The 72089-nt window shown below is 42.1% G+C and overlaps 1 protein-coding gene across 1 annotated transcript; it reads right to left on the bottom strand.

Moving 5' to 3' along the window:
* Positions 1-18958: 18958 nt before the first annotated feature.
* On the bottom strand, positions 18959-70508 carry FSHR (follicle stimulating hormone receptor). The gene is made up of 9 exons (XM_010290521.1): positions 70443-70508; positions 46764-46838; positions 46297-46371; positions 38542-38613; positions 36251-36328; positions 32758-32826; positions 32568-32642; positions 27409-27594; positions 18959-20668 (listed from the first exon to the last, which is right to left on the bottom strand). The coding sequence occupies exons 1-9, from the start codon at positions 70493-70495 to the stop codon at positions 19441-19443; spliced, it is 1911 nt and encodes a 636-aa protein (XP_010288823.1). The 5' UTR covers positions 70496-70508; the 3' UTR covers positions 18959-19440.
* Positions 70509-72089: the final 1581 nt, after the last annotated feature.

The following is a 72089-nucleotide window of genomic DNA, read 5'->3' as shown; positions in this document are numbered from 1 at the left end:
AGGATGTACTTTATTTGCAAGTCTTCATCAGTCTTACAAGATCAATGTCAGAGGAAGGAAATATTAAGGAGTAAAACCATATGAACAAAGCACACTTTATGTTGCAGAAATTCTTCTTCTCATTGAAATTCAGGCATTCCCATTGGAATGGGTCTCCAGTCTACTGTAGGAAAGGCAGCAAACTGCAGTAATTCAATTCTGCATCCAGGTTTTCCTATAACACAAAAAAATAAGTTCATTCCTCAACAAACATGTGTGCCCAATAACACTGCTTCTAAGAAGAAATACATATTTCCCAGGGCAGAGCCTCTTCCTATGGTCCCAGAGGCAGCAGCTACAGCTCTGATGGGAGAAACCAGCCCACGGAGAGCCCCTTCTTCCTCAGAGACTGACTTCTGCCTTCTGTGGTCATATTTCGTTGCTGCTGGCAACCTGGCTGCACGTTTTTCTTGGAGCCTCATGGTTCACTCTTGTGGATATGGTGTGTTTGGTGGAAAAAACCCCCATTCCCCGGCACCTTTCCCTTCTGGGTGTCAAAACGCACTGAAGGGTTGTGTAATTTGCTTTGCAGTGTATCTCTCTTTTAGAACATATTATTACATTTAATCTAGCAGTGTGGTGGGTGTTTGGGGTCCATGCTGAGCAGAATGCTTGCATACATTCCCTCCATGAGATTTCACACAGATATGACAACCTTTCCAAGAATAGCTCCGGGAACATGGTGGTGGTTAAAGCTTCATTTTGTGGGGGTTTTGCCGCTGCTGGTTTAATTTTCAGACTTTTCTCAAGTTTTTCAGAGAAAGCAACCCTTTATGTCATTATCATTCATAAATAAAGTGTGAACATGCTAGGCCAATATATGACACTTAAATTCCTGGTATTTTACTAGGTAACAGTGGTACAGCTAGCAATTCAGAAATGCTATTCCTTCAAATATTACTTTTTTGAAATATAAACTTGTTTTCTTATTAAAGAAGTTTTAATACCAATTTCTCAGTGTAATCACCAAATGGTATCTGAGATCATTAAATCAGTCAAGGGTAAATCTTCAGTGAGCACCACGATTGCAGCCCTTTTACATTGTCTGTATGCAGAACTTGTAACCTGGGCGTCAACTTTTGTTCAAGGACATATGGAAAATACTTATTTCCTTGGTCTTTCCAAGGCATCTCGGAGGATCTTCTTCCTCCTGAGGAGGAAGCTAAGCTGTGGAGCATTTTGTAGGAGACACTGAGAACCTCAGAGTGCCAGTCCCTATACAGGTGTTGTTGCCTCAGTATAGCAGACTTGACCACCCCAGAGGACATTGTCTTTTTACTGATATATTTAGTCTTTTGTCCCATGAATAAAAAAAAAAATGGAAATGCATAAAAAAAACCTTGAAAGCGTACTGTAAATCTTTAACAATCCATACAAAGAGAAGTGGATGTGCATCTATTATAGAGCTGGAAGTAAACTACTATTTTTCTGAATTTCCTTCTAGGTGAAATGCCTATTTGAGGGGGAGGAGGAAGAGCAACAAAATGACGTATGTGCAGCAGTAGGTGACAGAAGATATATCAAGACAAATATCTGCCTTTTTGCTGTGAGCGATTCTCTTCTGTCAGACTTCTATAAGGGTTCACTCATGTGTGCAGCACTGTCTCCAGTTTCTCACCTGGCATTAAATGCATCCTAGCTCCTGTCAGCTTCAACAGCAGAGAGAGTAGAAATGAAATCTGGGGATCTTTTACATAGCACGGGAGAAACTACAATCCCAGTCGTGGTCAGTGATCTGACTCAGCCTGGTTATAGCTTTTTTTTTTTTTTCCCATGTGCACGTTTTCAGATGCTGGTGACATGCAGAGAGCAGCAAATGCTGAGCACTGTTCTTGTGGATGGGATAAATTCAGTATCACCTGCCTGTGCAGAGGTGCCTCCGATGGGTTAGCAGGGCTGGCTGTGGGTCATGGCCAGCCACGCGAGCATTCCCTGCGGTCCCCTCTCAGCCTCCCATGTCAAAATCGATCGTGCACTGTGGGGAGCCTCATGGTCTTTTGCTCTCCTCAGACCACCAGGAGATGCTGGGCACCTCGGTGCTTTTATGCAGGTGGGGTCACAAAACTTCCCTCGCACGCCCCATCCTCTCTCTAACGAGTTATGTCCCATGGGAGAGGAGCAGAGGAACAACGTGGACAAGGTCACAAGCACCAGGGTGGAACGAGCCAGCCTCTTCCGTCCTTACCTGCCAGCACCCTTGCATTTTTATCATGCTTTCTGAGATAAGCTTTCTGCTGTTGTCCTTAAGGAAGGAGTATTTCTCAGTATAGGCATGAGGTAATGCTCCTTTTTTCACTTCGGAAAGAAAACAGGCATTACAGTCTGCACTTCAATAATATCTGTGCAGTTAAATAATTCACTCTGCAGCTGTGTGGGGGAGCATGCTGCAATGTCAGCCTCGGAGTAACTAATTTTTCAGGCCCAGCAGTGCTGAGGAGAAGACTCCCTGGCACAGGGCTGACCGTGGGTGGGGGAAGCAGCCAAGAAACAGCACCGTGCCGGAGGCTGCTTTGCCTGCTGTTTGCCATCTGGGAGCAATGGCCGATCCAGGCAAAACCTCGCACAAGACATACTGTGAACTGAGGCAGAGCTGAGCATCATCGCCCTGGCTCCCTGAGATGGCCCTGTCTCACGTGGCTCATTCCTCTTGCCTTTGGCTCCATGGCTCTCTCCTCAGCCAGAAGCTGCAGCAGGAGGGAGCTGCTGTCCCCTGCAGTTTGTGCCCTCTGCGGGGCATTTCGGACATTTCCTGAGGATGAAAGGGGTTGCATCATGGTGGAAGGTGCCCCTTTCCACCACCTTGCAAGCCTGAGGTGCACAAGACATGGGTTGGAAAGGTCAGCCTCTCTCTGGACAACAGGCATCACTGATAAGGCAAAGCTTCCCTTGATGCTCAGCAGCTTGAAACACTCTCATTGGCATCAGTGGCACATTTTCCATTGACCAGGGCATGGGTGAACTGCCCGTGCACCCTGGTGTTTCCAAGCATGTTGGACATACCCTTCAGGGGGCTGCTCACCCACATCTTTGGGACTGTGCACCTCTGCTCTTTATGCACAGATCGCCCGAAGATCCTGAGGTTGCCATGGGGCATGCCCGTCATTTGTATGCCAGCTTTCCTGGCTGCAAGCTCTGCTGTATTCCCATAGGCAAAATGTGTGATTTCATGACCGTTCGTAAGTTTTCAGCTGCTCAGAAACTTCTGTCAGCTTCCACTGCTCAGGCCTGGTTTTCATGTCCTTTTCTGAGCCCAAGCCTCCAGCATAAAAGCCTATTGTATTGCCACAAAACAAGACCAGAACTTATTAATATTTTTATTATTTCACTAGCATAAAGTGGCTCTTGTGAAAGCCCATCATGATAAATTCCTCTGGGATGTGACGGCCTGAACCTGATCAAAGATGATCAGAAGAGAAGAGGATCAGATAGAGAAGCAGAGAGGTGAGTGAGCGCTTCCAGCCGGCACATGTGTGCTGGGAGTGCTGGTGTCCCCGAGGACCGATGTGGAGCACAAGAGGCGACCAACAGTGTCCTGACAGCAGCCAGCACGTGGGCATTATTATGGAAAAGGGATTGTGTTTTGTTTTTTTTTTAAATGCCGTACTTAAAAGCTTTGCAAGGTCAGAAGTTCTCCAGCATAATGAGCACATTTTCCTCAATTGTGAAAGCATGGGATTTGCTAATCCATAGTATTTTTTCCAGTTGAAGTGGTTAGTAAACAAAAACCTCCCTGCATGTCCATGGTACCTTACTTTCCAAGAAGGAAAAGTAAATCAGAGGTCAAAGAGGATCTCTGGCCTGAGCAATTGCATAACCCACTAGGTTTTTCTTCACAACGATCTCTAATATGTCAGGATCTCAAGCCTCTGCAGAAAAAATTGTATCATTTGTCCAAAATGGCTGAGAGATCAAGGGAAGTTTGACCGAACTTGTAGAATGTATGCTGCAATGTGAAGATTATTTCTTTCTAAACCGAAAGCAACAAGTCAGTCCTGTTTTTTTTCAGTGCCATGTACACATTTTATTATGCTACACTAAAATCTCATGTTCTTCTACTAGATAAACAGGAAAAAGCTACAGATGGAATAATTTTGGTCTAATTCCCCTAAGGGAAGAAGTTTGGAGGAAGAGGATAACAGTTTCTTCACTCTCAGTCATGATAAGGGAAATGGTGAACCAAGCTGTCCGGAAAAACTTGGTGAGGTTGCAGGTGTGAGAAAGGAGAAAGCAATACTCACTGCTCCAAGAAGAAAACCTGAAGTCCATTCCTGGCAGATGCATGGGTTGAGTTTAGAAAGCAGACCAATGAGGTTATAAATAGTGCTGAAAGGTATGATGGAAACAGCTATTGAGCAGCACTGGTAGCTAATGCCATCCCATTCATATGCTGAGCACTGGATGCTGTAGAAAACCAGGACAGCTGCTTTCGACTTTAAGAGGAAAGCGAAGCTTCTGAATTATTAACACAGATGGGTTGAGACTGGGTGCATATTCTACGCAACTGTGAGTTAATCCCATTAAAGGGAATGGCCAGGAAACCGTGATGAAGCGTCACAAGTACAAAAACAGCGGGTGGTCACAAAACCCCGGTGCTGGAAAAGCGCGAGTTGCACGGCACAACTCGCCCTGTTGTCCGGCCCCACCAAGCCCCGCTGGCAAGACCCAGCGAGCAGCGGGGACAGCCCACCGCCAGGTCCCCATCTGCAGATGCTGTGCCCTTCCTCTCTGCCTGCAGGGTTTACCAGGCAGAGAGAAAATGTGCAAAGGGCTAGGGAACATGAAGAGGGGAAAAATGCACGTTCACAGCAATTGCCCAGCAATTGGCATTTCTGCTTTCTGGAGCGGCTGCTCAGTGCTAGGAGCTTGGCTGGGCTGCCTGAGGAGCACGGGGTGCACGCATCCAGCCAGCCTAATTTTGTGGCCGGAGGCTGCTTAGCAGTGCTTTTTTTTCCTGGCAAGGCTTTTAAAGCACAGCAGTTTTCTTTACTCTGCTATTGCTCTTACTAGCTGGTAAATGCCAGCCAGTGTCCTGTAAATAATGTGACAATCAGTTTTCATAATTGCTAGCATCTCTACCTCTCCATCTCAATCGATCTAAACCTAGCTCTTCTGAAGGGTTAAGTCTTTGCTTTCAAAAGTCCACCCCAAATCAGGACACAAATGCTTTCAGGGATCCTTTGGGCTCAGCCAAGACTTCTTCCATTTCTTCTTCTAAATCTCTCCCAAAAATTGCCCCACCTGTCAGCCTCTTGACCAAGCTCAGGCTTCCTGCCTTGAGCCCCTCATATCTCCTCTTAAGCTGTTTGTGTGCTCGAGGAGTGCAGGATATTGCCATCAGAAGCGAAACATCTAGGTTGGTTCAAAGAAACGTAACAGGGAGGGAAAGGACAGAAACAGAAAAGCACTCAAACAAAAAGAGAGGAAGGAACAGGTATGCCTTGAGAGGTGGTGGTGGAAAACACAGGACTGGATTACAGAAGAGAAATGTGGTGCAGCTTGGTGAGTAAGGAAAGGGGCACGACGAGAAGGAGCTGTACTGATGGCAGAGCTGTAGGCACTGCACGTGCCGCCTGATCCTTGTAACTGGCTGGACTGGGTGCTTTCTCCTGCTCTGAACAAGTGGATGCTTTAGCTTTTAAAATGCTGCACATAGAAAGGCTGTGGGGGAAAGCAGAGGGTCCAGCTCTCCCACCCCAAAAAACCAGGGCCAGCGCTTGATTATCTGTCAGACTGAACTTGCTCCCGCAGAGCCCGCAGATCACGCCGTCCGGTAGTTCAAGCACCATCTTATTTTTCTGTCCTGGCTCTTACCAAGTAGCAAGAACAACGCAGTAGAAAAGCACAACATGTTTATTTCCCCAGCTCCATTCTTGCTCCCTTGCTTATCATAAGCATTTGCATTAAAATTTTGCACTAGCACGAAGGACCTGTGTGAAACGGAGGGGAGGGCAGGGGATCCCCAGCCCGCCGTCTGCTCTCCTCCACGCAGCCCCCGCCAGCTTCTTTGCTTTAACGCCTGCACAGTGGCTAGGACAATATATGCTCAATTATTTCACGTGCTTTTCTCTGCAAGTTACACTTGTGCAGCGCGTGATTAAACGCAATTCTGCAAAAGCACTGAGGGCTTGCTCTTATTTTCCAGGGACTAGCACGCTGCCTGGGGAAAGCACGCCTTGCATATACATGTGTAAGTTTGTCAGGTGGGGCAGCTCCGGTGACCTCCGAGGAGTGAAGAAGAGGCTCGAGTCAGTCCACAGACACTGCCGTGGCTGTTGATGTTGATATTATAACCCAGGGAGCAGCGAGGGATGGGGCCCCGGCGTGCCTGTCGCTGCGCAGACACCGGGTGGGAAGAGAGTTTGCTCTGTTGCTAGTGGAGACATTAGTACCCCGTGCAGGCATGGGAAGACCATGAGAGCGGCAAATGGGATGCTCATTTCGCAGATGGGCTTTCTGGCAGTAGGAAGGACTTGCTTAGAAATGGATCAATTTCATGAAAGCTGAAGGAAAAGATAGAGGTAAAGCCTGGGGGTGATGAGGCAGTGAGAGACTCGCATTCAGCTGTGGTAAAAATGGTGCTTGGCGATGAAACAAGTGTTTTTGTACATGTGTGTAAACTCGGCCGTAATTCAGCAGAGGAGCTCATTTGGTTTGTTTCTAGGTAAGAATGCATATAAATTCCTGCCAGAAGCAATGGCCAGCCCAGCTGGCTGGCTGTTGAGAGGACAGAAGATTTTCTGGGCTCTCTCCTGCCCTCTTGCCTCCTTCAAGCCCTTCATCGACCCTCTGCAGAGGGGAGGGTGCTTGCTTGGAGAGGCTGGGAGCTGGGACACCCAGCTCCTACCCACCTTCCCTTTGCCCAGGCTTTCTTCCCTCTGTTTTCTTCCACGCAGCTAGTGTAGACAGGGGCTTAGATGCTCCTGTAGCCTCTTTGTCTCCTTTCTGGGACTTTCAATTTGAAAATACTGTCCCAATCCCAGGACACAGGAGTTGCGTATGGAGAGGTGGTAGATGACCCACCCCTGGAAACATTCAAGGTCAAGTTGGACGGGGCTCTGAGCAGCCTGATCTAGTTGGAGGTGTCCCTGCTCATTGCAGGGGGGTTGGGCTAGATGACCTTGAAAGGTCCCTTCCAACCCAAACTGTTCTATGATTCTATCATTTACCACACTTTTTTTTTTTTTTTAAATAATATGTCGCGCTGGTGCTATTTCATGATGCAGAACCTCGAAGCCAAAATGGCACATAAATAAATGTATGTTAGGAGTGGCTGGTGGTGATGGGGCAGGTGTGGGCAATTTTTCATAGGCGAAAGGCAAGCACTCCTCAACATGCAATTCACTGCAGTGCAGAGGGCCAGCACAAAACTTACACATCATGTCAGGTCCACTTTAAAAGTCATTTATTGTGGAAATAGTCCTTGTGTTGGTTCTCTGAACAGGGATGGATATTAGTCTCGGTGCAGAGTATTGCTTGCAGGAGGCCCAGCTTAGAAAAATTAAACGTTGCTTTTTTATGAGCCGCCTCAGTGCTATTTTTTTCGATCCTCTCGTAAGAATTATTTGTGTCATCTTATTTTAAAATAAGTTTCATTCTCTGTGTCTTCTTCCTCCCTCCTTCCTCAACACTGTTTCTTCAGAGTTTGCCAACATTAAAAAAGGGATAAAGCCTTTGAAAGCCTCACTAGGACTCTCTCCTCAGGCACCCATCTTCTGTTTGCTGGTTAAAGAGCACGTGACATGGGAGATTTTGCCCCTATACCATCTGATTTCTGGGTGCAGCCTTAAGATTCTACTTCTGACACATGGCAAAAGCTCCTGTTAAGTTCTTCATCACATCTTGTTTTCCTGGACACTATCCCTCCCTCCCTCCTTCCCTCCCTCTCTCTCTCATTTGTGATTCTCCTTACTCCGCTAGCAGCAAGTGCTTCTCCAGGCATACCCCTCAAAAACCTTTTTATTCTTGGGGTCTTTTGAGAGGGGGAGGAAACCATGAGAATAAGAAGGGTACCATTGGGGACTAGTCTTTGTGTAAGTAAGTATTAATTAAAATAGCACAGGTGATCATCTTGTCTCATGCAAAATCATAAACTCTTCCACCTAGACATTTTCCAAGACTAAAGGGATTCTAAAAACTCAAATCTTCATAGGAAGACACTCCTCATGAGTGTCCTTGAATACTGCTTACCCAATTCCTTAGGTCCCTCTGAAGGTCTCTGCCTACATTCTTCACTATTGTCTGCATGCAACTGTTAATCAGAGCGTTGCAAGAGTGAGGAAAGTGTGGGGATTGCAATAACTCGATGAGCAAAGGAAGAGTGCATTATGCAAAGAGCTTCAGCTAGCTCACAGCCTTAGGCACAGCCATCTGTGTCTGCCAGGCAAGAGGATGCCAGACAGAGCACTGATGGTGTCTCTCACCTATTGAAAAAGTGACACAGGATCTTTAATTATGAAAGAAGTAAAGCAGAAGCCACTTGGACTCCAACTCACATGGGACTCTTTGCAGAAAGAAAATAAATGTATTTGTTAATGAATTATTCCTAAAGAGAAAACAAACTAAAGGATTCCTGGATGGTTCTTTTCCAGAAATTAGGTCAGACCTAATTAGTTGTGTAATTAGTTGCCTAATTACCTAACTAGTTAACTGTTAGTGGCCTTTTTTAACTCGTGGTGACAAATGCATGCTAGTGTGTTGCATTTCCCACAAGAGGTCCCACAGTGCCTTACAGACTGCAGCTCTGACATGGCGAGTTCTGGGACACAGCTCAGCAATGGTGATGCTGTCCTGCGATGCTACGTGGTATGTGAAGGTTTACCATTTTGATAAACCTGCAACACATAGTCCAAGGGTGATCAAAAGAGACTTCAGGGCCTTGGGACAGCTGGTTAGGGAATCTGGTGCACAGGTTATTTTTTCCTCTCTCCTTCCAGTTGCAGGCAACAACATAGGAAGAAACAGATGGGCCCCGTCTATTAATCATGGCTCCATGACTGGTATCACCACCACAATTTTGGGTTTTTTGATAATGGGATGGCCTACACAGCACCTGGCTTGCTGGCATCAGATAAGATTAACCTTTCTCAAAGGGGGAAGAGGGTCTTTGCTCTCAAGATAGTGGGACTTATTGACAGGGCTTTAGATTAGACTTGAAGGGAGAGGGGTTTAATAACAGGCTTACCCATTACACTCTGCGGGATGACACATCAAAGTTAGAGGAACAGGGTGCTAGCAATGCCCCTCAGCCTGTTGCACCAGCAAAAGACCTCAAAGGAATTAAGGGATGTTCCTCTAAGAGGGTGACATGGCCAACAGCCCAGATGAAGTGCCTCTACACCAATGCACGCAGTCATGGGCAAAAAATAGGAGGAGTTGGAAGCCACCATGCTGTTAGAAAGCTGTTGCCATTACTGAAACTTGGTGGGACAAATCCCACAATTGGAGTGTGGCTATTGGTGGCTACAGGCTGTTCAGAAGGGACAGGTGAGGAAGGAAGGGTGGAGGCATTGCCCTCTACATCCAGTAATGGATAGAGTGTGAAGAGCTGTCTTGGAAGAGCAGGCACGATCAGATTGAAAGCTTATTGGTAAGAATCAGAGACTGAGGCAACAAAGCAAACCTTGTGGCTGGGGTCTACTACAGTCCACCTGACCAAGGGGAGTCTGTTGACAAAACCTTCTTCTCCAAGAGGCATTGCACTCACAGGCTCTCATCCTGCTGGGGGACTTCAACGACCCCAACATCTGCTGGAAAAGTAGCATGGTGAGCTGTAGGCAATGCAGGAGACTCCTGGAATGCCTGGAGGATAACTTCTTAAGCCAGGTAATAGCCCTACCAGAGGGGGTCACCAACGCAAGTGAGCTAATTGGTGATACCAAGATTGGAGGCAGCCCGGGCTGCAGAGATCATGCACTGGTGCAGTTCACGCTCCTGAATGATATGGGGCAGACGAAGAATAAAGTCACAGGACCCTGAATTTTAGGAAAGGAAACTTCCATCTCTTTAAGGAGTTAGTCAATAAGATCCCTTGGGAAACTGCCCTCAGGGACAACAAGGGAGCAGAACAGAGCTGGCAGATCTTTAAGGACATTTTCCATAGAACACAAAAGCTCTCAATCCCCAGGTGTAAGAAATTGGGAAAGGAAGGCAAGAGACCAGCATGGCTCAGTTGAGACCTGCTGGACAAACTAAAGGGCCAGAAGGAAATGCCCTTTAGTGTAAGCAGGATGGGTACCCTGGGATGAGTACAGGGACGCTGCCTGGTTGTGTAGGGATGGGGTCAGGAAGGCCAAGGTATGGCTGGGCCTGAATGTGGGTAAGGATGCAAAGAATAATAAGAAGGTATTCTATAGTTATGGTACCCAGAAAAGGAAGGTCAAAGAAAGTGTACCCCCCTAGGTGAGCAAGACTGGCAAATTGGCAACAACGGACAAGAAGGCGGCTGAGGTACCCATGACTTCTTTGCCTCAGTCTTCATTGCAGTCTCTCTTCCCACACCTCTCAAGGGGATGGACTGCAAGACAGGTACCAGAGAAGTAAAGTCCCTCCCACTGTAAGAGAATCACAGAATCACAGAGAAGATCAGGTTCGAGACCTCCTGAGGAACCTGAACATACACAAGTTATGGGACCTGATGAGATGCATCGCAGAGTCCTGAACCGGGGGGCAGCAGCTGCAGTAATGATAGCAATGCTCCACATGTCTGGAGGTGTATAAAGTCCAGCCAGCCCAGGACTCAGGAAGAAAGTTTTCTGTGTGACCCCTGACGTCACTTCTCCCAGATTCAGTTATGGTTATCCACTAAGACCTTTAGGCTTCAAATACTTTAAAAAGTGTCATTTAGCCCAACTGAATTCAGTGGGATTACTGGTTTAACCAAAGTTAAGCACATGATTAAGTCTTTGCTACATCAGAGCTTAAAATATCATTGCAAACATTGCTATTTAGTATCTTCATGGATATTTTAAACAGAGCTATACCATTAACTTGAATGAACTTTTTAGCTCATGTTTTTTGTGTAGAGAGTCTTTTTCCTTGATTAAGGAAATAATTGGCTGATGTAGTTGTCAAGCCACTCTCCATGATACTTGATAAGTCCTGGCAGTCAGGTGAAGTCCCTGGAGACTGGAGAAAGGGAAACATTGCACCCATTTTTAAAAAGGGTAGCATGAAGGACCCTGGGAACTGCTGGCCTGTCAACCTCACCTCTGTGCCTGGGAAGATCATGGAACAGATCCTCCCAGAAGCTATGCTAAGGCAGGGAGGGCAGGGAGGTGATTTGAGAGAGCCAGCATGGCTTCACCAAGGGCAAGTCCTGCCTGACCAACCTAGTGGCCTTCTATGATGGAATGACTACATCACTGGACAAAGAAAGAACTACCGATTTCATCTATCTGGATTTCTGTAAGGCCTTTGACACAGTCCCCCACAACATCCTCTTCTCTAAATTGGGGAGATATGGATTTGATGGGTGGACTGTTGGGTGGATGAGGAATTGGTTGGATGGTCGCATCCAGAGGGTAGTGGTCAACGGCTCAATGTCCAGATGGAGATCAGTGATGATTGGTGTCTCTCAGAGGTCCGTATTGGGACCAGTACTGTTTAATATCTTCATCAATGCCATAGAGAGTGGGATCGAGGGCAGCCTCAGCAAGTTTGCAGGTGACACTGAGTGGTGTGGTTGACTTGTTTGAGGGATGGGATGCCATGCAGAAGGACCTGGACAAGTTCAAGGAATGGGGCCCATGTGAACCTCACATGAGGTTCAACAAGGCCAAGTGCAGGGTCCTGCACCTGGGTCAGGGCAACCCCCAGTATCAATACAGGCTGGGGGATGAAGGGATCAAGAGCAGCCCTGCCGAGGAGGACGTGGTGGTGCTGGTGGATGAAAAGCTGGACATGAGCCGGCAATGTGTGCTCACAGCCCAGAAGGCCAACTGTATCCTGAGCTGCATCCAAAGAAGCGTTGTTGAGATTGAGGGAGGTGATTCTGCCCCTCTGCTCTGGTGAGAGCCCACCTGGAGTCCTGCATCCAGCTCTGGAGCCCTCAGCGCAAGAAAGATATGGACCTGTTGGAGTGGGTCCAGAGGAGGGCCACAAAAATGATCAGAGGGCTGGAGCATCTCTCCTATGGGGACAGGCTGAGAGAGTTGGGGTTGTTGAGCCTGGAGAAGAGAAGGCTTCAGTTCTAAAAGGGCTTATAGGAAAGATGGGGACGGAATTTTTAACAGGGCCTGTTGTGATGAGACAAGGGGAAATGGTTTTAAACTAAAAGAGTTTAGATTTAGACTAGATATAAGGAGGAAATTTTTTATGATGAGGGTGGTGAAACACAGGCACAGGTTGCCCAGAGAAGTGGTAGATGCCCCATCCCTGGAAACATTCAATGTCATGTTGGACGGGGCTCTGAGCAACCTGATCTAATTGAAGATGTCCCTGCTCATTGCAGGAGGGTTGGACTACATGACCTTGAAAGGTCCTTTCCCACCCAAACTGCTCCATGATTCTATGATTTGGCTGCCCTTCAAGTACCCTGTTCTGAACACAGGTCACCTATCTCCTCCCCAGTTTCACATGACTTCACAGATGACCTTCCTCATGGACAAAAGCACATGTCTTCTGCTGGCACTGATAAACATCAAAACAGGACTAGCACCTACAATCAAGGCAGTCAAAATAGGAGCTGAGAATGACAATGCTCGCCTAATTAACACAGGTGCACAAGGGACAGTGAAAACAAGACCAAAGGCACTACTGAGCTGATGCCTTCATTAACGGCATGCTGCAGGATGGGTGCTGAAGCCGAGAGCTAGTTCTGATGGTGTTAAATGCATGGAAAAATATTCTATAGGCAGAGTGTTACCATGAGGTAAGCAACACCTTTATGTGGAAAAATAGAATACTGGTGCCTTGAAAGATTTTTCAGTGACTAATGAGTGTTTCAGTTGTGACATGTTGGAATCATGCAAAGAGATGCCACTGTCCACAGGAGGAAGGAAAAGTAATACTAAAAGTGGTGGTGTGGGCAGTGGTGGTCGCTGAAGGAAGAGAGAATAAGTAGTCCAGGAGAAAGGTAATGTTGGGTAGCAGGAGAAGCTGAAGTAGCTGAAAAAAACCCCAACCTTTAACATGGTGAAAACACAGTGCCATGGATATGCCACCTCTAGAAAAAAGTCTAGTTCAATTCGATTTTTGCCTAGTTCAGGCAAGTTAGCTCTGCTGAGAAACAAGGTGTATTAGCACAGGTAGAGCTTTGAGCAGAACCACTGTTTCTGGTGCCTTTGCTAACTTGATATTTTGGCACAGCCTCAAGCCATAAAGACATAGACAGAGACCCCATGGTAGAGTGAATCCTGTCTTAGTGCAGACCTTGATGTAGTAATGAAAAAAAAGAGAAAGGCTTTGGGCTTTTCCTTGATATAGGTTCAGGTAGTCCTTGGAGCATGTGGGGATCATTTAAAAGCTGCACTAATTTGGCTGTGCTTTTCTAACTTTTGATGGCCCCACTTTCTCCAGATTGTGTTTCCTCTCTTCTCCTTCCCCAGCCTTCCCCAAGGGCACTTAGGGATGCCTTATGCCACTCTGACATCTGTGAGACAAGGCAAAGATGCATCTGGCAACATGGGGAAGGAAAACTCTGAATCTCCTATGCAAAAATAAGATTTTTTTTGTCTCAACAAAGTCCAGGGAATGTGCAGAAAGTAGGGAGAGGGATCTGTTTTATTTCACCCTGATTTATTGAAGTGGGCTGGCTCAGACAGTGACTGTTTCAAAGCAGAATGTTTTAAGTTTGGGAAGAGGCTAGTTATCCTCACAACAGTCACTCAAACAAATGACCAAAATGGAGATAGAAACTGGAAGGCAGTGTAAGAAATGTGCACCCCAGTACACAGAGAGCAACGAGCAGACTTCGGATCTCCCAACTGCTGATTCCTGAAGTATTTCTAAGGGGCAGGGAATCAGCTCATACATGGCTGCAGGTAAAAGCAGAGCATTTCTAAACACAGGCAGGACGAACCATCCTCATGGAAAGGACCAAGATGGGGTAAAGCTGAGGCAATCAAGAGACAAGAGGGACAAGTACAGATATCCAAGGAGCACATGCCTGTCCATACATCATAGGCAAAAAAAAAGAAGAAACAACTAGAAACATTTAAAACTAATGAGGCATTTGTAGCTCACAAGCAATACAAAGAATTGCAATGCAAAGATGACTATTGATGGTGCAGTGTGGAGTTTGGGTGGCCTCTAAAGGAGCTGCTATCCCTTTTTCCAGGATACAGCATATACACACTATTTATAGCAATCTTTTTCTTTTCTTCGTTAACACACTTCCTTAACAATGAAATAAAACCCCATGACTTGAACTTCCTTTTAAGTTCATCTCTCCGTAGGATTTTCCCATGAAAATTTCTATTCCTTGTTCCCTTGGAACTATACTTCAGCCAAAATAGCACCTTTAATGCAGAATTTTAGCACTGGATATTCAGATGACTCAACAGAAAAGTCCATATTGCTCAATCCTGCCCTGCAATCTTCCACCCACTCATGCATACAGCATGTTCCTACCTGTGCACTGCTCTCATTGTGATCTTGGTAATTTTTCCTGTTCTTTTTTGGTGTGGGTACAACTTGGTATAGGTGTGCAGGCTGGGGTAACTAAGATCCAGGTAACATATGGCAAAGTCTGCATGAAGTAGAAAAAAAGAAAATACAATATTTTAGTTACAACAAGGTTAAGTGAAGCATTCATCTGATGTGTTGAACCTGGAAACACATTTTTGTCTCACCCAGCATTATTTATCTTGGAAAACCAATGCTTTACAAAAGGTTTTCAATGGACTTAGGGGGGTGGGGGGCAAAGGGTCCTCTGCAGTTTCTTAATGTTTGACATCCATTCCTGACTACTTTCATCTTTAATTAAAGGTCACCTACTGGTTCAAGAACAACTGTTAATGAAGAGTTTAATTATCCAGATGACAGCTATAAAACCCTTCTCCTGTGCTTGAATATTTTAAAGCAACGAGGCCCAGATTTTCAAATATGTGCTTGTAACCAAGTACTCAGTCCAAAAACTCACTCTGAAGAATAGTGTGTATGTGCAATTCACATTTGCATACACAATGGGAGATTACACATGCCCATATTAAAGATGGAAATCTGTGAGGAGGTTTGTATGTTCTTACTTGACCGTTTGAACCAGACCCACCTTTCTTTTCTGTTCTTTCATTCAGGGAGGGGGAGGGATGGTTAAATTATTCCTCAAGGATAAATCATTTCGCTTTATTAACTCTTCTTAACAGCAGAGCTGCATAAATTAAATGTAAGATTATCTGCTGTGTCCTCAGTGGAATGATTAGGAGGGAATCTACAGGAAAGAAATGTGGTCAAATGATTTGAAGACTTGCTAAATGGGATGCAAAGCCTCATCCTGCATTCTTAACAAGCTGCAACGTAGACCTGCCTTCTAATGAGCAAATCCTGCTTGGCATATCTGTGCAACCCCCAGAACAATGTTATAAAGAAAATGGCTCATGGTTTATTTTCTCTGCTGAGTCAGGTTTTTGCTTTTGACCAGCTGCTCCCATTACCTTTACCTGTGGTAGCAATTTTCGTGATGTGTCCTTTAGTCCACCAAGCTGAAGTGGCTCCATTTCTCATTTCCCATCACAACACCAGATACATGTTTCTTGGGGAGGTCATGTATGGGTTCCCCACAGGGTACATACCTGAAGGAGTGGTGCTTCTATCAAGCAGATGAAGAAGTTGTTTATTGCATCCTCAAAGGCAGCAAATTCACTGCCAGCACAGTCTCCTTAATGTCACTCTGATGATGGCACTGTAAGGGCAAAGACAGTCACAACTCTTTAACTGGGCATTTTCTGGGGCTTGGTGGAGACTGAAATGCAAGGGCCATGTAAAGGTGTAGAAGAAACCCAGAAGGTATTACAAGATTGGTGACTTATGGTCTTTGGAGCGAGTTAGCAATGTGCTCCAAATTAGAACAACTCCAGGTTTTTTTCCTGTGAGTCAGAGCTAGTCTTTGACTCGGTTTCCTTGTTACCTGTGGCCTGTCTCTCCTACACACATGTGCACACACAGGCATACACTTGTTTGTCTGCACAGAGGAGTCAACAAAACAGAGCTCCAAGCCCTTGCTATAAAAAAGAGGGAAAGAAAATCGGAGTGCATCCCATAGGAAGAGCCATTTATATATATTAAAAAGGAGAAAAATACCTGTCAAAGTTCTGTCAATAGTTTATATCTTATTTCATAAGAAGTGTGAATTAATAGAAGAGATTGGTTAAAACAAAGACAGGTCAGTGTTGCTAAATTATCTGTTTAAGAGGTTTCAAACATACCTTTCTGTGCTTTGTTAACTCTCCAGAAGGCTACAGGAGGGTTTTCTTTGCAGACTGTCTTATCAGCCGAGTTTCATTCGTAGCTCACAGTGACCTGACTGTGGAGGCTGTGCCACATAAATGGAGCTAGCCACATAAACAGTAACGTTTATTGCATATTTTGTCAGCATATCTCTGGCCGTACACTTGTTCTCAAGGCACTTTGTTTTGATATTGGTTTTATTAAAATAGATTTCAGAAAAGGAAATGTAAAATAGTTTAAAGATTATACACATAAACATGTTGTTCAGTGCTGAGAAAATCCACACCAAACACCAGCACGCTTTTTTTACATTACAAGCATCAATAAAATGTATCTTGCATTTTTTTTCTTATACTGCTTTCTTCAAAGAAAAAACACTGCTTAGAAAAATTTTTACAAACGTAGCAATGTCCCACAAAGGCAAAGATAAAGATTCTACAACGCTCCTCACGATTTGAAAGATGCTTAAAATTAAAATCCAAAGAATACTAAAAGCCCAGGAGATCTGAGGATTACAAGGCGGGTTTTGTCTTGGCAACCACACCACCAGCCTCCCAGCTTTGGACCTGCTGCCACAGCCTGAGCTGCCACTGGAGCTCCTGCGCAGCACGTGTAAACAGGATGACATGTGCCTCAAGTATTTCTGTGCTGTCTTCCTGCTAGGAATGAGGCAAGGTGTCCAGTTATGCAGGCTCTTTTTGCTCCTCAAGTACCATCCATCCCTTGCCTCCTCTGGAGGAGGAGCCATGGGCTAGGCAGCTTCTTCCCTTGAGCCCTGGTCTGACTCTGGCTACACGGCACAACCCTGCAAGGTCTTTCTTCAGGGGTGTTTATCTGTAAAGCATATTTAGCTGAGTCCCGATTCTGCAAATGTCTGGGCAACGGTTTCGCCTGAAGCGGATGAGCTGTACCAAGCTCGTGTGCCTGACGTAGCTGTGAGATGAATGACAAGAGTGGCTTCTGGACTATGCCTGGGCTTTTCTGAACTGCCAGGTCTCATCTAATTGCCTTTGCAAACAGTCAGGGCCCAGGCAAAAAAGTGTGAAGCACTACAAGAATCTGCCCTATTTATCAACAAAAACGGACTAGTGTTTGCCAAAGAACATGCCTAACATGCCTCATTTTTGGCCCAAAACTAAATTCATAAGCCTTTCTTCAATGCAACTAGAATATTTGTTATTTTGGAACATCATCATTCACACACTTCCATTAGGATGCATTTTAATGGCTGCACGCTAATACACTGTATATGACGTAAAGCATTTGTGAAGAAATGATTCCTCTGAGAAGTCAGGAATGCTTCCCAGGGATGGACTGTCTTTCCTGTTTTGCTCTGATTCTTCCTTCTTCTGGATTTTGGAGGGAGTATTACTTGTGTTGAGTAATGAAATGGCCCCCTAAAACTCTATCTTTGATCTCCCCTGTTTTATGCACTAGGGAGCTGATACTTCCTTCGCTGGCTAAGACTGAATGAATAATCATATCCTGTAGCTATTCACATCAGGTTCAGATGCTGAAACGTGAAGCTGATGACAGGAAATTATGGGTGGAAGCATCAAGAATTGTTACTGAAATTTTAGGAGCTGCAGGCAGGGAATATCATCACATTTAACCATGAAGACTCCAAAGATTTATAATTTCATGGGGCAATACTGTGAATTGTCTGTGAGGTGAGAATGAAGTCCAGACTCCTATCCTGGTGTTTTCTTAATGCCCACATACCCACACAGAGACACACAATCAGCATGAGAAAACCCTAGCCAACCCTAAATCTTCGGTGTGATTTGGAATGATTAACCCTCAAAAAGTTTGATATTCAGATCATGTAAAAAGACTGTATGTTCATTGAGATGCTATTCAAAAACTCTGTAAAATCAGGAGATTTTTATTAAGAGCTTTTTCTTTTTTGTTATTTCAACATATGCAGTGTATGGTTTCTTTCAAGTCTTTCAGTCTGGCTCATCATCTGATAATGTGCACAGGAAGGATTTTTTAGAAGGGAAGGGGAAAGAGAACTTTTAGGATTTCACAGAAAGTCTTGTTCAGGTTTTCAAAAGACAGATCTGGATCTGTCATCCCTTACATAGCCCAGACAATGCAATGCACTAATACTGCTGTATGGCAGACCTGCCTCAGGTATCATGTTAGAGTGGCCTGTTGGCCTATCTTGCCATACCCAAGGGGCCCAGCCACACAAAACTGTTTTCAACATAACTTTGTGATACCAACTTGAGAAAACACCCTCCTTATTATGAAGGGATTCTCCTGCTCTTGTTCTTGCTCTTTCTCACCTTGAAAACAAACCCCAAACCAAGCTCCTTGATGCAAACTTAAAAGAAATCTGTTTCCTTGAGCCTCCCTGTCTAGATCACCACAAACCCTACCCAGTGTGACACTTGTGTGCAGAGTAAGGCAGGTCCATGCAGTGTGGAACAGTGAACACCAGCTTAGCTGGAGATGCCTCGGGCCCGTCTGCTGTGGTGAACAGAAATGGCAACAACGCAAAATATTCTCATTCCTAGTAAATCTGTGCTGAAGGAGGGCTTCAAGTTGGCATTCTGTCTCCTGTAACCCCAGCACATATGATTAATTGAAAAGAGCTAATTATCTGTCATTGTTACAACACACTTTGCAGACAAAAAGATTAATTTTACATATTTTTTTCTTTCGACCATATATAACCAGTACTTAATTTTCTGTAAGCAGCTAACATCTTCTTAGAATGAAGGGAATATCTGCCTGTATGGTGAAAAATACCAGTTTATAATCTCATTTATTTCCTGAGACAATTCTACAAGAACACTTTGGCACATACTGAAGTTTTGTTCTTTGTCCTTCAAGAACTGATGGAAATGATGCGTCATCTCTGATGGTTGTTCATTGAACAAAAATAGCAAAGCGGAAATAAAAATATTTTCCCATAAAAAATAAGTTTACATGCTATGCTGAAGTCATTATTCAAATTCACAGTAGAAAGTGATTATCACACTGCCTCAGACACAAATTCATGCAAACATTTCAGTTCAAGTGATTCAAAGGAACCAATGAATAAATAGTCCCATCACTGTTTTTTGATGCAGGAGGGCAATGGCCATTTCTCGTGTGGAAGTTATGAGCGGATGAGGAGGTGTCTGTTCTGTAAATCTGGGCTTGCATTTCGCAGCAACCAAACTTGCTCAACAGAATGAAGAAATCCCTGCGGAAAGTCTTTGTGAAAATGGCATAGAGGAAAGGGTTAGCACAGGAATTGATGGGGTAAAACAAAACCAAAAGGATCTTGGATTTGGAAACTGTGATGAGAGGAACCTTGAGTGAGGCTGATATTGCAAAAAAAGATATTGGTGCCATGCAGAGGAAGTCCGTGAAGATCAGTATGGCCATGCGCTTGGCAATCTTGGTGTCACTGTTTGAAGAAATGACATTGGGGTTTCTCACAGTAAAGTAGATGCAGATGTAGCAGGCACATATGATCACAAATGCGAGTACATTCAACACTAAAAGAAATATAACATAAGCCTGGGAAAACGGTGTTTCTATATCCATGGGCAAACAGATGCTGACCTTCATGTAGCTGCTGACTCCAAATATGGGAAGAAGTGCTACTGTGAAAGCAAACATCCACCCAAAAATCATTATAATCACAGCATGACGAAATCGAACCTTGCGGTCCAGTTGCATGGCATAGGTGATGGTGTGCCACCTTTCCAGAGTTATCACAGTCAGCGTGTAGACGGAGAGTTCACTTGCAAACACTGTAAAAAATCCTGCAGCATTGCATCCTGCCCCAGTTTGCCAGTCTATGGCATAGTTGTAATACTGGCTTTTGGTCTGGATATCTACAGATGCAATAAACAGCAGGTAGATACCTATGCAGAGGTCTGCAAATGCAAGATTGCACATTAGAAAACGAGGTACGGTGAGTTTGTATTGACTGCTTATTAAAATAATGAGGACAACAATGTTCCCAGAGATAGCTAAAATGTTGATAAACCATATCAGGACTCTCAGAATGTTGTATCCCATGATATCTTCACATGGATTGAAAGCATCAGGTTTAGGTGAGCAAGCTACATTAACTACTTCATTGCATAAACCATAGTCAAATTCATTCTCCACTGGGTCAAATCCTATGCCATAGTTGGAAATATAATCTTCAGCTGCGGATCGCCTACGTATCTTATCTCCAGGCTGCTCATCAAGGTCTTGCTTGGCCTGAGATATGCTACATATCGGATGTAATTCAGTGCTGAAATTGTAAAAAGAGTAGAATTGGAAACTAAGAGACACAGCAGGAGGCATACAACAAACATGAAATCATCCAGTTTCCATTAACAGCTCAGTTTTTCTGGTTAGCTGATTATGTAGACTACCCTGGAGCTTGAAATTAATAGTCTGGCTGGTCCCTATTTATAAAACATTACATGAAAATGTAAATTATTTGGAAACATCATAAAATGTAAGGGAAGGGAAGCCTGATGTGTGCTTTACTAGCAATTATGATGCAGTTATCCAACCGGACAGGTGCATTCTCTAAGAAGCTGTCCTTATTTCAACCGAATTTCTCATATAACCTGTCATTGATAAGCTGATGCTTGCATGGAGAAACAGGTGACGATGAATTCCTACATAAGACTGAACTTTGAAGAATGAGTCAATTCAGCTGTGCCCATGAGGAGCCTATATAATCACAGTAATGCTACTATCCATTAGTATTACTCTTGAATTCCCTTTTTCCTAAAATTTTTTTGGTAGTGTGTCATATTCAATCTTGTAACTCCTTCAGGGCACAGGAAAACTCCAGTTTATGCCATTCATTCTGAGCGTCTAATATCATAATAGTACCTGGCCATTTAGACAAATAAATAGCATAAATATATTAATGCAGTCTCCCAGATAATCTCCAGAAGTTGGATGCCAACATAGATACAAACACAAGACACGGTAGAACATTTTGGTTAAAAAATGTTTTTCAAAGAAAATGGATTTGAAAATTCACCAAGTGAAGTGAAGCAAAGCCAAGCCAAACGAACCCACACCAAACCAACCAAACATTTATGTAGAGACAGTAGTTGCTTTTATTTCTGTCCAAAAGCCTTTTTTAAACTTTTTGCATATTTTAGAAAAAGTAGATGAAAGAAATAAAGGAAAAGAATAAAATTCCTTTGAAGGTAAAGCAAGTATTTTTTGACAGTTTTGTGTTTGGCTTTATTTCCTAGAAGATTAACTCTACACCCTTATACTCCATGCCTAGACCAAAGGAAGAAACAAGTGTTTTGGCTGAGATGATAGAAAGATTATCAGCTCCATCAAGCTAAGAACTATCAAAGTATGTTAACGAGAAATAAGGGGTCAGTCTTTATCAACTGCTTCTCCTAGCCACCTTTGAAGGTTGGTGTCCCAGAAACTTGCATCCATAGCTTTGCATAAAATGGATCCAGACCTAATTTAAGCTAGGAAATAAAACAGCTGACAACGTGTTGCAAAACCAACACAGTTCAGCTCTCCCTACTTTCATCTACAGCCAAGACAGCAATTTAGGTGTATAATTTCTAGGACAGGACTCCAGCCTATCTTCCACTCTGACTTCCAGTACAGTTGAGAGAAAAGCTTTCTAGGCAAGTTAGGCTGAAATTGTTAAACAATTGGTAGCAGCTTAAAAGGGAGAATTCTTTTCTGTAACCTGATTTTACCCTTTGACTTCGTGCACTCGCTACATCTTCCAAAAATCTAGTTTAAAAGGTCTGCAAGAAAGGAAGACTAATGAAGGCCCAGCACCAGAAGGTGAGGGACATTTCCTATGAGGTTCTGAGCACCCTGTACTATTATCAATATTTTTTATCTTGCCTGTCAACTGAGGCAGAAAACTGATTTTCTGTGAGGTCAAATATGCACTGTGGAGGTCACAGTAGCAATAACAAGGCATTACATTTTGCTCCCCTGTGTTCTGCTCGCATAAGGATGAGTGAGGGGTCCACTCTATTGATCAATATATCAACAGTTCTCTCACTGAAAGGGAATATATGCTTCCAAGGAGCAATAACGTGAGAGAAAGTCCCTCAGTTTTAAGTGCAACAGGCAGTCAAGGGCACTGAAAGCTACTGCAATTGGTGCTTCTTCATAAATGAACTGAGGGAAATATTTTTATCCAGTCATTTCTCAGCTATGAGTTAAAAATAAACCTTTTCCCAAATTATGGAGGCACTGCCTGGAGCTAAATCTGTCCCCTGGTAAGGCTGCTATGTAAGGCCAATTAAATATATCTGCTTATTACCATTTATTCATTCTTGAATTATTTTACAGTGCCAGCGGTTCCAAATAAAATCAGGTTCCCAAGGAGTGAGTGGCTCTGTTTGCTCTGAGGATGGGTGACGAGGAGTCTTCCGGCTGGTTACACGTACTGTAAGCAGATAAGATGGGCAGTTGCAAACTCCTGAGGGAAAGAAGAGCCGTTCTCTGGTACTGACTGCTTACCGGTTCTTTGCCTTGGGGTATTTGCCCTTTGTGCTATACAGCGCATTCAAAGCAACAAGCTAAAACATTTTTTGGCAAGAGATGGTTGCTTCCTTTTGAGATGGTAGGTATTGTAACACAGTTCATTTATTCAGTCTATATGTAACCCTCTGTTACTGTTTAACATTGCTTTGCTTAAGTAAACCCTCTGAAAAACAAACTAGAGAAAGGACAACTTAAAGAATAACGTTAAAATTGGCGGAGTGCTCTGACAAAAATAAACAAAAATTACTACAAGTGGTTATTTTATGTGCTTTTTCTGGATCCGGTAACAACAGGATCTTAGAATAGAATCATAGAATCATTTAGGTTGGAAAAGACCTTTAGGATCATCAAGTCCAACCGTTAACCTAACACTGCCAAGTCCACCACTAAACCATGTCCTTAAGTACTACACCTACATATCTTTTAAACACCTCCAGGGATGGTGACTCAACCACTTCCCTGGGCAGCCTGTTCCAATGCTTGACAACTCTTTTGGTGAAGAAATGTTTTGTAATATCCAATCTAAATCTCCCCTGGCGCAACTTGAGGCCATTTCCTCCCGTCCTATCACTAGTTACATGGGAGAAGAGACCAACACCCACCTCACTACAACCTCCTTTCAGGTAGTTGTAGAGAGCGATAAGGTCTCCCCTCAGCCTCCTCTTCTCCAGACTAAACAACCCCAGTTCCCTCAGCTGCTCCTCATAAGACTTGTGCTCCAGACTCCTCACCAGCTTCGTTGCCCTTCTCTGGACACACTCCAACCCCTCAATGTCCTTCTTGTAGTGAGGGGCCCAAAACTGAACACAGGATTCAAGGTGCGGCCTCACCAGTGCTGAGTACAGGGACACGATCACTTCCCTGCTCCTGCTGGCCACACTATTTCTGATACAGGCCAGGACGCTGTTGGCCTTCTTGGCCACCTGGGCACCCTGCTGGCTCATGTTCAGCCGGCTGTCAGCCAGCACCCCCAGTTCCTTTTCCGCTGGGCAGCTCACTCTTTCCAGCCACTCTTCCTCCAGACTGTAGCACGCTGAGAAACATGCTCAGCATTATAAATAGTCCCAGGCTAGGTTCTCTATTAAGCCCCATCTCAAACCAATCACCCTCACTGAAAAGTGACATCAAGTGAGTTGTGAGCAACTGATATTATGTTCTCATGAGACGAGACCCAAACACGACTCCTGATGCTGCCATGTTTTTCAAAAAAGTAGGATTTTAAGTGACAGCTCCTCCAACGAATAATGATCAAGTGCAAGGGCAGAGTCATATCAATGTCATTCTTTTAGGCAGAAGGTGATCTTTATGTCAAAGAAAGCAAAAAGCTTGCTGAAGTTCATAATGGTCTATGTCAAGTTGAGGGTTTTAACATCCAGCCTCTGCCCTATCTGCACTTCAAGGATATTAATTTCCAGTTACAGAAAAATGTGTGGCGAGCTTGTCCTAAGAAAGCAGCTTAGCTTCTGTTAGGCCAGCATCACAATATTCCAGTGTGATAAATCTGTGGATCAATATTTATCATATAATCCTTCTTGGAATGGGAAAAAAAAAATCAAAATTACCTATGTTTTAATTTGTGTCTCAGTCTGGCGGAGCTGTGCTTGGTGTGACATCCTCCAAAATATAAGCTTTCTGTTATCACAACAGAGCCTGTTCGCCAGTGCAGATGGCTTCTGGAGTGACCCACTATGGCAACTTATTTTTTCTAACGTTCTTGAGTGTTGCAAAAGTCTGAAAGAGGGGAAATCTTACATAAATAGGGCAGCCAGGAAGGGGCCATACATCCCTGTCTTAATTCCTTCCCCAATTTCCCATGTCAACACCAGCTGCTGCCGTGATCCTTAGAAGTGCACTTCTGGGCGTGATGAGGCATCCTTTTCATCCTCACTGGACTACCTGGAAGTATTCTGAGACCCAAACGGCCATGGGAGGATGACTGTCTCCTGTGAAGGCAAGTCAGGTCACATCACGGTTCTCGTCAGCAGAAGCGATGTGTACTGCCTTGAACCAAGCACAGCTCTCGCCAAAGAGATAATAGGTGTTGTGTGATCAAGCACTGCAAGCCGTTAATAACTCTTAAACAACCGGAGCAGTCTTCAATGCACAGGCAGCTTGTGCCAGCTGTCAAGAAAACCACTTTGAAATGAAAGCGGGTGTAGCTACTGTACGTGTGACTAATCTCTGCTGAAGTATATGGTAATACACTTTAGGATTCAAACTGAACCAAAATGCATCCATTTTCTCTCTTTAAGCTGGAGAGATGATACCAGTCTCCCACCAATTTCAGTACAAGACACATGACTGTATGAAAGGAATTGCCATTTTTAATTATGTTTTAAAGCAGTTAATAGGAAGAGTCGATCTAAAAAATTGGTTCTAATAATTTTGCATTTATGCTTATGTTTTTTAAAAAATATGTCTGGTAACTATTAAAGACATATGTAAATACATTCAACTTTGTTCTGTTGACCAGGGTGATACAGTTCACATGCACATTTATTCAAGTAATCATACATCATATATCATAAAGAAGAGCATCTCCAGCCTGCATATTTCTTACCGTTGCATCACACTTGATACTATAGGGGATTGTGAAGTTGTGACCAGACTGGCTCCAGAAGCAGCCCTACCACCGCGTGGTGCTCCAGTCCAGCTCGCTGGCCATCCGCACTTGTGTTATGTGAGCTTTGCACAGTTCATTGGCATTTCTTTGCTAAATTGCACTTGCCGAGGCTGTGGAAAGAGCTGTCAGTGCCCTCCTTGGCTTCTTACCTGCCAGGGCAGAGGCTTCCAAAAGTGAGGCTGTACTAAGGGGGAAGTGAGTGCTGTGGGCTTCAGTTCCCTGGAGCAAGCATGACATAGAAGTTATTTAAAGCCCAAGTGAGGGGATTAAATACTGAGAGTTTACCAAAAGGCCAGGGCCATTTTCTCCTGTAGCTTTCCTTCAATAGTAATTCTTACGCTGTTTTTTGAAAAGGCCAGTTGCCTAGTTTACTGGATCGATTCTGGGATTTGAGTCCTGATTTGGCCCAAGCAGCCCAGAAGACAAGTACCTTCAAAAATATGAATTACAGTGATATCAAGGTCCCTTTGCATATTCAGGACTAAACATGCTTCCATTGGACTCTTCGGCAAATACCACTTTGTCACCAGCGCTCAAAGGACTGGACCCATTTCTACTTAGCAAATTACCCAGCACTGTGCCTGTATAAGCCTGCAGAAGTATGTGAAAATGTGTCCTGCTGATAAAATGTCCTAGAGAAAAGTTTAGCATTTTGGATCAAAAATGGGCAATGGGGGATATATTCTGTCAGATACTTCCCTTATTACTGCAGTCTCCACCACCAAACTTGCACTCTTCACACAGATAGTTTTGCAAACACATGTGATTGGTCTTTATTAGCTATCAGAACAAGCAAGATCAGTTATCTTTCATCTGGTGACAATACAATACTAAAAGTAAAAAAAAAAAATGGCTATTATAAGTATTAATAAGAAGCTACTAATAGTTTATGTTTTCTCTGCATGGTTTTATTTTTCTTTGAAGTTTTAGGCAAATTCTGAAGACAGTGTCTTGAATTGTAACAATGGTACACAATTTTTTTTCTGCCATGGCAAATTCCAAGTCTTTGAGGACATCCAGTAAAGAACGAACTTCGAAAAATAACAGCAGGTTTCTGTAGGTATCAGTTCCTCATGTTTTTCAGTGGCACAAATTTAAGAGGTTCATTAACTAGTTAACGTGTACATTTAAAGTCTATCTATCTGAACAGCCAAAAACACTCAATGAGAATCATTGACACCTTAAGTCTCACTGCAACTTGCTAATGGAAAATTAAAACAAGCATGGGAAACTACTCTGGGAGTCTAAAAAGACAACCCACCCTCCCAACCCCGCTCTTGATTTGAGTAAAAGGGGCCTGCTCTAGGTTAACCATTTCAGAAATCATGTCCAAAAACATTGTGTATGTACACTCCACAGATGACGTATCTGTGGCGCTTGGTTGGACACTGTTCCAACATCAGTGTGGCTATCCGAGAGAAGAGTTTAAGACCATTCAGCAGTCCTGTTACCCTCCTGAATCGATGGCCAAATATTGACCAGCTTCTCTGCAAACACAGCTTTCCCTCCAGCTACCTCCTGAAAAGTTATCAAACTTTTCCCAGTTGAACGTCTTCAGTGTGGTTCCAGGCTGATCTGAGATGGCAGGTCCCAATGAAAGATGGACCTATGACAGGTGGAGGCTAGAGCTGCAGCTGGGGAAAATGCTGATGCTAACATAGCTATCAAAATTTATTACTCCCTGGTAATGGAGAGGCAGTGCAGTGTGTAGAATGCATAAACCTGTATGTATTGTACATTTATTTATTTCTAGCCATTTACTTACCTGCACTGGAGACACCTTTTCTATCCAGATTTTGAGGAAGTTTATTTAAGTCACTATCAACTGCTGAGAAACACCAAAAAGAAAAACAAATGAAATAACTTACTTTTGTCTTTTCCAGTTTGTAAATGCACAGCAATGGCTAGGATAGGTGAAGTTTGCCTCAATCAAAGATCTAAATTTTCTTAAATCAGGAAGCTTTTTTAAATTGTATGTAGACCTTGCTCTTAGCTTCTTAATGAGTTCTAATCCATGACTTGGCAGGAAACTGATTCTTGTCCTTGAAATATCCCTTTAAGAAAACATATAAAAATCTTGGTAAAAAGCAAATTTACTTCTGCTCGATGGTGGATATGTGTTTTAGACTATCCTACTCATTTTCGGAGTAGTGATTGGAAAGAGATCAGCTGGAAATCTATACTGAAAAGAGGATCCAGGGATAAATTAGGTGTTCCTCCAGGAGACCTGAACTAATATCCATTGCAAACAACAATCAAGTGATGCTAGTCTGGTCTAAGAAAAAAGAAAAAAATCCCATAACCTTCTGTGTAAGAATTAGCAGGGACATAAACCATTAGTGCCATATGATTCTGGGTTTAGTAAATACCCAGTAAATGCAACAATCATCCCAGAATACTGTTACAGGATAAAAAAAGGCTGAGGAAATCCCAACAGAAGTTTGCTACATGAACATCACATCATGGGAAGGCTGCTGTGGAAAAGGCAATAAACACAGAGAGAGAAGCTCACAGCGGGGTACAGTAGTGAGGACAGGTTGGGGATATCAGGTTTTATACTCACTAGGAAGGAAAAGAGATTAAAGAGAGACAGGGGTGACATGGTTCAAACTGTAAGGAATAAAAATAACAAAACATTTCCAGAGGTTTAAAAAACAAAGAGATCACAGACTGAAGCGAAGGAATAAGCAAGATTACAGGACGTTAGGAGTCATAGTTTTTTATTAGTTTATTAGTTAATAAGTAGTTATTTTTTAGTTTATTTAGGTATTTATAAATTAGTTATTTATAACTAATAAAGTCCACATATATTATGTGGAAGGCAATTACTGTGGGGGACAGGCTATCAAAGGCAGAGATGGAAGCAGTGGCTACGGATGTATTAGCGGGGCTTTTAAAAGGAAACACATTGTGCAAACACTAAATCTTGACTTGTGCCACCCAGGTGGGGAAAGGGAAGCCCCAAGGGTGCTCCACCTCAAGGCTAAAGAGGTACTTGGGAACCCAAACCCATGGCTCTAGGGTGTAAGAGCTGGGGCAAAACGTCCCCACATTTCCCTCACTAGGGCACAAAATGCTTGTGGCAGCAGGAGAGCACACTCCTTTCTCTTAAGAGCAACAGTAAAAATGAACTGCACAAAATTGCCCTGTCCTCCCTTAGCCCCTGTGCTTTTATGGCCTGAGACTGATCGAGGATACAGCGTTTGCCAAAGCTGCTCTGCTCTTTATTCTCTGACAAAGAAAGGAATTTTCCCTAATCAGGGTATTGAACTGAGAATATTTGTAATTTTCTCCATGCCCCCTCCAAGGTACAGTTTCCAATTCATCCATAACAGTACAATGTCAGGACAACTTGTTATTTGATCTCTATTACTCAACATGCACAAATTGTTTTTATTATCGTATTAAAGCAGTAGAGTGATGCCACGTGAGGGTGAGACCATGTTTTAGCAGCATGTAATAATTTTAGACAGTTGTTATGCACCTCTGTTTCTCCATTCTAAGCAAAATGAATGCAAGGAAATGGCTCTGTTTGAACTCACAGTCTTTAGCTTAGGGTGGCCAAGTCTAACAAATTCATAGGCAGCTAATAAAGCAGTTAGTAAAACTGGTGGTTGGTAAATAGGATCTTTGTGTCTATGCTGTGCCCACAGCTGAGTCTTTGCATCCAGGCTCTGAAGGAACGTAACAGCTTCAACAACTGGACCATGAACTGTGGCAGCAGAGGAACAAACACAGACCCCACTCTGCTACCCTGACCTGGGGTCATGACTCCTACTGGAAGGGCAGGACAGACCGGTGGAGTCAGAAATACTCTGAATTTCTTCAGGTCAGGTTGAGAGAAGCCACACTGTGGTCCTGAGGGTTGTTCCAGGCCTGACCTGTTTCTCGCAGGAGGTAAAAGCAGCAGCTGACGAGAAATTTTAGGCTGTCGTTTTCTGGCTTGGACACTTGAACAGGCTATTAGGTTGCAGAGCAACCTTGATCCTATCATGGACTGACTATAGCCCTTAGTATGCTGCCTAATGAAAACCCTCACCTAGAGCATGTAATCGTGACTCAACAACTAAAGAGCAGTTTTCTGCCTAAATCCACAGACAGCATCACTCATAGCCTCATTAAGAGCCTATGAAACTTCGCAAGGGCTCATAATTCTAAACAAGAGCATGGAAAATGTTTTCTTTGGCTTGTTAGCTAAAAAACTTTACTGAGTCCAAACTGTTATTACACTGGGTAGAAATAACAAGTAAATATGAATAGGAATATCACCTAGCCTTAAAAATAGCCAAAAAGTTACTCTATCTCTGGGCATCTCTAAATAGTTTCATAAATAATAAATATTCTTCCATGAGAATATATTCTTCTTCATTTAAATTTTTTTCTTTTTATGCTCATTATTGCACGTAAACAGAAGTGAGTTAGGGAAAGTGCTTTGCATTCTCCCGCAGGGTTTGTTGGTATGTCTGTTAGGGATAGTTATTGATGCACCACTAGACAAGCCCCTGAACAGCAAACACAGACATTGTGCAGGTGGTTTAGTAACTTGCTCCAGTGGGTCACCATGTGCAGACCTCAGTGCAGAGGTTCTTCGGGATGTTGGTCTCTAGCTAGAGGCTTGATAAATTAAATAAGCATGATGAACAAGACGATAAAGTGGCAGTAGGAAATCAAACCAGAAAGCATCAGTGACTGGAATACATGTTCTTGTATTATTATTGCTTGGCTGCTAGTCATCAGCCTTGAGAGCAGCCAGTGCAGGAACAGCAAAATGAATCTGGCTTCTCTTCCAATCACTTCCTTTTCCCACTGGGAGTCTCTGTTGGAATAGCAAAAATACTGACCAACTGGTACGGTGTGCAAGGCACAGACAGAAACAGCAAGAAATGGCTGGCGGAGCAGAAATCAGAGTTAGGGTAGACTGATCAGTGAGATGTGCTTGTATCTAAACTGATCTCTGGCTGTGCGTCAGGGGCTCAGCTGTCGAGCTGGGGATCTACTGGTGCTCTCCTGCGGCCCCCATACGTGGGTTTCATGTTGAAGACAAGGATATGAGGGACCACAGCCAGACCTTGCCCTGCATCCGAGTCAGGATGCAGACAGAGAACTCCTAAGGACTTCAGTAAAAGCTGGTGTAAGCCACTACAGCTCTGGGAGCACCAGAAGATGATTAAATGAAACGATATGGCTGAAAAGTGAAGCTCTGGAACTCCAGGTTGCAAATACAGTGTATTTCTAGATAGAAGGAATGTGTATAGGTGTGGAAGTAATTAGCCGTTTTATTTACTTGCCTCCCGTCGCTGCCGAAATCCTTTAACGCAAAACTTGATGTCTTTCCAAAAGAGATATTCTAATTCAGCCAAGAGCTGTGAGCCTGAGAGAGGAATTGATTCGTGAAACTGTGTAGCCTGTACAAGGGCTAAGATTGGTGCTTTCTGACATTACTATTCGTGTTTGTGTGTCTTTCATATTATTTTGATATGCTGAATTATGAAATAGAAGTTAGTATTAATTGACTGTAGAGCCCTGGTTCAGGAAGATCAAGAGTTAAAACACCCTGACATTCATTCCAATAAAACACTGCAGTCTGCAACACAGATTTGATTGCAACAACAATGCAAAATTGTCCCAGCAAAGATATGATTATGGGTCAATCATTTCTATAAGTGAAAGCGCATTCCTGGTGTACACTGCAGTGATGGATGAGTAAGAAGGCTCTTTCATGATCTCAGGCAGGATAAAAAGGTAATTTCCCATCCATAGAATAGTGGATGTATTGGTAATGGAACACAAAACTTCTTACGCAAATAACTCGGTGTTAGAAATTGAACTATCAAATGAATCTGAACTACAGCCAAATCAATTTGATAAACATCCAGAATATGATTGTATCAGCTAGAGCTTGCAAAGAAAATGCATTTACTTTTCACTACAGGAAACAATGCTTTTCCAAAGAAACCTCTATGATATTACTGCTGAAAAGACACTGCACTGTCAGTCTTTTCCAAAGAAGGAAGAGGCTTTGAGGGAGTGATGGAAATAAAGCAGAATGCAGTAACCCATACCATAGCTCTTTATATCATAGGTGCACTGACCATCACAATGTGGAAAAAAGGCCTTCAGAAGAGCTCTGATCTGAACTTAAGGTCAACCAGACATTTTTTTCCCTCTTTTTTAGATTTTTAACCACTTTGTTTAAAATCTTCCAACAGCTCCAATGACCCCTTTTCACCCTTTCTGGGTGACTCCTAGTCCTCTCTGGACATCCAGGGTAGATGGGAAGAGAGACTGGCTCTGATGAATTGGTGAGACAAAAGAAGACTCCCATGTGTCTTTTGCAGCTCTTACGTGTTGTGGCTTGTGCTCAGAAACACAAGCAGTTGTGCACACTAGCAGGCATTTTCAGACCCCATGACAAACTGTGGCTTGAGGTAATGGTGACTGAGATCCATGAGCATTTCACTGCTGAATTCTCTGCTACTGAGACCTCGCTTTGCAGCTTATCACCCACCAAAGACACCCTGCTGTAACTGTATGAGATATAGCTCATACCTATCTCTACGGGGGATGGGACATCTCAATCCCTATCCCTGTAGGGAAGGGTTTTTATCTTCAGCCCTAAGCTTCAGAGATGCAGGGGCAGATCTACAGTGGTAAGCAACTCAGATCTAAGCACCAAGGACCCCCTCACCTATTGATTTTACTCAAACAAAAATATATCAGCATTTTTCTCAGGTTAAAAAACGAAGTAGAACTACTCTCTTACAGAGCTTCATCAACTGTGGAGAGGAACCTGGATCTAAATCCCTGGATGAAAATACTCCCAAGAACTTGAGGACAAAGTGAAAACATGGATCTAGACTGAAATTTCAGTTATGGCTTCTAGCTTTTTTAATATTCAGAACTACACCTCCAATTCTGAACTCCAAGATTTGTGACATGTTGAAATCCAGACTGGCATTCATATGTTCTTCTCTGTTCTTTTCTAGGGAGTTAATAATGAGAAAAATAATATCTGAATATTACTTACAAAACAACGGGCCCATTGGCTCCTTGGAAGACCTCATTTGGTAATTTTTCTAGGTTGTGGTTATCACTTAAATTTCTGAAAAACACAACAATATTGAAGCTAAAACAATCTGAGATTAAAACAATAGCTTGCGGCATTTACTACCTTCTAATGATTGCTTTTCAGAGTAGTAAACAATATAAATAGTTACAGCTCATCCAGGTACGTTCCATTAAATGCATAATTCTCAATTTCCCGAATCCCATTTTTGTTCAGCCATCTGCAATAGAGAAAAAAAAAAAAAAAAAAAGTTCTGGTCTTATTTGTGCTTCATAACTAAAATGTGTGCAATTCAAATCAGTGAAGGGGATCTCAAACAAATAAAATTCTTAAATGGATATTCAAATGGTGAAATGGTGAAACTTCTATGAATACGAGCTAGTAAGATGCCAACAGAGCACAGAGGTGAATAGGGCAGACGCGTGCTGCCATCAGAGGTGATAGCTAGAGTGAGTTTCTGCAGCCAGGGTGAAGATGCTGGCGTGGCTCATGGGTGCCCTGGGAAGGCTGCAGCGCTGTCCCAGGTTAACCCCAGGAGGGGTGAGACCAGCATCTTTCCTTCTGGTGCTGTTGGTGCCACTTAGTTTTACTTTTTTCAAGATGCTTTTGAAACACTGGGCCATGGCTTACCCTTTGACAGTTATTAGGGAAAAAAAAAGACCACCGTCTGCAGTGGTCTCGTGTCCTCGGCGGGGCAGGCAGAGGAGGGAGGCTGACCATCACCAAGCTGGGCAGGAGGGCAGGAGCGGGGCGGCCGTGGTGCCAAACTGCCTGGGAAGTGGCAGATTCCTCCCACTCCTGCTGTCTCAACAAATTACACTCCCTGTCTGCTCCGTCCCACCCCCCCGGGCTCCTTCCCCCAAGAGGAGACACAGGTAGTGAACTGGGAATCGAAGCTCCTCGGGCTTTCTGCCAACTTTTGACTGTAGTGCATTAACTAATTAATGTTTAACGTCCTTCCTTCCTTCCCTCCCTTCCCTTCCCGGTCCTAAAAATTTACATTTGGGTCAGTTATATTTATCATCTTTACAGTGCAATCTTTCATCCAGCTTTAAATGTCACTTTGCAACTCACGCCCTCTCCAACAGGCAATGACAGGTCTGATTGATGGCAATAATGGCCTGATTTAATTAAACTGTCAGCAAACCTGGACGTTTTGTTTCTAATTCACACTGAAAGTTGAGCATGCAAGTGACTCACTTAGATAAGGTCCGAGCAATGAAAGGTGAGCTAAGGTCAGCAATGAAAATCAGTTACGGGTCTGGCTGAAAGGATTACCCTTTTGACCATGACCGGCAGATGTACATAGCTCCATGTCTGTAACGTCTGTCAGGTCGGATCAGGAGGACTGTCACCGTCCCCTTCACTTGCAAGCACTATTAGACATGAGTGAGCAGGCACAGAGGAGAGACATGTGCCTGCTTATAGCATTTAAAACATTTATTATATTACATTGATCTGATCCATTTGTAGCTGCCAGGCTGATATATATGCTTTTAATTACAGTATTAGCACTTACGGTGTTTCTTCACTGAACATGATGCTAACGCAGTGAGATACTAAGGTCATAAAGTCACTGTTGCTATACAGTATGGACTACACACTGCTGTCACCTGGCTAATTGCCTTCAAGTAGTAAAAAGAGCAAAAAAAGATTTATCTAAATCCCAAGACCTCAATATACAACATATAGACAAGTTTTTGTTGAGACAAATTCTCCCCTCACTTCAACCAGCATCCTTACTGACTTCACTAACTCTTACACTCGCAACAAGTGGCAGTGGAAGCAGAGATCTAGAGCTTGGACATACGGGCTTTCACTCACCATTTCATGGCTATAGTGGTATTTTTAAAACACACTTTAAAATTCACCTGGTGCAGGAGGCCACTTCCCCTGAGGTACTATTTACACCCTATTTCAGGGCAGAAAACCTCTGTCTTGGGCTCGAAGTGGCTTGCAGACCTGGAAGCAAGGTGCATTTCTTCCATAAATATCTAGCGCTTTTTTACCAAACGTATCCACAGTTCCCGTCTGTGCTGTTCCCATGCATACTGTGAGATCAGATGCAATCCAAATTACCGGCTTAAATATGCTTGGAGCCTGTGTCTCCCCAGAATCTGGGAGTTCAATGGGTCCTGAGTCTTGACATGCCTGGTTTCACAAAATGATGTTGCTGTAACGGTAACTTTCCATTGCATTGCATAGTGGCTTCATTTTTTTTATAGAAAACCAGCAAATTTAGATCTAAAATGAGGCAAGTTCATCACAGCACAGGGAAAAACTAACCAGGGACTCTCAAAGAGCACGCGCAGGACCTCTGTCCCAAGGGAGAACTACAGCAGGGTCGGGACATCGTCGGACCAGGCGGGTGCTGGCCGGGTCTGCTTGCAGAGCCCATGACAAGGGGGCTGTTGCAGAAGGCAGGGCAAGGCAGCTGGAAGAGGACATGATCCTCCCCCAGGCCAATTTTGCTAGCAAACCAGCAGCCTTAAGACCTCAGAGAGGACTATCCTTCAATACCCAGCCAATAATCATATAAGCAATGGGATGTCCTGGGGAGAGAGGGGAAGCCGATTTCATGGTGCTGAAGCAGCACAGAGAGGTCAAATCACAGTAAAAATCTGGGATATTTATCTCACCCCTTAGTGGTATCACGGAAACAAATACACTACTTGTTGTGCAGTGCTCTGAAAATACAAAGTCCCACCTGAGTAGCAAATATTATCACAGCAGAAAAGATAAACTTTTGGGTTTTGGGGTATAATGACTTGAATATATATTTGAGAAAATTGTCTGCGTTTGAAACTTCATGGGACTTGACGTAGACGGCGGTTGTGCATAACTGATGGAGAAAAGGGAAAGCGAGCAGCTAAGTGACTTGTTACTGGCCTCTCTTCAAATATTGATGGTCTGACCTCGCTCCCACCAAAATCAATGTGAGCCCAATCAGTCAATCAGATCTCGCTTGTCTGCTTCGGTATGCGAGGTAAACTGCACACGCACAGCGGGAAATTCTTCCGGTCTGGTCACGGGGTAGGTGAAATGATGGCAGCTCGTTAGCAAGCAAACGGTATGTTTTCATATACCCACAGAAGGGATGAAAGAAGCCAGACAGTTCATTAAAATACACGGCTGTTCAAGTCAAGTGTAGAGTCATCAAACCACGCAGCTTGAAACTGCATTGTGAACCGGCCTGTATCAATGCATTAACACTGTGTACAAATATACCATACTCCCACAACATCTACACATATTTTGCCCGATTAATAAATGTCTTTGAATGATGTGTCTGACTGTAAATATTTATGAGTCATGCCATCCTTTTGAACACAATTTGTATCACATGGAACTGTTGCTGGAGGTGGAATATATTTAACCTTGGCATCTGTAATTACTAAATTTGCTCTACGCTGTGCTTCTAAAATAAAGAGCAGTATTAGAATACAACAGAAAACCACAAAAACATTCATTTTTCATGGCAGAGAAACAGAATACAGACATTTCAGCGGTAGAGGAGAAGTCTAAAAGCTCCATTTGAATTTGGAAATGTATGAAATAGTGCCCATCCCCCAGTTTCCTTGACCCTATTCTGGAGACGAAACGAGCTAACAAGGAGAATAATGGATTTGCTGTGTCTTACTCACAGAATCACACTTTCAGAACTCAGGCCCATGAATGAATTTCTTTCAATTGTACGTATATTGATATTGTCTTGAATATCTCTGAAAAATAAAATAAAATAGAAACTACACCTTTTGGCACCTCTGTGAACCTTCCAATATGATATGCTATTTCAAACACAGTATTTTTCCTTGTATTCAACCTAAGGAACTATTATAGGCAGAGGGTAATACTGAAGTTTTTAAGACATTTTGTCTGCAGAGCACAAACCTTCCTGGTAAAAAAGGCTGGAGCAAAACACTTCAAACACCCCCATACCTTCCTCCCAAATAGGCTGAAGTGATTAAAATGCATAAAACCCCAGGTCTTATAATCCTGAGGTGGATGCAATAGTTCCTCCAGCAAACATATTGCCCAGAAAATGCAAACTGAGGGGCTGCGAGGCCACCCCTTCTTGCAGCCTCCCAACCAGAAGAAGGAAAAGCCATTAGCCTTTTTGGCCTGATTCCGCAGGATACCTACTAGCCCACGAATAATTCCCCTGCTGATGTCAATGGGGTTGCTTATAAGCTTTGTATGTGCTGAAGAACTTAAGACGTGAGACCCCTGTCAATGCAGTGTGCTGCACTGACAAGTAGGCATTTCGGTCTTTCAGCGTTTTTGACTGATAGGAAAAAAGGAACGGCAGATACACGTTCTGTTGCTTGCTCAAAATAGACCTCAAAGAAGTTAAACAGTTTTACTCATAATTTAGACTGGGGATGTGGTTGTTTTCATGCTGTTTCTGTTGGAAAGCACGGAACAAAATGATTTATCTGCAAAGCTTGAAATTAAGTGTGATTCCAAAATTATCTCATGCTGACACTTGAATATGGCCACGACTCTGCATTAAGTGACACCTACACAGAGGCCCCATTCTGCAAACTGAGGTCAGCAGAAGTAGGAATAGGGAGGGAGTGCAGCACCCGTACAAGTGAAGTGTATCCCTCTGCTAAGGACATGCGCGAGCCATTTATAAACATCAATGACCCATGAAGAGCTATCTTTGGAAATTAAATATTGGCACAACTGAAGCCAAGGGGAATTTTCTTATTGACCTTAGTGAGGCCAATATTTGAACCAAGGTCTAATCTGGGACTCAAGCAATATCAAGGCCCACTTAATTCTTACAAGAAAGTGAGGAGTTTCACCTGAAAAAAAAACAAACTCAAAACCCACCTCTTGCTCAGCAGGACACAATAACTCAAGTCTAGTTAAGATCGATGATAAACAAAAAGGTATGCAGGAGGAAGGCTCTGTTAGCTCCATGTCTGTGGCATTTGCTTGATGGTTTCGGGAAGCCCTGAAGTGCACTTTCAGAAATATGCATGTCAAGTGTATTACAGAAATTTATTTCTTATCTTATATGTGTGTATACTTTATTCAGGCATCCCCCTCTATGTTTCCTATGCGTTTTTATTTGTGCTAATGGCCATTGCTAAGACAATTGCAGGATTAATGTTTCTGCAGCTTGAAATCTTTTAATCAAAGATTTGAACATGCAGAACTTTGCCTGTGCATTAACGATATATCTTATCCAAAAGAAAAGAAGAAATAGTTGCTTATTTCCTAGGCTTTTTGCTTTCAGTTGTACTAAGAACTGATTGAAAAATGTATGTCAAGTTCTTCTTCAGTAAAAAAAGATCAAGATTTTTCCGATATGCATTTTTTACAGAAAAAAATATGCGCCTGCTTTAACACAAAATTTTACACAAATATTTTTTTCCCTGTTGGCATCGGAATTTTCCATGGAAAAAAATATTTCATCCTCTGGACAGTTTTAATGCCAGTGAAAAAAATGAACATGGTAGAGATATTTCCCTGTAATTTTTTTTCTTTTTTATTCTCTGTGATGTGACCACCTCTCCACAGAAAACAGCTCTGGGATCAGCAACTCTTCCCATGGAGGCCAGAGAACTGTCAGCAGGTGGCAATAAATTTCCACTGCCACCAGCCTGGTTTGGATTTCAGCTGGTGAAAGAAGAATAAAAGGCTGTTACCTGTCCCTGGGCCATCCAGGTACACACGCATAGCATAGCTAAAGGAAGAGAGGTCTGCAAAGTGTAAGTTATAACGCTTTGTAGAAGGGAGACCTAGAGAGAACTGAGACCTTTAGGGCCACGTTATCATCAATGCCTAGAAAATTACAAACCAAAACGCTACCATGAAGCCAAAAAGCGAACACAAGGGGAATCATGTCTTGAAAGGTTTTGTTGGAGCAGGAGAACATTCAAAAGGAGCTTTTAAAAAGTGAAAAGCAGACGTTAAAACTTACAGTAAAACTTTCTGGAAGGAGAGCACCTTACGGACAGCAGGTAAAAACCGAAGGCCAGTGTTTGATATTAACCTAAAGGGGAGAGAACAGATGAAGATTATTCTCTCTGCCCCAGGAATGAAACAATAATTAACAAAGAAGAATGAACATTGGACTTAAAATGGCAGCCACAAAAGGCAGAATTTCACAACAAACGGGGAGTTTGCCCATCGGGAACTTAACATTGTAACATAAAAAGGTTTTTCTCCAAAGCACAAGCTGAAATCTGCCCCACTGAAGTCAAGGGAGAAACCCTGCCTTGCATAGTTACACAGTCCCTCCTGATGATCTCAGGAAACTGTCGGTATTCATTTCCCAACCATATTCTAAGAAACCAAATGCACTGACCCAGGCTGATTATTTTCATAGTAGGCCTTTTAAGACAAAATTATCAACTCACCACAATTTTCACCTTCTATTCTAATAGGGTATACATTAATTCCACTGGAAATAACATTATTTCATGAAAGTAAGAGGGAATTAGGACACTTTATTCCCCAGCACCTCTAATAGCGAGGAACCGAACATGTGGGAACATTTCAGCAGTTTGTGTGACTGGAAGTGGGCCTGAGCCCTGGGTATTTAATGACCCTCCCACCACGTGGAGCATCGCTGGCCTCTGCGTTATGGTTCCTGTCCATGAAACACCATCTCAGAAACCGTGACTCTGGAGGACAACCCTGTGCCCACAGCCAGCGAGGAGACATGGTCACAAGTATCCACAGAGCTGTACCACGTCTAATTTAAGCAGATTTTGTTACCCAGAGCAGCAGCAAGGGAAGGACAAACATGATATTGCCATGCAGAAGGAGGTGGCTGGTGAATGCTGATGGCTGGAAGAAGGGCTGAGTGCAGGAAGGAGAAGGAGCTGGACCGGGCTGGGCTCCACCCAGCTGGGATTTTTTCCCAGTGACCAAATGTCTCATTTTGACTCTACCAAACAAGGAGAAAACTTGAGTTCTTCAAAGTTTAGTTTTATCTTCGTATTTTTAATATCTGAGGTGGTAGAGAAGGTAACCTTTCACTGAGAATATTGCTTCCTTAAGGAACGTATTAGTAGTATATGGAAAGTATTTTTTCCTGGAAGTTAAAGAGAACAATACTCTGTCATTACTGGATGTGATTTTTTTTTTTCCAGATTCATTCCTGAATAGTTGAATGGTGATGAAAACCGCTGGTTGAGACCGGAAAAAAAGTAACAGCATTCATTTGACCTTTTTCATGAACCGAGATTATTTCAGGAGATTTGCAACCGTTCAGGTTTGTAAGCTGAACTGAAACTGAACACCTCCATGTCACAACCAAATTGTACATTTGGGCACTCAGAGTGACACAGAGGTCCATAAAATAGTCATTCACTTGCGTAAGTACTGCTCCGAGTTCCCTGAGATGGTATCTGGATATCTTCAGCTGTTGAAAAGCCAACTTGTTATCTCTCTCCTCTTGTAATAAAAAGCGATGCATTATATGCAGGAAAAAATTGAAGAAGTATAGTGAATATTCAAGAAGCCAATTGGGAAAGCTGCTGTAATGTCATGACTGTTTTGTCTCAGGAGTCAGAGTGGTCTGACATTGCATTAACTTAAAAATAACAGCTGTCACATGTGACAAAGAAAGCTCTACAAAAATACTTTTGAAAAACTGTTACATATAGAAAGCATGATTAATGAAGCAGATGGATTTTACAAGGCCCTTATTATTTCAAGTACTTCTGCACTTATGTTTTGTGAAATGAGTTAGCCGAAAAAATTTGAACCTTTCCTTTCTACCGTGCTTTCCTGAGAAAATCTCAATCCTCATGTTGCAGTAATGAAAGATGATGGTACTCTATCATAAGCTATTCAAACACTACTCCCAGTGGCACCTTACTCCCAACATATCAAAATGCCACACTGGTTAGCAGGGCTTTCACCATACATGTATGAAAAAACATGCTCAAGGCCTTGGGTGATGCCATAGTCCTGATCTTTCCAGTAATCCCAAAGTGTTCAGGGCTCAACTTGTACTGGTGTCAACTGAGCAGCGTGAGGTGAAGAGGAAAGCATCTTTGACAAATCATTATATATCGAAGCAAATCTACAGGTGGCACAAAGCACTGATTTCAGAGAGGCGCAGAATGGTCATTAGGAGCAGGAGAGGATGTTCTTTTAATTAATTGCAAAAAAAGAACTAAAAAAATATTTAGTTAGACTGCAGCCTAGATCTTCCCTCTCTCTTTATTCAACCAACAAATCTCCAGAGGCCTTTAAGTGGATAATCTTGTTAGAATGTAGATAATCCAATTTACTGAATATCTTTCCTGCAGGACAGTTTTGTCAATATATTTACCATATAACGTATACATCCTTAGTAGCTTCACTTTAAACAAGTGTCCTCTTTAATCTGTGTTATAACTGAGTCCCCCCTTGCCATGCATAAACAGCTCAGTAAGAACCTGTTTTTCAGATGGCTGATGGCTGCTTTCCAAAGCATTAATTGTCTTTCTGAAAAGGCTTACTGGAGTCAGCACTTAAGAAAACACAGCACCATGATCAGCAGGGGAAAAAAAAAAAAATCTTTCAGAAACAAATTCCTGGAAGATTCTCGCTGCTTATCTCCAGATATAGCAACACGCCTGCTCTTTTTTACATCAGATTGGTAGGAGCTACTCTGACAAAATTGGGAACGCAGTTTACTTCATCACCTTATTGTGGGTATTTGCTAAATTGCAAACCCAAGGTAGGCAGAGATAAATACAACATCACTCAGGAAGCATTATTTTTGTGTTCCTTAATTATGCTGGTTACTTTATACTGCACGTTGGCCTGACTCCAGTAAGAGATTCCTCTGACACATGCGTCCCAGCCTTGCAGGGTAAGCCGAGCCTATGATCTACAACACCCGCTTCTGGGACAAGGTCTTTACAGAGTGGAGCATCGCTTCTTTTTATTGAAAAGCCAAGTCCACGCAAAGGGTCAGCGATTTTGTGGACTTTGAGGCATCTGCAGCAAATACAGGTTTGGGTTTAGGAAGCATGCCAGGTACATGTGTGTCAGGTCCTCCACCAAATAAGACCAAGCAGGTACAAGCAGCTGCAAGACTTTGGATCTGGGCTCTGCTCTCCACAGTGCAAAATATTTAACGCATCCTTTTGTGACCTACATTTCCCCTCCCCTCCAACAACCCAGCTGTATGCCCTCAGAATTGATCCGAAAGGAGCATTACATTTAAATCTTTCTATTTTAAGCTGAGACTGCTTAATACAGGACGTCGACACATCCACTGTCAAAAAGAACCAAAGGACACAGATTACACTTGAGAACTAATTTTGGAAAGAAAATAGGTTTGAAAAGCCATCACTACATTATTAAACAGACAATGCCACAGCTCTCCCTAATGAGAGCCAGATAAATAATCTTGTACCCATGAAAAGGTCAATAAGTTACCATTTTGAAGCAGTCTGTCTTTTTGGCATATATCCAAGAAGACCAATTAACAATTCTCTTCACTGCTTATAAAAGTCTGGTGAGAAAGTTAAGGTTGCATTTTTCTAGAAGGTTTAAAGTATTTCAGCACTGCATTTTTTTAGCAATTTTTCTCCTTAGGGTGTTTGCCATACCAGTAATGATGATGCAGGAGACAAAGGGAGTGGGGTGAGCGGGAAATGTATTTGTACCCAAGTTGACAGAAATAAAAGTATATTAATGTTCAACAAGCCCGTGAAGCTGATGAGAGGACTGACAAGGCTAGCCAGAGCTTCTTGTCTGCCCATAAATAAGACCTAGTGGCTATACAACTATTTTTGAAACAGCACAGAGAAAGCCTTGCAAGCAATGTGTTGTGAAGGTCATTAAACTGATGGGCTATAGTGCCCAGGCTCTGCCTCTGGCATTAACACTCATTAATTTTTCTCTCTGACAGTAAATGTATATTTTTCTGCGAGATTTTCTGAACTGTTTTAACAGTTCTGTCACAGCCACAGCACTGCCGTGAGGAATCAGACCATGTGTCTTGTACCCTGCCAGGCTGCCACCATGGCTGGAAACGTCAGAAGAACCACAATGAGCCCAGCAATGGGCAGGTACCAAAGTCCCTCTACTTTGGTGTGCTGGTTGCAGCTGGGTCTTGCTCTACCGCTTTACACTGAGATATGGGGGTGCCTGTGCCAGCTGTGCTGACTGGCGGGTCAGACCAGGAAGGGCTACAGAGGTCTACAGCAGGGTCTGCAGCAGAAGGTTGGGCCAAGGACCTGTCTGAATACAGGACCCCACTTCCGGCTCTGCTGCCTTGATGTGGAATATTTAGGAAGATGGCATGGACCCCAGCTGGGAAGGAGATACACCAGATGGGCAACAGGAGTACATCCCAGTGTGACCAGCTTTTCCACTCACACACAACCCCACATATCGTCGGACAGAAGCTCCTAATCCATTTTGTGACAAGATAATTATGAAATCATGACAAGATAATTATGAAATCACTTGGCATTCATTCCTAACTTCCAGCAGTTAATGGGAGAATTAGGCTGTGATGTACAAAGGTTTGTTAGTTTTCCTTCATGGCCTTAATTTTTTTATAATTTCTCAAATAGCTGTTGATAGCATTTCTGTCTAGCTCTTTTCTGAATGACTTCAATCTGTAGCCCCACATGTTTACAACCTTTTACTTCTCTGTTGTGAAAAAAAAATGCCAAAACCAGAACAGAATGAAAAAACATCAGTCCATTAACTCCCCGTCGCATCTTGCCTTGTATTTTCACTAACCGACCCTTTTATGTCACAGGAAGGTCAATACCATGACTGGGTTACCTTTACCAGCTGCCATTTTGCAGCCTTCCATCAAGTCTTCTGCTTTCTCTTAAATTAACAGTCCTCTTCTTTTAAACAGTAAAACTCTCTCCCTCTTCAAGGCGGGATTTCTAAAAGGTCAGGCACCAGTGAGTGAAACAACGTGATGGAGAAAATGGCAGTCTTTCCTACAGAAACGTGCCAAGAGAGAGCACAAAGCTATGACTGTACGTAGAGGGAGTAACCTGAACATGATGTAACTTGGCATCCCACCCAGCTCACCGCTACATGGAAGGCTCCTATATGGTCCTCGGGTCCTGGTCCTGATCCCTGTGGTGTGAATTGATGTAACCCCACTGAAGTCAAAGGTGTTGCACTGATTTATACCCCCAGTGCAGCTACCTCAAACCTTGTCATTAGAATGAAAGACACATTCATCTGTTCAGATGCTCGGAGCCATGAAGCTTGCATCATTTGTACTATTTATAGTCATACAAGAGGGTTTTATTTTGCCTCCTAAAATGAAGGCACAGAGGGCATGGAGCATAAATGTACTAGCGGAGTAAACACCAAAGATAGATTTTATCAATTCAAATTAGAGAAAAGCTTTGGCACAAGAATGAATGTGAATTAAGTGGCCATGAATAAAATTAACAGAAACTTTCTAGTCACCAAATCATTGAGTTTCTGGAAAAGCCTTCCCTGGAAAAAAGAAAGCAAGCATGGAACAGTGGAGAGTATCAAGAACGTCAATAAAGCACTTAATTAATGTGATACAGGGAGTGGAGCCCATAAGAAATGGGATACAGTAGTCTGGAGAGTCTCCTCCAGTCCTGTTTGCCCAGAAGAGAAAAAACCTTAAAAAAAACCCCAAAACATATTTTCCTCTGATTTCAGATAGCAAGTAAAACTAGCTAAAAAGAAGTGGGGAATGGTTAGTTAGACAAGCAATCCTCTATATTTTTATTCTGTTGCTTCCATAGGTCATAGTATTGTTGCTGCAGCTCAATTGTTATATGGGTAGGATCTCTGAATGTTTGAGTCAACGTGTATGGGAGTGTGGCATGACAAATGTTCAAAAGAGGGAGCATCCATTAAAGTCAAGAGAAAAACTTCCACTACTTTAGATATTTAATGTGTGGATTTACCTTTGCCTCACGACCTATAATTTCTGTGTCCCATATTTAAAAAATCGCTGAAATTACTGTGTTCATTAGTGTGTTCACGTTTCTGCTTCTTCTTCAATTTTGTGTGAGATAAATATGTTCTCATTCTTGCTACCCATCTGTACACCTGAGGACTGCACTACCCATAGCAGCTTGTGCTGGGGGTTTTACAAAAATACTCTGTTTTTGTTCATAGGTAGCCAGAAGTACTCAAAGTCAGCAGTCACTGCTGAATGACTCAGGCTTGAAACCAAAGGAAAAAGGCATATGATTGCTCCTCGTGACAATGCAAACCTAAAGCTTTATTTCCCTACTGTCAAGAGAAAATCCGTGTTTCAGTTATGCATGTACGAAAGTTTAAGTTTATCAAGGTGCCTGGTGAATTGAAGATGTCCCTGCTCATTGCAGGGGGGTTGGACTAGATAACCTTAAAAGGTCCCTTCCAACTCAAAAATTCTATGACTTTGATTCTATGAATTTGATAAAGCAGATATTGGTCAAAATGCTGGGGAGAGCGACAATCCTACCTCAACTCTAGCTACATATTCCAGCTCAATGAGGGTTTAAACTATAATGGTTTTTGTAGTGCTAAATGCACCTTATCTCTTGAAGTCCACATCTTAAGTCTAAAATCTTAAAGTTCAATTTCAAAGCAATGCCTCTTGGCATTTTTGAGCCCATAACCTGTCAGAGACTAGCGATTTTCAGAGACTCATTAGCTTACTGGGAGCTATGCTTATTAGACCACTGACTTGATTTCATCCCATCTTTAAGAATTATCCAACCAGACAATTAATCACTTACTTACACTTATGTACTCAAATGTAGAAATTGTGATCAGGTGTCTTGGATGAGTAAGGAAAACAAGGCTTCTTGGATGAGTAAGTCTTCTTGTATAGGTCAGGAAAACACAACCGGGTATATGTGCTCAGGTGGATGTACATACAAAAGTTAATATCCTGCTGGGTGTATATGCCATTGTTCAGCGAAGAACACCGTGGGGGCTTATTTAAGTTACAGCCATTAAAAACAATTACTGTTAAACGGAGTTCGTTTGACTTCATTGGGGTTTTAATGCAGAGGGGAGATTATTAGTCATGTTAAGATTATGCCCTAAAAGCTGTGAAAATATTTTGGGGTAACAGTTTATTTTAAGGATGGATTCAATTATCACTGAATTTTGATGGTAACCCCACGGGAGCAGGTGTGGCAACCACAGCTGTGCAAATGGCATTCTTGACGAGGCTGGCTAATGAAAAAAAATTTACACTATATATCAATATGTTTGTATTTTAGGGTTTTAATCATCTCACATGAAACATTAGTTAAAACCATTGCTGTAGCACTGCCACTCCTAAAGAAAAGAGAATTTGAATGCTTAAGACCGTGTGTATGTATAACAGAAGGCAGAGCCATAGCAAAGATAGATGAGAGAGATTTTATCCCAAAGCTCCCAAGAGGAATTTCATCCTAAACCTATTTTTATAGACATAAAAAAAGGCCTCGCTCCTGTTCTCATCACTCAGTTTCAACTTGTTGCTTAGAAAGTCTCAAGGATTTTGTGTGTGGGACCACTCCACGGAGGCTATAATCTCCAGCTTTTCTGAGGACTGTTTACAGGCCTGGGGGTAAAAATGTAGATTGACAATGTGCAACTAGTAGTGAGGAGAGGGCATTATTCTGTCCTATCACCAAACGTGCTGGTGGTCCAGCACATGTTGGACAGAAACACATCTGTATCAATCAAAATTAGCATAGTACTTGCAAAGAGCAAAAGATCTTACAAATATCTGAGGCTTGGAAGTTGTTGGAAGGCATCTTGGTCAATGTACACGAGGTTATTGGCCTTCTCAATTCTTCTGTAAAGAGAAAAGGAAACATCAGAGGAAATATATCAATATATTGATCTTAAAATATTTGTGGTAGCCCCATGATGCAGTGGTATTATATGCTGAGATTTTCTTTTTGACAGCAGCAGATCTGCATGATTTCAAAAAGCAGCCTACCACAGACTGGTAGACCCCACCACCTTTTGATATTGGTAGTGGTTTTAGGATAAGTTTCAGGCTGACCAGAGAAAGAAAGGGACAGTTAGTTAAGAAGATGGAAAAGACAAAGGGAGATTTCAACTGTTCCTGTATTGCTATGAATTCTTCAGAGCTTACTTGAACCAAGCTGCAAAAACTTTGATACTTGTCTATAATGAATCTTTATAATTGTCTGCTTTGAGTTTAGATTGCTAATTACTTACATTTCATGTAGTTTGGGAAGGTTGGAAAACACATTTGCTTCTATGACCTCCAAGGCATCATTCTGTGAGATCTCTCTGAAAAATAGTTTAGAAATTAAGACATTTCAAGCCATGGTGAAGCAGAGAATGGGTAAGTGAAAAATGCACAAGTAACTTCTTCCTACATTACTGATGAGTTTTAAAAACAAGGTGGATATCAGATAAGAAAAAAAAAAACCCCAGAAACACTGATGAGCTGCCACCAAGGCAAACACCAACAGTCAGGAACAGTCATCTTCTGAGGCTGAAGTTTGTATCTGTAATGGCAGCCCTGGACCTCCTGCTGTCACCATGCCCTGTGTATTAGAAGTGAGGGCCTATCCATCATGGGCTACTGGATCTCTGACATCACTAATTACTGATAGAGATTTAATGAAATCTTTTAACTCAATGAAGAAAAGAGGGAGTGAAAGGCGACTGAAATAAATACAGCAAAAAATTTCCCAAGAAATACGACGTAACTTCAGCAGCAGGACATGTTGCTGTCTTGACCCAATGTAAACTACCGAGATTAAAATTAAAGCCACCAGCAGACACATCCTTATTAACAGGCAGGAAACCACAGATATGAAGAAGTCTTCCATGCCTTGGAGAAACCCCTATTTGATCTCATCTGTGTACAGTTAATGCCCACTTACAGCCACAAAACTGCAGAACAGATATGGCCGGTTTTCTGTTATCAACGCACCGGAATGCATCTTCTGCTGGTCCAGAGTACGTATTTCTTTGCTTCCTTAATCTGTGGAATGGCAAAGGGATGGCTCAGGCTCTGGTGTGATTTAGAGCTCAGGAGTTCTCCCGATGAATCAAGTGGGAATTACTGCAGTACAACCTGTCCCAATTACATCCCTTATGCTGGCAGTGACTAGGAAAGTCAAGGTAAAGACAGCTATGCAAAGAGATTCCCCACTGCCATTTTTGGAAATGGTGCAAAAATACCGTTTCCCTGGCTGAGGTCAGCTGTAGGAAGTAAAATTTGTAATACGGATATAATTTGGTGATAGTGTGATGTTCTACAGGATTTTAATAGCAAGGTAATTGGTAATAGCAAGGTAACTGTTGGGTTAACGGTTGGACTTGGTGATCTTGAAGGTCTTTTCCAACCTTAATGATTCTGTGATTCTGTGATTCTGTGATTCCATGATTCTGTAACTGTGTATATTTTTGGAATGAAACCTTGGATTGGTTTGCCAGATTGTAAACTGACTGGCACTTGTTCCTGGATATCTTGTGCTTTTGAAATTAGGAGGGTTACAAATAGATTTGAACAGACCTGAGGTAAAACAATAGATTGTCATGATAGGTGCACAGTCAAAAAATAATCGCAAAAATTATTACAAGAAATATAAAAAGTATTCCCCTTCCTTCTGACTAACAACTCAACCATACCTGACAAATTACCTGCCCACATAAGACAAACAAAAGCCTTGCAAAAGAAGATAAGTTGTTCATCTGACCTTTTCGGCTTTAAAAAATGCCTCAGTGGTTTGATATTTTTTAGTTTAATAAGAAACTCTCTCTCCTGTTTCCTCATTTTTTTTTATGGAAGAAATCCAGCTCTCCTTTTCTCTGGGAAAAGTCAGTTCTAAACTGACTGGAGAACAAGAAAATAAAAGTACATCAGGACTGACAAAAGATGCTTGGTAGGGTGCAATGAGAACTGCATTTGTTTATCAGTGCTGAACCACCAGCTCACATGTGAACATGTTCCTCTTTATTATTTAGGTTTGAGCAGCAACAAAATGCTTTGATTGAGATGGATTCCTTCACGCCATGCAAGGTACACAGCCATCGCAAGGGATGCTGCTTCAGAAAGCTGTGTTGCTGTGTTTCAAAGACTTTTTATTATGTTTCTGTTTTCTTTAAAAACAATACCGTATAAGATATATGGTAGAAGCAATCACCCCCTATGCTGTATTTTTATGACAGCACAGTGTACTTGTTTAACTACAGTCTAGAAGATTTAACAACATGGAAGGTGTCTCAGACTTTTAAGATTTGGTTTGGTTTTGCTTGTGGTCTTTTGGGCAGTCGGAAGTACATTTGCCATTCCCCACAATCTAAAAATCAGTTGCCTAGAAAAAAAAAATCACAGAAAAAGCAGAACATTTAATGTCAGCAAATCCATTTAGCCAGAAGAGATTTCATGCCGCTAACCAGCTCAGGGAAAAATGTTGCAGATTTGTTGGCCTTGTACAGTAGTACAATACAGTAGTGACCTCACTCAACAGATAGCGCTGTTGAGGGTAGTAATTTTTTATGATCCAATCTGCTATCTAACTTTGGAACAACTTGGACAATAGACGTCTTTTAATGGAATGTTTAAAACCAAATGTTTCTGCATCAGGAGAGTGTTTTGGCTTCCTAAGAGTGGGATGGGTTATGGGCTTTGTTTTGATTTGAGAAATGGAAGATACAGATCTGATTAAAGTAGGGCATGAGCAGGCCATGACACTTTGGAAGGCTTGGAGAATGCATGGTTAAGGGAGGAATGAAAGATAGGAATCTCTAAACTGTTTTTAAAAGATTACATTTTTAAAGGAATTAAATAACACTTGTATGAGGGGGTGCTTCAGATATTTGAGGAATGACTTGGCTTCATTCTAATAATCCCATTCACAGGTACAAAGGTGACAGTAATTTTTTTTTTTTAAGGGGTAATGAAAATATGTCAATTTAAAATGATTTTTGCTGTCTTCCATCTCAGGCAAACAACTACTGCAGCCGTTCTGGTTATGAGCCTCTCAAGACAAGTAAAGAGAACAAAAGGGAAACTCATAAATGGCAGAAGGCACTAACCCTTCTGGTGTTGGGCTTTGTCCTCTGAGTTCAGGGGACTGCGGGGGCTGAGGGAAAAGGAAGAGACCCTCTGTCCCTCACAAGGAACTGTGCATCCTCTGCTACACTCTCTCCGGGAAATCCTGTTGCTGATGACCTTACTCATCATCGTTCTTTGCAGATGAATCCAGCGTACACCACTAAAGTGCTGTTTTCTGACAGAAGGCATTTGCTATCTTCGTCCTTTGGGGTGTCCATATACCCGTTAGAGGCTGTCATTCAGGTAAGAAGGATAAATTAGAAAAAAAAAAAAAAATCATTCAGTTTAGGAGATCAGTCACACACTGTGAACAACGGGCAGCATTAGTTTGGGGTTTGGTTGCATAATTTGCGTGAACAATTCATTTGTACCTGGCAAAAAATGCACATGCTGCTCACGAAAAACCCGAAGAACACTATCTTGGATACAGGTATCTCTGGTATTAAAAGAACAAACCACTGCTGCTCACATCAAACAACTGATTCAGCAGACTCATATCCTCTGTAGAGGAGAGCAAATAATACTGTGGCAGCAGTTACAAACAGAAAAAGGGGATTGCTGGCTAGTATTTGTGCAAGTGATTTGTCTTACAGTATAAATACACACAAACAGATGATTGCTCATAATGCATATCTTATTATATGTCATCATGAGAGAAGATGGGACTGTTATTACGTTGTTTGTTTGTAACGAATGATGCTGTTAGCTCTACTGCTAGCTATCACAGCAAATCCAGGCAGCAATTTGAGCATCATTTCTGATGCATGCAAGCCTTTGAATAGATAGTATGCAAACCAATCAGGGGCAATTTCTTAAAAAAACCCGCAAAACTCCAAAACCCCAAACTACCCAGTGGTTGCAAAGTGCTTAGGTGTCTGCCTAAGCTTAGTTTCCACTGCATGCACGTCACTATTGAAATCAGCAGTGATCTTCAAAAGCATAAATAGTTTACTCTAACACAGCTTAAAAGATGAAAGAGAATTCAGTAAAAATGTTTTACAAAGGCAGAGAAGATAATTGTTTTTATTTTTCTTCAAAGAGAATGGAGACTTTAAGGTGTGACATCACATGACTAGGGAATTTCCTCTAATTTGCCACTAACATAAGCAAACCGTAATCGTTATTAACTACTCAGAAACAACTGACTGCAGTGTAACATTTCAATGTGCAATAGCCAGAGCCAGTGACAGAAGGAAGAAAGCAGGAAAAGGAAGAGGAGGAGGAAGGTGCTGCCCAGTGGCAGTGCAGTCTTAGCTCTGTTTAACCTGCCTGCAAAGCTGCCCTTAGGCAGGGCTGGGGGTACATCTTCATGACATCTGTGACAGAGCCCAGATGAAGCACAGGAAGTATTCCTCTGCAAACCAGCTGCGCTCAAAACATGACCCATAAAAATCAAGATACATTGAAATGGCCTTTTAAACAATGCTATTAGCGAGGAATTTATAGTTCATGGCAGTTTCTTTGTAGTCCTCTAAAGAAAAAGTCTCTTAGACTAATCAAAGTCTTACAGAAAAAGCAAGACTCTATTAAACTCACAAACTAATGGTCTTGCAGCCAAGTGGTCTCACATTTCAAAATAATGAAAGAATAAAAGACTGGACATTTATATGTCTTTTATGATAAGACTTCCTTTCAGGATCAGAGTGGGACACACAGACAGGGATAGGGTCATTTTTCCCCTGCTAGGAAATGTGCCTATTTAAAACAAATGTGTCTGCGCGTGTATGTATGTGTGTATATATACAGATGTAGAAGTTGAACATAGATGAGTAAGTGGAAACTTATGTCAAAAGAAGAGCAAAGCGTATGCATGGCAGAAGACAAGCTTAGAGGCGGGTTATAGCATCAGTCCCTGACATGGTGCCCAGGGACCTACTCTCTCAAGCACGAAGACCTTGTAACACCAGCAGCAGGAAGGACATAGAGTAACTGGTGCCCAACTGGTGAGCGTGGCTGTATGACAACCACAGTAAATGCTGGATTTATGGATTTCTGCGTTTCAGCCCGCTGTGGCAGACTAGCGGAAGGGGCTGCCCTGTGTGCTGAGGCTTCTCAGGCACTTGTTTGGGTGCACCTTGCCCACAGACACGGCATGTGGTGTGAAAAGCGGGGATTTCCCCCCTCTCCATCCACACCGCCCTCCTCTGTAGTGCTGGGTGCTCCCCGCAAACTCCTGCAGCTTTCCTTAAATTCCCTCCCAAAGCAGGTACCTACATGGGCTCTACACTTGATCTGTTCACCTTATATTTCCTGCGATACATCATAATTGGGCCTTTCGGCCTTTTATCCTCAGCCTTTGAGGCATTTTTTTTCTGTGGCATAAATATCTTGTGGATTCCTGTGAACATTTTTTTTTCACTCTATAGGTACCTGCAGTTAGCAGCGATACTGGAGGTATCAGGTACTGATTCCTAGAGCAGATGGCCTCACTGGGCTCTCTGCACTGCAACAAATCAATAACTTTGCATTGATTTAAGGCAAAAGGGAAGAAAAAGGAAAGACCAAAAGTTTTTTTTATTCCTCCCCCCTTCTTTAAATAGAAATACTCTTTAGTATAAATACTCTTTTAGTTTACTCTGGCATTTTGCCAGGACAGTTTTACTGGGTGGTTTGACTGATGCCACAATTTAAGTGAAGCTTAGGAAGGAATTAGCAGTAGTGTGGTGTCACACAGGCAATCCTGCCCAGCATTCACTGGGTGAGCACCCCTGGGAACAGCCTGCAGTGTGTTTGAACTGAAAAATTAACCACCAGGCTACCTGTCTCCATGTTGTAGATGGAGAAGCTCTTACTGCTTTCAGTCTGATCAGAAACAAACTAGTCTGAAATCTCCTTTTGAAAACTTCCCTCTAAAGTGACAGCAAAATGCTACTACATTGATTTAAACAGGTTACAAAAGAAAAGCTATTTTTCTTAAAAGTATTAGAGACTTTTGACCTTTTAAAAATAGATAGTTGACACTTTCTCCTGCCACTTTCCTTGTGAACATGAAAAACTTGTCTCCCTGCCATGATTTATCGAACACCAGGGAGTTACAGGCTAATATATCTTAGCAAGTTATTGACATTTCAAAAACGAATTCAAGCACTGTCTCTTCTCATCATTTCTTTGCTGAAGATATACATGCACGTTGTACTGATCTGACTAAATAAGTGGGATACCCATTTGACCAACTGGTTATTAATAGTGATTTCACAGTTAGAGCAAAATAAGGTATACGTAAGTCTTTGAAGGAGATCATCAAGAGGCACCAATACTGTGTCTTCCTGCCTCTTACAAAGGGCATGTCACCATATTCTCAAATAAATCAATGCCAGCATGGGAAAAATAAAATGCAAATTTCCACACAGCAGACTGAAGCAAAGAGGATATCGGTGTTTTTGCACCATGCCAGCAATCCAGATGAAAGTCTGTTGAGACTTTGGTTGCATCAAATTAATTGTCCGTGTAACAGTTTTAAATTGGTCTCTCTAATCTGAAAAAGAGCGTGATCAGTCTGCAGAATTGGAACTGATAATGAGCGGATCCAATAGCAGAAGCCACATCATTATAAGAATTGATTTTATAATCAGTACAGTTTGGGCGGACAGATATCTCCTCATACTCTAGCACTAAGGGGATGTATTATACTAGTTTTAGTTTATTGCCAGCAAAGCTGAAAATGCGTGAAACTTTGTAGAGTCAAACAGGCAAGGACCGGGTCTTTGGAGGAAATGGCAGCTTTCTGCAGAAATGCTGGCTCCCCACAGGCAGCAGAGAGGGATGGGGTTTCTAATTTGGTACCTGCTAGCCACTGGGGCAGAGTACCTGCTGTCCCCTGCGTTTGGGCATCACTACATTTTACCTTCATCTGTGAAAGCTTGTAGAGAATGCTGAAAAATGTCTCTAAAATAAAGACACCCACCCTAGCAATGGCATTTCTTTCTCAGACATGGTGGGCTCCAGAGGATCTTGAGACCATGCTGGCAAAGATGGTTGTTCGGCTGAGGAAGGGACCTCCTCGTTCAGAGATGGTTCAGAAGCTTCATGCCCACCTCGCAACTCCTTCCACGGCAACGGGCTAGCAGCATTTATTGCCACTTACCTTCTCTCGGCTTTGACAGACAGCTAATGATGAATAGTTTTATTAAGATGACCTGGGCAGATGAGGAGATTACATTTGGGATAATCACTCAGGAAGGGCCTGAATAAGGAAATGGGAACCTTCACCCCAGACAAGGCTGAACCCAGCCTGACCCAAATACCCTTCCTGTGGCAAAACATGATTCAAACTCATTTCTGGGGAAAATAAATCGGCAGACTGTCTTGGGTTAGGAGAACCTGTGGCTTCCAGGACCCAAACTCTAGTGACAGCCTTTCCAAACAGAACATCTTGAAGCAGATGTTCCCAGGCACTTCAACAGCGAGTTCTGAAATGCTTTAAGGAAGCACACATGCACACAAGATACGCCTCTGGAGGACAGTTCATTACTAACTCCAATGCGTTACAGAAATGAGAAGATCCAGAATAACAAGTCCCTCAGATACGCACAATTAAACTTTTTAGCTAACAGGGAAAATTGTGAAAAAAGACCCTCTTACTCCTCTGTTCTGGCATTAAAAATGTTCACAGGCTTATGAGAGGACTCTGAGTACTCACCAGAGCAAATCGTGAAGTATGTTACACCCACTTCAGTGAAAATAAATCTCCATGACTTGTCCCATCATGAGAAAAATACTAGCGCTGCCTAATGTTAAACACAATTACGAAATCAGACATTATCTTCCAGCTGCAAACACCATCCACTACATCTTTCAAATGTCCTCCTGAAGGGTTTTAGGATTCTCTCATTCAATGTTACAGTCTCCCTGTGAAACAACATTTTCCATCACAGGGGTTTCCTTCTGTCTTCTTTCCTATTTGCATTCATTCTTCCCTTCCATAACAACTACTTACTATTCTTGTGGTTTGTGCGTAACTGAGGCCTTGATCCTACAAATTCTTAACCCGGAGCTTTGGCTCCAGGCTCAGCCAAGACCCTACTGCATAAATATTTGCACGATTAGGGCCCTCTGATATAACCAACCTGGGCAAGGGATCTTCCTTTATGCTTCCAAAGTTGAAACCAAACCTCTGTCTTGTAGCAGACTGCCAGAGAAAACACAAGCACCAGCAAGAACCTACTGAGTGAAAAGCTTACAAAACACGTGTGCAAGGAGGGTTATTTATCTCATTGCGATACTGTGCTATCGTAAGTAGGAAAAAATTGCCATTATGCCCAAATCTGCAGGTTCTATAGTGGAGGATGCAGAGATGACACACTATATAGAATGCCTAACCCTTTTGCCAAGTGGCTAATGGCACCAAAGAGGAGCCTGATTCAATACATCTAGAGTCTTATTTGACAAATAGCTAAACAGATCTCCACTACGAAACCCTGGAAAATCACATGCTTCCACCGGAATTTTCCTGACACAGATAACCCTCTTCACCGGCAAACACTGCCAGACTTCACACAGATAAGAAAGTCTTAATAAGGGGAAGGGAACATGTCCTAAAACTTGGGCCAAAATCTATTAAGATGTTTCTATGTTTGTGTGTGTACACACACAATAATCCAATAAAAACCATGAAAGTAATAGACCCATGGCCACGCGATGGTGCTTACTCACTAATACCAGCGAGCCTTTCTGCACACCTCACCCCATTTACGAGGAAGTTGCTCATGTACTCCACGAAGGGCTTCTGTCAGAACTCTGCTGTGCAACTCAGGCTTGTAGGAACACCAAAGGCTTCCTGCTATCACCTGCTGTTGTAGTGCTTTCGTAAGAAAGTCCTCAGCCCTTCGGTGGGGAGCCCTCAGTATCGATTCTCACAGAGTCTCTGTAGGAATGAGGCAAAACCCTTGAGAACCCAAAGGCAATTCCTGGCCACTTGGGAATGACCTGTTTCTCCTATGTAAGAGCACTTTGATCTCCCTGGGAGCCTTTCTCCTCCACACTATCCTGTGTCATATCTAACTGGGGACATAGGAAGAAGTTGGAGCTAGAGATGATGCACAAAACCTTATCTGAAGTAGTTCTTCCTTCTTCTTCGAGGCAAAAGTAAGAGGAATCTGCCTCCCCAGCCACAGTGTTTAAAGAAGGAGGCTGAACAAAAATGTGGTTTGAATAAAAAAAAAGATGTTTTCCTTAGAAGTTGCTGTGTCTATTCCTTTGTTGTACTGCATTGCATATACTTATGATATTTTTCTGTCTGGCTTCTTGTATTGATGTAAACAAACTGGAACTTACAGTGTTTTCATAGCACACAAGCCTGGCAAAACTTTTTTTGTTTCCAGTAAAACACTTTGAAAAAATACTACTGATGAGGATGAAAAAAATCCTGAAGGGATCCCAAACCACAAAAATAACCATTAGGAAAAGTCACGCTGATGAAATACACTTAAACAATAAAAAAAAAAAAAATGAAATACAACATTTCTGATTACTGTCATTGCTTTAGTTGAGACTGAAGGAGATTTTAGACTCTGCAGCAGAAGGCATGGAAATCCATTCCTTTTAATATATTTGATCTGTATTTACATTAACATTCTACATTTTAGAGGAGTACATATTTTCCTGTAATTTTAAATAAGTGTTGCCTCTAGAAAGCACACAGCGCAATACACAAAAGGACACAGAAGTACACACACTTGAAGGCTCCCACGAGAGCAATTTAGTTTTCAGATTTAAAGGATTGTTTTGTGTATGTTAAATACCGAATTAAAAAATGAAGGGCAACTGCTGTATTGTTTCTTTCATCAGACTGAAAACAAAACATGGATTTTTGGATTGTTTTAACAGGAAAATGAAGAAATTAATATAACACATGCTACGGAACATGATCAGAGCTCCCTCTGAAATATGTTCTGTCCTGCAGTTACCCAAATCCCTAAGGATTTGGACTGAATCCCTGGACGGGAGTGCATTTTTCTTACATGCAGAAAGGTACAGCAAACAGAAAGCAACAAGCAGTACCAGCACACACCTCATTCTTCTGCAAAAAAAGTAATAGGGTTTCATTATATTCTTTCTATTAGCTTGAAGATGGCTCTGGTTAAGAGATTCCCCAGGTGAAACCTTTGTGTCCCATGCCCAGCTGGGAGTCTTCACTGGGGAGAGATTAGGCAGCAGCTATGTACAAGGGTTTTTAATTGGTGTTTACCCTGGGGGCTAAATTACTGGCAACGTGAAATGAGTACTCCAAAATGGCAGGCTCAGGACTTGTCTCTGCAGTGGCAGCTATTTAACTTGAGGACCACACAAAGCCCCAAACCAGATGTTTCAGTTTCATTGCTAGAGTAATTTTATTCTGATTTAGTTGATTCTAATCAATTTAAACACATTTCTTTCTTTTTTTCTTTCTTTTGTTTTTCTTTTGTGTGGTACACACTTCTTAGTAATCAATTTTATATCTTATTTTTGGTTAAACGAATGCAACTTTGCAAGGGTATAAGTCCCAAGAAGCCATAAGGGAGAATACTCCATTTATTTATGAGACCTGTTAAAAGAGGTTCATGCTACACAGCGGCTGCATTTCTGCTCATTTTTTTCATTATGTACTGCTAAAGTCAATTTAAGGACATTCATCCAGTGAAGACTGAGAGGGGCAGAGAAACTCATGTTTGCTTTGATATGACCTGAACTCAGTACACTCCTGTCTCCCACTCAGTCCTGTGACTCTCCCGGATACATTTTGCCTCATCATTCAAACTGTCCAGAAGAGTAGCAACAGGATGCATGCTCTTATATCCTCCTCCTCCTTAAAGACGTGCAGATGGGGACTCGTTAGGAGGGCTAAGATTTGTGCGTGACACGACTAGTTAGTAAGGTGCCAAAGAAGGAGAAGGAAGACCTCTGTGAAACGTGGAAGAATGCCCTTGATTTTCCTTTGGGTCATTTTTAGTTAAAAATAAGGTGAGAAAAGACTCTGTTAGATGTGACTGGCAAAATCTTCCATTTATCCACAGATGAGACACAGCGCAGCCAAAGCAATCCAACCTTCCCACGGTGCCCCACAACGGAGCATGATCACCCACTGAGACACCAGCTCTGCTGCAGAGCCGTTTCAAAGCCTGGCCAAAAGAGGCTGCTGATGAAAACCAGCTGCAGCAGCCCTGGCTTGCAATGAATCACCATCTCCTGAGGGCACAGTCTGAGATCACAGTCTCATGGTATGCAAGCCATCAAGCTACCCATGTGAAAATAAACCATTTATCACACACATGCGGACTGGATATGAACAAGTGACTTAGAAATCTGGGAGGTTCCAAGTCCTATTACCCTCTGCCTCAGTCATTCTCCTGTCACATGAAGTTTGCTGTGATATATTTTGTGTGGGCTGTGGGGTGGGGCACGGAGAACAACCCAAAGTCCAGTTTGTCATTTAGTCCTAAAATTATGCATAAATTACTCTAACAGACAAATCAAAGAACAAAATGACTATGAAAGAGGAAAATGTGGCAGCAAGGGAAAAATTCCCTTGTTGCATATTGTATCTTCATTTGAATTCCAGAATAAATCTGAATGAATTATATTTTTTAATTTGTTTAACTATGCTAATAGTCACCATGCACTAGTGGTTTTAGCAGTATTTTCTTTTTATATGTATGACTCAAGAATTACCATAGCAACTTGCTTCCTAATTAGCCTTCAGTTACTAACAATCAATACGATTAGACAAGGTCAGCGCTGGAGTAAGCTCTATAGATTTTTTGAAAAGGCTACTGAGAGTCAATAATGGCAAGAAGAGGAGGAGTAGGCTCCCGGATGATCTTCCCCAAAGGATGGTTGCTGTTCTGCTATTACTCACTCTCCTACAAACAAAAGGAGCCGTGGCAAATGAGAGCTTTGCCGCTTACGCAGATTGCAAAAAGCTTTTAACCTGCCAACAAATTCACAAAATACGGAGAATGGGAAGCATCCTTAGATCTGCAGATAAAAAGACACGTTGCTCTCACATTGCTGGGACTGATGTTGACTGCACACCATCAAAATCAAGAATAAATATGTCATAGATTTTTCTCAGTGTAGCTACATCTGAAATCAATCTCCCTGTGTGGGAAGGATCCCTGAAACCCGGAATAAGGTGAGACCGGCCTGTTCAGAGGAAGATGTTCCCTGGGATTTAAGCCTGGGCAGTGCGTAGCTGAGATCCCACTGGGAAGTCCTCCCTCTCACCTGAGCGATTGCCCATTGCTGACACAATTTCCCCCTCATTTTTACAGCCCGTTTCAGTCATTAACATGTTATCTCTTACCCTTAAAGCACAGCGCCTGGCAGCACAGAGGGATGAAAACATAATGTGCTATTCAGCGGTACTCTGGGTCCTGGGAATACAAAACACGCTCCTCGATACTGACAGATGAAGGCTCATGAAAAGCCACTTTACTTGTTAGCATGTTTAAAGTCTGCTACCAAGAAACACAGGCAAAAACAAGCTTATTTTTAAATAAGCAGTGTGTGTTTTCCATTATGCCTAGGCACACTGCTGGTGCCGGTGAACTGTGACCTATTTACTTGCCTCTCTCAAAATGTGCTGCCACTTGGCTCTCTTCTCTGTTCCCCACTGGAGGTTACCTCTCCACTGCGGCTGTGCCTTCAGCCCCAGCTGATCCCGGCTCGCAGTGCCACGTCCCCAAACAGGGGGTTGGGCTTGGGTAATGCAGGAGTCAAGACTTGGCACACAGTGAAAATGTAACGCCAAGACAGTCGGGATGGTGCCCTATGACGGCACTTCAAGCCATGGGCTTTGAGGCAACATGACTTGACCTTCCTCTGTACAGAATGCCCCAAAGAAGAACAAGGTAATTTTAAGCTCAAAAAAGGCATTTTTTATTAGAATTTAAACTAGGATAATTAACTTTAAAGCAGAAAAAAAATTGGCTAGATGGAAGAGAACAGAGAAGAGTTTATACCTCCTCTCCCCTGACATCTAGTGCCTTTGGACAAAGTTGGAGTTCCTCAATGACTTATTCTGACCGGCAGTAAGCTCTGCCCAGACTGCAAAACCCCATTCATCGTCTCTGGGGCTCCTCCCTGCTCCCCAACGCAGTCTCTGAGTGGCACATACCCATCCCTGGGCTACAAACCTCCTGCCACTTGCAGTACCTCAAAGTTGTTCCCCTCTGAATATGCCCACTACCCCACAAGGGAGTACCCAATCCCCCTTCCTCCAGGGAGCTCTGCCACTGCCAAGTTTCCTAAAGAGCATTATCTAAGTGGGAACAGAAGTAATAAATAAGCAAATCCTGTTTACTGTACCATGCTCACCCCTTCTCACAGTACAGATGGGAAAAGCCAAAATCTTTAAAATCCAGCACAAGTCTTCAAAGTATGGAAAATAAAGCTGAGAAACATATCATCACAAAATCTCATTCAAAATAAAAGATAAGATTGACAAAAGGATTAGACATGTCTAATGAGCTCCTTCACTTCATAATTACACTAGAAAGGATAAACATTTCCAGATAAAGATGTGAATCTCTGTGCTTTTGAGCAGACAAGCAAGACAGAAATAAATGATGCTTCCAAGTAAGAAAGACTAGTTTAATTCAGTCTGCAGGTACAATTCTGCATCATTCCTTATTTTAGTGCAGAAACTTCACAGCACAGAGGCAACACTGAGAGACCATCCCAAAAGTTTGTGTTGAACAGCTCATTATTTACTAGGTGCATATCTCCTCCTCAGAGGAGAGCACCCTAATGAGATGGTCAAAATAGATTCTCCATATGGATAAGCTATTCCATAATCGTTCCAGAAATGTTCTCTTGAATGTCCTCCTTCAGCAATTGGCATCAGCATCTCTCAGGGACAAGGTTCTGAACGAGGAAAGCCACCAGACTCTCCCTGTTCCCAGATTCTAATCCTCTGCTGACTGCACTGGAAAATGCATAGACACCATCAGCTTTTCATCAGCCTGCATTTCTCTCACAATTATTTGTAATTTCCATCTGTGGTGTTGGCTCCCCAAGCACTCAAAATATTTTATTGCACAGTATCTGTCTTCCAGTCTAAAGCCTAGCAATTTAAATCTTTGCCAGACTACTCTGTGTACATATACACATATGTATGTGTGCAATATATACATATACATATCTAAACTACCATGCAGTAGGCAGTTTACTCACAAAAGGTACACCACTCTTACTTATTTTTAAAGAACCAGGCACATATCTGGAACTCTTAATCAAAAACATGTTCCTGCTTGAGAAATCAAAACTAATATTCACAGTATTTTGCAAGCAATTTGTTCTTGGCTTGGTCAGAAAACAAAAAACGGGCACAATGAATCTCTGGTTTTACACCTGGAATGAATTGGGGCCAGCAGTGTCTTTGATAGAAAAATCAAAATGCAGCTCACTAATAATGATAAAATGCTCAGCTGCCTCTACACTGAGCAAAGCAGCCATCAAACTAATGATTAAATACACATCAATCTTTTGGCATAATAGAAATAAAGGCCGTGCAGTATAATGTTGTCAGAGAATCAACATCACCCGCTTAGAAAATAAATGTCTTGACTTCATCTCAACATTTGTTTTCCATAAATGCTGAGGTTTGTATCAGCTTTTGTATAGCAAGGGGAAACAATCCTTCATTGCAACATGCCATTACACTAACATTACTTCTAAAATAAACAGAAAAGCTAGATAAAATTAATATGGGAAGGTGTTTCTGAAATCCTCCTGAAACTGAATTACCACTTCTGATCTGGTGCCAGCCTTCCTCCTTCTAACAAACAATATTTAGTAGCGGCAACAATAAATATTGAAGAAAATCCCATTTAGAGCAAATCGGGCACAATTTCAAGTAGGTCATGCCTTTTGCACTCACTCACTGGTACAGTTAGGTACACACACAAGATTAATAGAAAAAAAATGCGGTAAAAAACCTTTTTCTCATGAAAAAAGAACTCTCCTTTCTAATTCATACATTTTTTTTAGAGCAAACCCAGAAGCTGGGTATACCTGGAAGGAGATGGCTTTACGGTGCCTCTTGGGACATGCCGTCACCCGTATTCCCACAGACTCACGCCAGCACCGCACTGTGGTGCGTCGGGAGCCACAGACCCTCACCAGCCTGTCTGTCAGGCAGGGGAGGTGGAGGTGCTACACGTTTGAGCTGAGCAACCAACTGAGGTGCAACTGCTGTAATCCTGAAGGCACGTGTTTCCTCTCTGAATTGCTTTGTTATTCAATTTCACACAAGAACGTAGATTTATAAGAATTCTCTTACAACTCTTTAAAAAATCATTTATTGATGTTAATTCTTCTTGTATGAATTTTGCCTTAATCTTTTGCTTACCGTTCCCTTTGTTTTCAAGTCAATACATTTTACTTTGAATTATTTCCAGAAATTTCAGAGTTAATATGTAATTAATATACAAAATAATTTTTTTAAATGTTTTTAAGGGATATTACAACTGAATATTCTTACTTTAATAAGAAAAAAGGTGATTATTTAAACTGAGCAATATTCTGGAACATCACATGAGAAGATCCACCTTTTGCCATGTATGAGCTATGAATTACATTTGAAAATGTAAAATGTAATTAGAAACAGCAATTCTGAGTTCTCGTTTCTTTTTCTGTTATACCTACTTAAGTTTAATAAATGTATGGCTGAGCCAGTGTAAGAATTATTTTACGTTTCTTAGCATATTTGTATTTTTATATTTACAAAGGCACTCAGAAGGTCACTGATTCTACTCTGAAAGTACAAGAAACTCATAATAAACCACAACTTGAAACTACCTTTACTTCAAATTAGAATGAAGCTCTTGGAAGGAAGATACGGAATCTGAAGAAGTGACACTTTTTTGGGAAAAAGTGTTGACCGTGCTGGCAGCCATCTTACATCTTACAACACCGGTTCTGGCTGTTTTTTACCGAAACAAAAAGCTCACCCAACAGCCCCTGTGATGAATCTCAGAAAGTAGGCCAGTAAGCGAACATATCAGCCTCTTCCGTATGCATAAAGCATATCCCACAGGAGAAGAGAAGAAATATTATAATATTAATTCTGCACCACAGGATGACTGTCAATTCTGAGGCTCCTTGCTACGCTTACCAGTTGCAATGATCAGCTTCATGCCTCTGATGCAAGGACCTAGGGTGAGGCTGCCTTCCAAAATGGAATGATTCGGAGAAAGCAAGCATCTCCGCGTGGACACCTGCAGCATGCCAAACCTAAGTCCATCCAGCCCAGTATCTTGCTCTAGCGGTGGTAGGGGAGGCCCAGAAGACGGCGCGAGAGCAGGGGCAAGCCTGTTGAGAAAGTCCCTCTGAATACTCAATCGACTTTTATTGGTGATTTGCAGCTCAAGTCTTTGTGTTTGGTACGTAAACAGGTGAGACACGTTGTCTTCCCCAGATCTCCCCGGGAGACTCTATATCAGCGAAGTCTCGAAGCAGAGCTCCCCAGCTGAACTATGCGTTGTGTGAAGAAGTATCGCCTTCAGGGTTTTTTTTATTTGTCCCTTACCAGCTTTATTTGAAATCCTGTCCCCCAGTTATAGTACTAGAAAGGGCAGGAAATAACCATTCCTGTCCATCTTTCCTGTACTAAACCTGAATGTACAGGCCACTCCAATGTACCAAGTCAAAGGTCTTCCTTCCAGACAGAGGAGTTTTGTCCTGCTCCATTATTCCTCCGGTGGAAAGCATCCATGAATATGTTCATCTCCATGAATGTTTCCTGGTTTGTTACCTATCATTTTTTCTTAATATTTCCTAACATTTCCATTTGGAGACTTCTTTTGACCACGGGGTTGAAACTTTTTTTTTAGAAATGTTAATCTGACCCTCAAATCTCATTTTGAATACATGAAGCTAACTCAGAGCCCACATTTAGATATGCAAAGGAGTTATCTTCATTTAGCCTGCACTTAATTTTATCTGATTTGTTTATGTAGAGTAAGGCAGAAGAACACTGGATCTAAGTTTCCTCCTACAGAAGAGTGGGAACTCACTCAAGCATTTGTCCACATTTCTTTTATGAATTTAGGTAATTTGAACAGTATGTCACTGGGGAGAGACATTAAAGCATTTATCATACGAGTGGATTTCCTTTTTCTGCTTTACCTGTCTCTTTGTCTACACAGCTGGAAAGCAGGGACCAGCAATGATGTCCAAGATGACTCTTCCGTTAAATAGTTCAGTCTTTAATGCTGGCTTCATACCAATGCAGTTAACAAATAAAGATTCTGCTAACAGTTCATTACCGCAAAACTCGTTCTTCCTCAACAGAAGGAAGTAATGACAAAACGTATTTTCTTTTTTCCTTTCTAAATCTATTTTACCAAAGAAAGCAAGCACCAAGATGTCAAACCACACAGAAAGAAATATAGAACACTTCCTTTCTTGTACTCTAACATGTTTCAATTAAAATAGGCAAATATTAGCATGATTTTCTGGGACTTTTTAAATAGAAAAGTTAGCAAATGTTGATATGGACACTATGAACTGATTTTACATTTCTTAGCTCCTTCTTTTAAGGGTTTTTACTTTATTTGTGATTTTGTTTTGCCCAAGCATTAGCAAAAGATTGAGATCAGGTTATTCATTTACTGAAGTATCACAAAGCTGTAATTAAAATCTCTGCTCTTTGACATCAGCAGTGAGTTGCTGACATGGATAATAAACGTTTAATTCACATTTTTGTAATTATGCAAGGGATGACAACAATAACTGCAAATGTGAGGTCTCTTCAACAGATAAGCTTTGGCAGGGAAAAGCAGGATGCCAGGTGAAGATGCAGCAAAACATTTATAGATTGCAATAAAACCGCCAAGTCTTCGTTCGTTACTTATTACGTTTAGAACGCAGGCCATGGCTTCTACTTTCAGGAAATAAACTGAATTAAGGAACAGAGCAGGCTTCCTATGTATTCATACCAAACACTTAAGTTTGCCCCCCGAGGGACGACATTTGCCAAGGCTGCAGAAGGGTTGTCTGAACGGCGCTCCTTCGGGAAGAACAGGTTCCCAAGCCGCCGGCCACGTGTTACGGCAGCCCTGGGGGAAGCTCCCACAGCCGTTCGCCTTTCCAACCCCATTCGTGGCAACCCCTTTCAAAGGGCAGGGTGTAGCGATGGGCAAACGAAGGCTGACGCGCCGGATGCTGCCGGGCTAAGGCGCGCGTAAGGCACGCGTAGCGGAAGATGAGCTTTCTTACGGGAGTTCGCTGCTCAACCAGAGGCCTGGAGTGCAAGTAACCCCTCCAGTATAGAAAAGAGCCAGTTCAAAACCACCGATCGCTGTGAAACGTGGACAGTCAGCTGGGACGGGGGCATCTGGGACTTGTGCGTCCGCCCGCAGGAACCAGGAAGCCTCCTGTGATGGCTCACTGCCCGACCACCGTCACGCCATGGCTGGGCCTTTAGTGCCTGCTGACTCGCCAGGCAGACCGAGGGGAAAGCCCTGTATCATAACAGTGGCCCCATTAAAACAGCCGTTCTTTGGGATGTCAGCTGGAGCTCTGAATTTCTTTCTTTGTGCTGGTTACTCGCCTTAATGTTTTTGAACTGTAGTACTCTGTTCCCTGGGAGAAAATGTATATTTAGACTAATTTAAATGCATTAAGTAGCTTACTTATTTTCATGCCCTGCCTTTAAGATGCAGAATGTTACACATAACTTCCTATAATGTAAATTAGAATTTAATATCCATGGACTTGCACCTTGAGAATATACCCTGGAGTACTTATTACCGAAGTATGACTGTTACCTGATGCAGCACACATTTCGGTACACAGAATGCACTGTGTCCCCCTTTCACCTTAGGGATGTAAATAAATATTTTTGTAAATGTGCACTATTTAACTTATATATCACAGCAGATCCTGCAAATCCATATTATGCTTCTTGCAAAAAAATAAATAGCAGATTTATCCAAATGATGCAATGAAAGATAGAAAGAAACTTCTGCCTAGAACCAATTTCCAAACATCTTGGTTACACTGAATCCTAACCATTTTGTCAAATAGTTTTAATAATCTTATTTAATCACTGCCTTTCGCACACCAAATGAAGCAGCACACGATACACCGTGCAAGAAAAATTGTAGAAGCTGCAAAATACTTCTTAAAATATTTTTATAAATATTTTATATTATTTTATAAAATTTAAAAATACAGCTTTCTTGGCAGCAGAAGACACAGGCTCCTCATCATTAGCCGATCATGCAATTTCTGCCTCTCCCCCTTTCTTCTCATCTTTTTGGGCTTTATGCTGCCAAGTGTTACAGATTCACATGCTGGGGCTGAATGAAACTGATTTCAGGAGCGCATGGGATGATGGACATCCCTTAGCCATTTGCTAGCTCAGGCAGCTTTGGTGGCTACTGCTGAAGAAGCTCTCGGATGGTGAATCCACCAATTTGCCATGTTGTTAAAACTTGCTAAATAAAGCAAAGACTTCCCACTATGCCCAATTTTTGGAGAATTTTACAACCAAGCCAAGAACTTTGCTCCTTCCCCACTCACAGGAAGAGAGATACACCTTGATTCAGCAATGTACTTTAGCACGCGCCTCAAAATTCTCAGTGGTCTCCACTGTCCTCAAGTACCTCACTTAGATGAAGTTATCCTTTAGTTTAGATGAAACGTAGAAGGTAACTCAGTCTGATCTAATTAAATCAAAAGAAAGAGTGACCTGCCTACACGGGCAAACAGGAGAGATTTTAACATCATACATCAGGTTAGTTGTTGTATATGAAATAAAGTGGTGCTCATGTATCTATGTCACAGCCCAGCAGCATTTCTTCATGTAGATCATCACTGGATCAAGAGTCTCAGCAAAAAAACCACAAAAGCTTGAGTGCACTAAGTGCTCTAAGTGGTACATGATACAGAGCTATTTTCTCTAGAAATTCATGAGGAAGCTGTAGAGAGCCGGTGCATATATTCCTGCCATCTTCCACAGACAGAAGACTTCAATTTCCAGGAGTGTCAACTCTGGCAGATTCCCACAACCTTAAAAATTTTAACTTTCCAGGATTTTCAGAGCTTATCAAAGATTGAGCTCATCAAGTTAACCATAGAATGGTTCACATTTTAAATGCCTTTGCCAAAATCTATTAAAGATTTTGGCCCTTCTCCTATCACTCCAAAATATAAAACAGGGACAATAAGTAGTGGTTTTTTGTCTGTCACATCTTCGAGTTCAAGAAGTACTCCAACCACATGGCTGAATTTCCTTGGGCCCCACAGAGGTTGGATTTGGAAGTGAATGATGAAATAAAGCATTCTGTTTTAGCTTAAAACTTTCAAAAGAATAAATAACTGATGATGAATTTTCAAGGGAATTGTGCCTCAGGATACAAATGTGAAGCCTTTTTGGCTTGCACAGGGTAAGGCAATCAGACCAAACTTCCTATAAATACAATGCCCAAATCAGGCCTTGTTAGAGCGACATTCATAAATCTACTTTGCTACCTTGTAGTAACAGAAGGAAACTTAGCAAGAGAAAAAGGGAGACAATATTGCTGCAGACTGTCTCTCCTCCAAATTAAGCACTTTCAGTGCAAGTTGAAGATGACACAGCAGCTGCAGGGCATGTTGAATTGATTTTGCCAGGTATGTGCCTGCAAGGGGCTGCTTTTTACTTTAGTAACTGGAGGGTTAATTAGTTCTGGAAGCGTAAACATGTTGGTTAAGCAGGAGTCCAGATGAGCTGCCACGTTCCAGTTGGCTAAGGCATAGGAATAGACCAAACATCTAGTGAGAGTAACTAATCTGCTTCCCTGAACAGCTATTTGCTAAATTAACACAAAGCCAGAGCCGTGCAGAAGTTGGGAGAGCTGCTCGCAACAAGCGGGTTAGGCTGCTCCTCAGATCTGTGGGTTTCTGAAGTAGTTTTCTATAAGAAATTCAAGTTGCACCTTTAGTAAGAAAAGTCTCAGATAATTAGGGCCTGTCAGTTTATTTCATAACTTTAAAAATTTTATCTAAGAAGAAAAGAAGATCTTTCTCCTAGAACATACTTGAGGGAGGGGGGAAAGATGTTTCTCTCTATGACAGTCTGCAGAATAGACATTTCATGGTTTTTCAGTAACTGAAGGAGTTTAGATGGGCAAGAAGAAAATGACAAGCTAGAGATGGTTCAAATGGGTGCTTTCAAAAAAACTTCAAAATGGCAAAAGTATTCCAGTGACAATTTTGCCAAATAAAATTCCAGTCTGTATTTTTCCAAATGAAAAAACAATAAAAATCATATGAAAACCAAAAGATTTTGTCTTGGTAACTAAAACTGGCGCTTCACAAGGGAGGGCAGATCGGGTGCTCCATGCTGATATTTTCCATTAAGAGTCATGGTCCCTAGTGCCCATTCTGGGAAGTCCTTGGACAGCCCAAATGGAAAACAAACAAGATCTTTCCTGGGTACTGTGACTGGAGCCTGAGGAGAAGTATCTGGAAATTTTTGACATTTTGTGGCAAAATACATCTCTTCAAAGCTCTCAGCTGTTTGCCTGTTTAGAAAGAAACTAAAATGCATAGAGAAAGCAGGAACACTGAAAAATATTATTGAATGATTTTTCTTTGAAAACCAGAAATTTTTGGTCACTGTATTCAAAAGCCTTCATTCACTTTAAGAGCAAATACAACAGAGTTAAGATTTTCATGGAGGACTCATCTTTGATTTAACTTGTACTCAACCAGCTCATCCCCAACGGATGATTCCAAAGACCACCATTTCCCTGCAACTTCTGGGCTTTAAAACCTACCTTGTTCTCACAAGTTAACACAGTTAGAAATGATCTAGTAAAGATAAAAATTCTGTGTACAGATATGCTGGACTGTATAAGATACTATTTTTCTTCAGTAACACATTCAGGAAGTATTGTCATGCTCTTTATTTTTAGTCTGCCTAGTTCTAGGTGAGCACATGCATGTACTACATTGAAGTATCTCACCAGGCTATCCACATTTTACCATATGGAGTTATTAATAGCTGTTTTCCTTAAATAGACTACAATTTGCTTTAATCTTTCTTTCTGTGCATGATCTCGCAAGAGTAAAAAGGCTTTCATACAAAGGCTGTGTTTTTATATGCAAATCTATCATTTGATTATACACTTTTTTGTCCCTACATTATCATGAATATTTCTGATGAATGTTTTATGGCTTAGGCTTAGGATTTGTGAGCTATTTCAAATTTTATCTGTTTGCCATATCATCTGCAAATACAGCATCTTTGTTGATGTTGATTGGTCTCATTTACATATTTATCACACTTTTATTTTCAAGGATGTTTTGCTATATACTGTCTGTCCCCACTTCTCCTCCATGTACTAATAGTACATAGATATATTTTCAAATTGAGCTCATTTCCATATATAATTTTTCTAGTTAACAATAAATCACCACTTAGAAGCATCCTATTCAATGCGATCACTACCTTGGTACGTATCTGACATACGGTTACTGAGCAATCAAAGATAACAGAAGCAGTTTACAATGCACCTTGTCACCTGCTTCATAGTCCAGGCAACTCAATGATTTTCCCCAAGGACTAGGCTAAAAGGAACCTTGCAGGAATGGGGAGAAACAAGTGCCAACAAAACTGGTGACACAGAGCTGACCTTATTCCTAACTGGTAACTCTTGGCCACAAAAAAATAAGACTTTCTTTTTCTTCTCTCAAGAAAAATGACCATTTACAGCAGTGCTTGATGGAGTTATGAAGGTCTGTATCCATGAGTGGGTTGCAGCAACTGGAGGCTTTTTAGTGTGTATCACATGGCAATAGAAGACTCCTGAACCTACAGTGATGCCCTGAAATGGATCTCATGCTTCGGAAAAGACCAGGTGCCATGTGAGCTTTACCACTTGCTGCTGAACAGCAGCTCTCCAATCCTCCTTGCATGTTCACGGCTTGTTCTCCATCCATCCATCCATCCATCCATCCATCCATCCATCCATCCATCCATCCATCCTTCTCTAGGTTCAAAATCCTTTCCCTCACCTACCATACCTTCTGATATGTTCACCTTCTTGCTAAATGCCTTACATGCAAGAGTATGAGGGAGAAGGGTAGAAATGATGCAGAGAAATTATGGCAATTGATTCCTTTTTAGTTTTGCCGTTACACACACAGCACTGAAAGAGACACTGACTTTAAAGTACATTTCCCCACTCCCACTCAGACTCCTCTTGGGTGAACAGCTTGTTTGTGACCCTCTTCTGTCAGGGTGCAAGCACTGGGTATGTTTCTAAGCAAAATGTTGTGATTTGCTCATATAGGAAATAATTCAGAAAAATTGTACATGCCCCAGAATAGTTCAGGTTAGACAGTGTCAGTTATCATTTCTGGTGCTAACACCAGTTAACCCATAGATTTTCAGCTGAAAATAGTAGTTCAGCTGACTCTGAACATGCACAAAGCAATCCTATTTATTCATTAGTGAAAAGAGAATTGGCTGCCCTGTTATGAACAGGAGTTCCTTCCTCCCTAATCTTCCACTGATTTATTCCAGTTTATTACAAAATTCTCCAAATAATCAATTTTCCATGATCTTCTGCTGCGGCACTATATTTATTAATTGCAATGATACTCCATGCTGAATCAACCTTTTGACTGAGGGTCACTTGCTTGCTGATATAAAATGTATTTATACAACAATGTTTTAGAATATAGTCTTAAAAAGAAAGTTTTTTTTTTTAAAAAAAAAAACAGAAAGATGAAACCAGATGAAGGTCAGAGTTAGGGGCTTACTCACAGGCAGTAAAAGGAGCTGCAACCAGAAAATGTTGTTTTGAGTAAAATGGTTGTTTCCCAGTAAATAGTGACATAATACGTACATTTTCTCTAGGTCACCAAGTCCTGCGAAAGCTCCTTTTGGAATGACTCTCATCTTGGTGAGGACAAATCTCCTGAAAACAGAGAAAATGGGGTGGTTACTCACTATTCACAACACAGGGCTGCGTGGTAGCCTTGTCAGCGCAGGAGAGGCCTTTATCACAGGCACAAGGGCAGTTTCCAGGCTGAAGGCTAAATACAGCTGAAATGTTCAAAGGCTTCGTGGGACTCCAACTGCCTGCCTGCACCAAAATTACAGTACAGCATTGAGCTACCTCTGAAACTCCCCGGGGGAACAAGCATCCGTCAGTAGCTGCAGTTTCCCTGCTTGCCTCGGCGAGATATCCAGACCCAGGCACCGGAGCTGTGCCGTGCGCTGGGAGGGGACAGTGTCTTTCTCAGCTTGACCTCTCCTTTGAGACACGCTCAAGCACAAGATGAATCAGCCCCGTGGAGCCAGACTGGGGTGAGTTGCTTACACAAGGCTGTAACGCGGTCCATGCATGCTCATGCAAGGTAAGACTTAACCTGCTGCACAGATAATTTAAGGAGTCAGCTACTACCTCCCGTCAGTGCAACTTTAATACCCTTTATTGCTTCTCACAGTCTCTCTCTTCTAATTAGTTCATAATGTGCCACAAAATTGGGACTTTGGAGTACACAACTCGATCACACATGCACCAAGACAGTATTTGAATCATTTTTTAAAGGTCACAGAATACGCTTTATGAAGAAAAAACATTTAAAATATCATATATACCTTTTTGTTAACCTGAACTCATCTCCTTTTATCATGATAAACAAAGAGGACTACAAAGCTTCTCATGGCACTCAGCAAATGAAAGGTAGGGCTTCTACTGCTCCTTGGAGAAATAAGGTGCTATCTGGATAATTATTTTCTTTGATGCATTTAGTCATTCATAGGTAGTGAGCACAAACAATTGCACGTATTAACACAACCTGCTCATCAAGATACATGCTTCACATGACGTGCTTATGACTAGATGGCAGGTCAAGAATGCATAGCTGAGACATGAGGAAGCCCACAGAGATTTTGTAGGGAGAAATATCGTGGTTTTGTATTTGCTGCTGAGAATAAAAGTTTTCTTCAAACCCCCAGGTATTAAACACTCAGCAGATAAATAAGCAAGACATCAGATAATATTGGTTGCGTTGAGCAATAGTTGTTAAAAATGGTATTTTCTTAAAAAAAAAAAATCACCTGTATTGCATACATGAATATAACACTGTGATTCGGTTTCTTAGTCTACTTTCCCATGGAAATAGAAATGACTTCTTTTCTGAATTACTATGGAAGTCTTTTTTTCAGTGAGCGTGCCTGCCAGACCATCCTTCATTTTTATCATCTCAGAACTGGTTTTGCATGGCTGCTTGGGATTGCCTTTCAGCTCATGTCTGTGCTGCCTTATTGTAACATCTGCAGGAGGACAGAAATGGGAGCTCAGCCTGGCGTTACCTGCTGAGAAGTCCTGCAAATTTTAACTCAATACCTCAAAACTAGAGACTTACTTTCTTACCGTTCACATAAAGTATTCATGCAGTCCTCATCAATTTTTTATTTAGGCTGATTAGTTTAGCATTTTCATGGGAGATTAAAATGTTTTAATCAAAGTCTTAGGGAAAAAGTA

This window comes from Phaethon lepturus, unplaced genomic scaffold, assembly GCF_000687285.1.
Source record: "Phaethon lepturus isolate BGI_N335 unplaced genomic scaffold, ASM68728v1 scaffold7837, whole genome shotgun sequence".
Lineage (NCBI taxonomy): Eukaryota > Metazoa > Chordata > Aves > Phaethontiformes > Phaethontidae > Phaethon > Phaethon lepturus.
This window is presented reverse-complemented; position numbering and strand designations above follow the sequence as displayed.

What these genes read in the sequence shown, in the direction of transcription:
- FSHR (XM_010290521.1), bottom strand. Translation starts at nt 70,495, where the DNA reads ATGAGAGTCATTCCAAAAGGAGCTTTCGCAGGACTTGGTGACCTAGAG. An exon ending in AGTTCTGAAAGTGTGATTCT is followed by an intron (nt 32,827 to 36,250) that starts GTGAGTAAGACA and finishes TCTCTATTGCAG; the next exon opens with ATGGCTGAACAAAAATGGGA. An exon ending in GGAACGTACCTGGATGAGCT is followed by an intron (nt 32,643 to 32,757) that starts GTAACTATTTAT and finishes TGTGTTTTTCAG; the next exon opens with AAATTTAAGTGATAACCACA.